Below are 72,089 nucleotides of genomic sequence, written 5' to 3' on the forward strand. Positions count from 1 at the left end.
AACCAGAACTTCAGCAGCCATCAGTGTATCGAAGCTTCAATTGCAGAAGCTTTCTCAAAGTGTTGAAGGGCAGCTTCTGCCATCAGTGTCTCTTTAGTATTTTTTTTTTTATCTCAAAATAACTGTTACTTTTAATTATCAATGCAACATTTATTATTTTTTTCAACTACTCCCTCCGTTTCAAAATGAGAGTCGTTTTAGCCCAAAAAAAAATTGTTTCAAAATGAATGTTACTTTCAGTTTTCAATGCAATAATAACTTTTTTTCAATTGTACTATTCAATAATATACATCTCTCTTTCAGTTTCCAATGCAATAATATACGCTTCTTCCAAAGTATTATTTTTTCTTTAATGAAAGACAAACCAATAGTTGATTAAGATAATTTGGTAAAATAACATATATCTTTGTTATAATTAATGCATTTATTAATATGTGGGTAGAAACCTTAAACTACATTTACTTTGAAACGGAGGGATTATTATACTCTTATTTATTAAATTTCATGCAACTTAATTAATTCACTAACTACAATATAAGGATATTTTAGTAAATAATACTAATTTTACTGTTGAAATTAACACAATTAATCATTTCCTTAAAAACGATGCATAAACCATAAACAACTATTATTTTGAGACGGATAGAGTATATAAAAAACAATGGCAGTAATTACAGAGCTAAAATTACAAGTTTATCCCTGAATTCTGATTTGTTCAAAAAGCAAAAATGAGGTCTTTTGGTCCAAATAAAAAGGTGTTGCTTGCTAAAATATTCATTTTTAAAGAGAAGTGGGTATACTAAAGCAAAACCCTTTATTATAAATATTGCATTGATATATTTTTTTTACAACGTTAGGGGTTCAAACCCCGGACCTTGCATATATTATGCATTATCCTTACCAACCGAGCTAAGCTCAGGGGTACAATACTGGATTGATATGATGATGTGACAATTATTTTGAGACCCAAAAAAATGTTAAAGAAACAATTATTTCAAAACGGATTGAGTATACATAGACTATGTCTCGAATGCCTAAGATATATTTTTCACCCTTATTCAATGTGAATTATATATTCTATACTACGTATAAAGAAAATAGCATGTTTCGATTCTTTTTGGGCTGACTTTTTTTCATTCTAAAATTACCCTCAACTTTCAAAACAAATAGCACATATAACAAATAGATAAAAGTAAATTTAAATATTAAAATAAAAGTGTAACAAACACGATGAGTATATATATATATATATATATATATATATATATATATATATATATATATATATGTCCAGTTTTTTTTCCTTTATCCTTTAAAATGTGTAACAAACTAGATGAGTATATTTATACTTACTTTTTTACTATTCCAATTATACCATTAAAAAATATAAGAATTTAGATTACATTTTTTTTGTTATATTGTTGATGTCATTGAAATAGATAATCATGGTTAGTTTGATTTGTTATATTTTTAAAGCAACAAACATTTAAATATTTACTTTTAATCAAAATCAAAATTTCATAAAAAATAACGTTTATAATTTTCAAATATTTACGTAATAAAAAAAAGCAAAAAATTTACAGGCACTCACGTGCCTGTCTTTCCGTTAATAAACCTATAACATGGGTATATCACTATCGCAAATTCGCAGTACTGGTAGCAGTTGACAACTAGGTTAAAGTATTTGATTCTCCCCTATGCACAAGGAAAGGTGATTTTTAAACTGAATTTTTTACTAATAATAAATGTGTGTCTACCTCATACATTTGTTTAAAATTAACGTTGCCAATCACCGGTATTAAATTTGCTCAAAAAAAAAAATCACCGGTATTAAAAATAAATTATTGGAGTAATAAATATGTCACAAATGTGTCTATGATTTATAAAATTGTCCTTTGTGTATAAATATTTAATGTTAACTTTTACATATTTCACGATACATTGATAGTAAGTATTAAAAAAAATTGCTATCAATGTAAATATGAAAAAGCTAACATTAAATATATTTATACAAAAAGAACAATTTGGTAAATCATAAACACATTTGTGAGAAATTTATTAATCCGACAATTTTTTTTAATATTTGTGATTTTTGTGATCCATCTCAAAATAATTGTCTGTTTAACATTTTTTTTTTTCATTTTCTCAGTAATAGTCACGTTAGAATACCAATGCAACATTTATTATTTTTTTCCTATTTTATACCCTTTTTTGTTGAATTTCATAAAACTTAACTACTAAACGAACTACAATTAATAAAAGTATTTTAGTAAATGAGACTAATTTTATTATTAAAATCAATACAATTAATCATTTTTTCAAAAATCTTACACAAACTTTAAACGACTATTATTTTGAAGTGGAGGGAGAAACTTTTTTACTCCCTCCGGTCCTATTTATAAGAAAAAATTGATTTTTTAGATTCATTGAGTAAATGATGAATCTTATCTAAAATATTGACGAAATACATCATTTATGCAATGAATCAAAAAAAAGTCAAATGTTTCTTATAAGGGCACCTGTTAACTTGTGCCCTAATGGCACATGTTAACTTGTGCCCTAAGGGCACATGTTAAGGAACCTAAAAGGAGTAACTTTGCATTGGAAAACATAATATTTTAATTTTTAAAAAGTTGACTGCACGACTTTTGATACGTATATTTCTATGATAAGTTCTTTAACATGTGTCCTTGAGGGCACAAGTTAACATTTGTCTTCTTATAAATAGGACCAGACAGTATTAAAATTGAATAAGACATAGTGTTTTTTTTTTTTGAAAGAAGAATAAGACATAGTTAGGGGTTAACGCCTCCACCTCATATTAATGCTATGAGTAATAATATATGAACAACCATTGTTGACAACTTCCTTTTTTCAATTTCTATTGGTCAAAAATAATAGAAAGAGAAAGGAAGAGAGATAATAAAAACATAATGTGAGTATGAGAGAGAAAATTGTGAAAAAGTTGTTGCAAAATGATTGTTCAAATATCATTTATCTAATGCTATATATGACTATGTATGGGATATTGGGAATTGTGTCGAAGTGGGCAATCACCTAACCTGATTAAATTAGACACCGAATACAAAGTGGACATCAAAAAATGGATTCAATAAATTCTTGGAAGTAGAGCCTGGGCTGGTCATGGATACCACTACTATAAAAGGATAACAACATTGTTAAAATTTCACTTCTCATTTCTTCTCTCATTGCATGAAAAAAAGTTCTTTCACACATAAGAATTTAAGAAATATGGAATCCTTAAGTTCTTTGTCAACTTTGTTTTTTCTTTTTGCTATTGTGTTATTCCATGTAACCAATGGTGAACCTCGAGTTCCAGCTTTTTTCATATTTGGAGACTCAATAGTTGATGTTGGAAACAACAACAACCTACCCACTTTTATTAAAGCAAACTTTCTTCCATATGGAAGGGACTTTGTGACGCACAATCCAACAGGAAGAATGTCGAATGGAAAGCTTGCAGTAGACTATGCTTGTGATTTTTCTACCCCCTCAAAATCTACGTTGTCAATTTATTTTATTTCAAAATAAAAATTTGCAGTCAACTTTAAATTGTCAGTCTATTGCAAGCTAGTAAGATTAAGATAGTTTAGTGGTCTGTGGGCGACTGCATTATAAAGTCAGCTATAAGGATCCTAGTTTTTTTTTTGTCTAGTAATTGATCTTTTTTTTACAGGAACTAGTATTTGATCTATATATGTTCATTTATTGCAGCCGAATTCGCTGGATTTACATCTTATCAACCAGCTTGCAGAATCTTAAATTCCAAAGGAAACAACATCTTGAATGGTGCCAACTTTGCCTCATCTGGTTCTGGTTACCATTATCTTACAGCAATAAAATATGTAAATAAACAATTCCTCTACACCACTCTCTCCCCCCCCCCCCCCCTTCTCTCTCTCTCTCTCTCTCTCTCTCTCTCTCTCTCTCTCTCTCTCTCTCTCTCTCTATATATATATATATATATATATATATATATATATATATATATATATATATATATATATATATATATATATCAGTTTCTTTACTGTGTGTAGCATGAAATGAATATATTAATTAGCAATTCTTGTTATTTATCGGGAAAAAAACATTTTTTGTGTGTGTTTCATGTGTGAAGAATGTAGTTCCATTAATGACGCAATTGGAACTCTACAAGGATTGTCAGGCGGAATTGGAGAAAATAGTTGGGAAATCAAATGCATCATCAATTATTTCTGGTGCAGCATATCTTCTTGTTGCTGGATCTGGTGATTTTGCACAGAATTATTTCATAGATCCATTACTCCAGAACATGTATTCACCTTACCAATTCTCAGACATTCTTATGAAAGACTACTCTAATTTCATTCAGGCATGCACCTCTCAACCTTTCCATCTTGCCTTAGAAAATATTTAAATTAAGATTCGTTCTAAAGGGAGGGGATGAGAAAGATAGATTATTTTAAACCTAATTTTTGGGAGGGGAGACTCATAATATATGTGTTATTGATAGTGGATAATAACAGTTTATTTAAATTCTGCATTGCAACAATGTTATAGCTCCAATCTTTAACAATAGCTTGTACTAAATTGAATATCATATTGGTGATTTGTTTAAATTATACTATGTTATAGAGCCACTATTTTCCAATAATAGTTAATATTTTTTTAAAATTTTTTATTGAGACATCCTTTTTAATATAATGTTAAATATTAGAAAAGTGGAAAAAGGTAAAATCTTTCCCTTACAATATCATCCTTATCGAACATAATATATATTCTTGTTTGTTTTTAATTTGAATTTCTTTGCATCTATGTGACAGAATTTATACGCACTAGGAGCAAGGAAGATTGGTGTAACAACGTTACCTCCAATAGGTTGTTTGCCAATAATCATCACTATGTTTGGATATCACACAAACAAGTGCGTAGAAAAAATAAACCTTATAGCTTTGGATTTCAATAAGAAACTTAACATCACTACGGAGAACTTGGTCAAAATGCTGCCTGGGGTCAAACTGGTCATCTTTGACATTTACCAACCTCTCTATGAACTTATTATCAGACCTTCTGATTTTGGTACAAATCCAATTACACTATACCTATTAGTTTATCTTATTTATTGCTTATGATCAACATAGTTTGTTAATTTTTTTATTTCTATGTGTGGAATTCATACAAACAGGATTTTTTGAAGCAAGGAAGGCTTGTTGTGGGTCAGGCTTGCTAGAGGTTGCTAAATTTTGCAATATGACGAGCATAGGAACATGTGTAGATGCCTCGAAATATGTATTCTGGGATAGTTTTCATCCCACACAGGCAACAAATAAGTTTTTGATGGATCGTTTGATTCCGGCTGCAACCACCCTTGTATATTCTAATCCGACAGTTCCCTAGTCTAATAATACTTTACTTTTAATTAATTTAGTCTGATATGATTCAAATATTCTGGTTAAAGAAAATAGAAATATTTGTATTTAGCAATAGCAAAGTCTCTCGATTAAAGAATTTGGTTTTCTACAATTATCTACACATTGCTTTAAAATAGTATTGATTCTTATGTTAGTTATGCAATTTTTGTCTTTCTTATTTATGCTCAATAAATTGAGCTATCCTTAAGTTTTTTGGTAAAGTTATGAACAACTTTAGCTAAATATAGAAAACTATAGAAATAAAATTTGGTTGAAAAATCTTGAGAAAAGAAAACCATTTGGTTGAAAAACTTATGATTTTTGTACTAATTTTGTTGTGAATTAAAATAAAACTTAAATTGAAGAATTAAAAAAATATAACAACAGATATGATCCTAAATATAACAAGGATGTCAAGTTACCTTGAATTGTATGCTATCTTTAATATCATAAGTAGTTCAATACCAAACATCTACATAGAAATGAATGACCAAACTAATTTATTACTCTAAACAGAAAATAACAAGATTGAGAATCAACATAATTTTGCATTGACAATGACCTTGTCATAACAATTTTTTTATCATTTAACTAGTAAAAGATTTGTGCTTTCGCATGATCCGTACATTTTTATATCCTTATTACGCGGAAACATGTTTTCGTTTCTCAATATGATAAAATTTTGAAAATTCATAAGTATTTTAAAATAGGACCCCCACAAGTGGACGGTGGGATTGCATCCTCGGATTACTCGGCAATTGGGTTGAATACCGAGTTTAAAAAATATATACTATCATTGTATCTTGAAATATGAAAAAGTTATCATTAAATATATTTATACATGAAGGACAATTTAGTAAACCAAACACACATTTATAACAAATTTATTACCGAACAACATTTCATAGGTATATTTTTTTTAGGAGACAAAGAATATTATTTTATTCATATAAGGCAAGATACAAACATCCTAAAATACATATGGATTGCAAAGCTATAATCTTCTAAATACTCAAAAGCATCAAACAATTAACCAAAGCTCGGGCTAAGATTCATGATAATATTGAGTCAAAATGCCTCCGTAACATATTCTAGGCATTTGGTAAAAAAAAAAAAAACATTTTCTAGGCAAACAACGACCATAAAATTACAAGCTACATAGAGCGTAGAATTTCACGAATAAAGGCATTCCAAAGCTCCAACATATATAATATATAATAAAGCTGCCCAATGAACCTAATCATAGAACAAAAGAATGCGCATTTTAGGATGTCGTTCCAAGTCACACATGAACTACCGAAAATTCACGGAAGATGCAAGAGAAAACTTCACCAAATCAAAACCCTTGCCTTTCCCATTATTGGTACAGAACTGTTCACTGTTATATGAATTTTCTCAGAATTTTCAATTATTTTTGTGTTAAAAATAATTTTTATAGGGGATGGCCCGCTTAGTGTGGGTTGTAATTAGGTTCATCATTAAGGTCAGCAATTTCGATCCAAAGAATTTTTTTCACAGCCTGAAACCATCACAAACGCACAGTAGTGACAACAACATGCAAACTCACAGAATCAATTCTTTCGCACAACACAACATCAAATCACCATCGACACATCCAACAACAACACAGTCACAAATCCAAATCGGCCATCACACAAACACAAATCACACGAACAGGTAACACCCACATATTCACAATCATTCAAAAATCGAATTCAAACCATACAACCACAATCCAAACGTGAAAGGTGTTTTTTTTTCTTTCTAATTTTTAGATCTAAGGTTTAAAACGTTTTTTTTTTATTATTGTGTAAGAAAAAAAAGGGAAAAAAACAGTAAAGAAAACAATAGGAGTAGAGAAGAAAAGACCAAGAAAAAACTAAAATATTTAATTTTTAGGGTTCCGGCACGGTGGTGCCGCCGCACCTGCCGGCCAACCGCCGCCGGAACCCCTCACCTAGCCGTCGGAGAAGAAGAAGAAATAAGAGAGAGGAGAGAGTGCTTGAGAGAGAAGGAAGTAGTAGAGAGAGAAAGAAAGGGTTAGAATGAATTTTTTGGGTTGAAATATTCATTTATAGCACCTCTTAACCCGACCCAGCTTGTGACCCACAAACCGCTCCGACAAACCAACCCAGCTTGCAGCCCATTTTCGTATTCAGCCAAGCCCATTACCCTTGATTCCATTCTGTTTTGTTTTCTCTACGGATTTACTTCATACACCTCCATAATACTGCTGCACCCCCCCTTTCATGCATTTTTCATTTAATTCCCAGTTTGTTTATTTTCTATGCATTTTATTTTTATCGCATTTTATATCACTGCATCTCATTTTTTTTATTTTCATGCATTTTAATTTCTTTTGCACATTTATTTTATTTTTTCCTTTTGCACTTCATTTCTTTATTGTTTTAGGTTTATTATCATTCACATATCCAAGGCAATGATGTCAAGTTTTTGCATCAGCAGTCATGTTAGTATTAATATTTAACCACATCATAAATTGCAGAACCACAAGGCAGCCACAACATAAAATTTTCATTGTTGTGGTATAATCCATATACTATTTAGTATCATATACTAATTAGTATATTCTCACATTCTAATTAGTGTATATACACTAATAATGGTATAACCCCAAATAAATCTAAAATAATGGTTTATCTGGTTTCCTACTAAATACACAGTATAGAAACATTAATGTAATTAGTGTACACCCTCCGGTCACTATTATAAGAAAAAACAATATTGTAGGTTCATTTATTTAATGATGTATGTGGTCTTTATCATAGACCACATGCATCATTAAATGAATGAATCCAAAATGTTGATTTTTGCTTATAATAGTGACCGGAGGGTGTATTCCCATAAGTTGGTTTATTTGGTTTCCAAACATTAATGTAATTAATGTATTCCCATATTTCTAAATTTAGTATATCGAAAACCAAAAATATAAACTCAGTGTATAACCGAATACATTGATTTTCTAAACATTTTTTCAAATCAAATATTGATTTTTCTTCAAAAAAGATCAAATCATATATTGATTTGGTCATAAAAATATATAAATCAATTTGTTTTTAGACTACCCAAAAGATTACAAACAATCTAAATCAATTTGGTCATAATGTTTCTTCCAAGAATAGAAGTCCAATGTGTTATGTCCGTTGGTTCTTCAGGTTACCCACACACGCTACTACCTTTTCTCATATATTTCTTTAAATAGTTGTTTTCTCCCAATCCATCAAATAGTTTTGATGAGGAATTTGTCTCTTCTTGCATATCAATGCTTCAAAGAGGAAAAAAAGTGAGAAGCCATGGAAAATATTATTTTTATCATGCTTTGAGATCATACATCTAAATTAAAGATCTTCGTAATTCATGACAAAATGTTTTCCTTAATTAGTACTTGAAATTTTAATAATTTTCATTAAAGAACAACAAAGGTAAAAAGAATATTAATTCAAAATTCACCACAAATTAATTTGTTAGGTATAAAATTTAACTACCATGTACTGTTTTTTAATTCAGGTTCATACATGCATGTTATATAAAAGGATAAAAAAGTTAGTTAAACTACATTATGACACTAAAACTAAAAATTTAACTTAACATGTAAACATTGTATCATTTCTTAAAAACATAGGTCCACCAATTGTACTTACCACAAGTGCAACAATTTTTTGCAAGAAAGAATATGATATGATGTTCCATAGAGCTAGCAAAGAAAATTAACATGATAGGTAAATACTGACATTTCATTGTGAAAATTGTATCATCAATGCAAACCATGTGAAAGTAACCTATAGGATATGTACAAGCCTGGAACGCATTATCTGGCCTGTTGTGGAAAAACTTAACAAGGGCCCTTGCACTGATTCCAAGTGGTGGTCTAAAAGAAACAACAGGTGCACGTAAATAGACTGACATGAAATTTCTCTCTAAACTATAGCACGTACGAGGTGCAGGATAAAAGACTAATGTATTAGGGACCACTATTGTTTTTTCCACTAAATTTGATAAAAAAAAATTATAAGTTGTGTTTTTCATTCCTTAGCATGCACAAAGTGAAGCAATTTTTATCTTTCAACTATAGCATGTACAAAGTTCTGGAATGAAAAAACGCAAAGGTTGATTCAAGAGATTTTGTTCCTCTAAACTAAGAGGTACATATTTGACTTTGAGTTTTTTTCCAATCGGTGGTTGTGAATGTTATTCGAGGGGACAATGAACTTGATGAGCATCTAGATTTCTTTTTTGTTAGGCTGTGAAAGCATGTAGATTCATATGGTTTATACAATACATTGTGTAAACAGTTTGTCCGTTTTGTATTGTGTTTTCTGCAATATGTTTAATATTTCTTTGTGTTTTGAAAGTGCATGGGTGAAAAAGGGAAACAAGGTGAACAGTTTAGAACAAAAAGGGGTATTTTTTACATTGTGAAGTTGAACAGTCTGTGAAAGGATGTGCTCTTTATCAATGCATCTTTAGCACAACAGAGTACAGAAAGATAGATTGTATTCTTCTTTGTGGATTTCCCCTTGATGGTTAATATTATGTATGTGTGCTTTGGTGGTTTTTGTATTATTGCTGCTGTTGCTGAGTGATAATATTTATTCTTAACCGAATATATTTGGCCTGCTCACGTTGTTTTCGAACTTAAATAAAAATTAACAGGATATTCCAGCCGTGCGTTGCACGGGTTCGTACACTAGTTTAGAGCCAAACAAACTAGAATTTTGAGACACTACCAAGATAACACCTTTTGCACAAAGTCTATAAATGATAAACACCTCACCAATATATATTTTAGGGCTAATAGTGTTTTATCCCCTGTGATATAGACGATTTCCGGTATTCCTCCTGTAATTTTTTTATTTAGATTCCCTCCTTGTAGTTGGAAGATTTTAGATTTTGGACCTTCATGATTTTTGACTGTACAAAATAGATGATATGGAAGGGAGTAAATCAAAATTTGCTCAAATTACAGATGACGAAAGTACCATAAATTTTGTAATTTGATGTCATGAAAGTCCAAAACCAAAAAAATTTCAAATTACAAGGAAAAAATCTAAAAAAAAATATTACATAAGAAAAACCGAAAATGACCTATATTACAGAAGATAAAACACTATTTATCCAATATTTTATCGACAATCTTCAAACTAATGCAACTAATACCTTTCCGGGACCACTCTTAATGTCTCTCTTGTAGCATCAATATGTAAGCAGAATTGTGATAAATTATTTATTACCCTTCTCCTATCTTTAAATGAAGAAGGTAGGCCAAACAATAATTTCCAAAAGCTCTAATTGAAAAAAGAAGCTTCTTGAATTTAAAGAAAAACAACATGTTAAGGAGTTTTGTGAATGGGCCTGTTTGGTTCAGCTTCTGCCCAGCCAAAAGCAATTCTCTACAGTGCCAAAAGCAATTCTAGCCAAAAACAACGTGTTTGGTTTGGCTTTTCAGAATTGCTTTTATCCTCCAAAAGCAATTCTCCATGAAGCTACAAATCCTAGCTTCTAGCTTTTCTAGAATCAATTATAAACAGTAAATATTATATTTTATTATTACAACCTATTATTTTCCTTTATTGCCCTTTATCAATTCTCATTCTTTATCAATTCTCCTTTAGCTATGTCTATTTTAGTAATTATACATTCAAAAGCAATTCTACATAATTGTATCCAAACATAAATCAGTTTGTTTAATCAATTCTACATAATTGTATCCAAACATAAATCAATTCTCTCAGAATCAATTATGTCAGAATCAATTCTATCAGAATCAATTCTGTCAGAATCAATTATATCCAAAGCTGAACCAAACACACACTAAGGCGCTAAGAGTTACTACTTTTCCACTATTTTCCGGAGCTTTTCTAAACATGCAGTCTTTCCACCAATGCTGAGCTAGTCTTTCCACCTATTAATAAAGGCAATATTATTTTTTGGTCTAGCCTTTTTCTGTAAGTCCTAAAATACCCTTATTTAATGACAGTTATTAAAAAAAAATATATGCGTCTTAAAATACCCTTATTTAATGACAGTTATTAAAAAAAAAATTCTGCCTTATACACTAATAATCACACACATGGTGGCAGTTATTAAAGAAAAAAAATACCTTACATTTCTTTCAACGACATTTGAGACAGAGAGGAGAAAACGGTTACCATAAAAAAAAAATACGACACCCACTTTCAAGTTCATTGAGATTTTCCAAAAAAGAAAAATACACTACTACATTTACGTATTTTAGTAACATTCACCTTGCAACATTTATTTTATAGTTACTAATATAAAGATTTTTCTATCATTTTATAATAAGTGTTACATTAGTAACGCTAGTGCTTATTACTCCATCCATTTCACAATATTTGTCACTTTTAGAGAATAATTTTGTTCCAAATTATTTGTCACTTTTAAGTTTCAATGCAACATTAATAAGTGGTTTGTCAATAATATCCTTACCTATTTATTGTAGACAGAGAAATAATAGAATGAAATAATAAATTGTTAAGGGTATTATAGAAAAAAAAACATAGAATTTCATCAAAAATAACAAAATTTATTTGATTTCTTAGTATGTGTAAAGTCCTCTAAAGTGACAAGTATTATGAAACGGAGGGGGTACTAACTTGGTAGCATTTATATGAAAACACATTTCTATTCAACTAAAACTAGTGGGTACCAACTAACCAAGAGAAGCAAACGTTCAAACATTGCCGCAAGCTAAATATGCGATTCCGATCATAGGTGAGTTTACAAATCTTCGATTCCATAATCGATTTCATCTTCGATTTTGTATTCGATTTTCATCTTTGATTTCTTAATTGATTTAGTCTTTGATTTAGTAAATGATTTCATCTTTGATTTCGTATTTGATTTCATCTACGATTCTGTATTTGATTTCATCTTCGATTTTGTATCTGTCTTCATTTTTGCTGAAGGTAATCTCATTGTTCTAATGCCTTTCTTTTTTTTTTCTTTCATTACGGATTTTCATGTTAAAAAAATTGTTGAGATGAAGAGTGATTTTTGTATTGTTTTGTTGTGCCTCATGGTACAATGCTTGCTTTGTGTTTGATAAAATGCTTCAACTAAACTTTATGTTACAATGCGTGTTTTCTGTTTGATAATATGCATATATGCTCGTTGAAGGTGTCTGGATTCCGCAAAATGTTTGTTTAGGATGTGATTATGTACAATTTCTTGTCTCGGTGATAAGTGCTATCGTTTCTCGTTTTATCATAACGAATTTCTTGTGGTGAAGTTTGATTTGATTCTAATTGGAGTTACATGCTTTTTTGTTGATTTATTGATTTATTGGTTTGAGTTTCAGAGACAGGTTCAAGAAGGAAAATCCTAGCAACAAATTCGTTACTGTGGTGAGTTTTGTCGTGGATTTATTTCCTTTATGAATTGCATCTGAATTCCAGGCTACTCTGGTGGAGATAATAATCGATACGCTTGCCTAAACTTGGTAGCTTTTGTTGTTGTCATTAGTACTAGCGTGCAGACGGGCACAGGACATCACTGAAAAATATTGAAAGTGTTGATCAATCAAAATATTTTTAGTGTTGATTAATCAGATTCAATAGTGTATCACTACAATGTCCTTTAAAATAATAGTGTATTACTACTATGTATCGACACTAGACATGTATCATCTTATGTTTTTGACCAAATTCAATTTTAATTTTTATATCAAGTACATGTATGATCTTTCTTTTAGTTCTAATAATTTTTTTAGGATATATCAAGAAAAAGTAAACAAACATTAAACAAAAAATATTGTTTATGAGTTATATGTGATAGCGCAGCAGAAAAAGCAGATAGATGGGCACGTGATGTTGGAAATTTAGGTCTTAATAATAAAAACAGATTTAATAAAACATGTTCAACAATTATGAATCAATAGCGGAAGCAGACAACATTGAACATAATTATGATCGGATCTATGAATCAATATGGTATTAGGAATACCTGGATGAAGCTTTGGTGACAGCCCTCTCGACAACAACGATAAAGAGAGGAGGTGATCTGAAACAAACATCAACTTAGCAGCAGTTGACTTGGTTCTTTCTCAACAGGTACCTTTATGCCTCAAGTTCTCTTCAGATGGGGAGAAGAGAGAGTTTGCCGTGTACAGTGTATTGGGGACCATAGCCTCTTTTATATTGGATGACCATTAGGGTTTCCCATTATTCCGTTAATGAGCCATCCAGACATCCACTCATTAAGTCCATATCAATTAATTAAATATTTAATTAATTATCTTACTAGAAATCAAATAGCCTTATTACTTAATTTGATCACTAATCAATTAAGGCTCTCAATTGATAAATAGCTAATATAATTATTATTATGATATTTGCCCACATAAAGATATTGGAATATAATTAAATAATAAAATATTCAAACAATCTCCCACTTTGGCTACATATCATAATAATTATATCAGAATTCTTTAGGCACGCGTCTGAATGCTATTTATCTTTAGATTTCAACTTTACAATCTGGTCCACCTCATACAGTAATAATGGGACCACCGCGGCTGTCGCCACTGACGTATAACGTGACGGAACCCCGACGACCACCATATCAATGCACTTGATGACATAGATCGATATGGATGAGTGACATGGAAATTTCATGTAATGTGATCTCTAAATCATGTCTATTTCCAACTGGTCCAACTAAAGTCTTTAATGAGATCAAACTGAAGTTTCCAAATTCAGTATTTGCACAAAATGTTACAGAATGATTATAACAAAATAACCTCATGAACTTTATTTCTGCAGAAAATCATAACATAAAGTCTGTATCGATACCAAAACAAAGTATAGAACATAAAATAAAAGAGACTCCCACTAATCCAAGACATCCTTAATGACAACAACCATATGAAAGACCTTATGTTTCATGTCTTTGACTAGTGGTATAGCAGCCTAAAGTTTGTCTCTACATGTTCTATCATTTAACAACAATAATTTATAAGATAATGAACCTTATAAATTTTGTTGTTAAATAACTATATGACTGAATTATGTCACTATATAACTTGAGCGGTACTCTTTCAATACTTTTAACAATATGCAACCAAGTGACATAAATACTTGCAGTCATTTTCTGAGTTTGAATGTGTATTATCTATTTACATCCAAAACCCAGAGTCTGACACACAAATGATCTCCAAATTGTCAGATCCCTGCGTGAGCATAAGCTCTCTTGTTCTCTTTAATAATCTTTATGGTTGCGTTTTCAACAATTAAAATTTTGAATTGCTCAAATATTTGTCAAACAATCTTATCATATATGTTATCTCCAAATTTCTATATACACTATTTCCAAACGTGTATAATAAAATCATACATAAAAATCCTATAGGCAAAGTGTAGGAAAATACTTAAATTTCTGAATTCATAAATTTCCTAATGGGCAATATTTGAGACTGAAAAGTCTCTCTTAGTGATTGAGGTCATCCAAAAATTATGTCATTTCATTTTCAACTTTATTGATATAACTCTTTTGTGAAATCCGAATAATACCCTGAGAAGAATCTCTAAATATTGAAATGTCTAATACAAAAGAGGTGTCCCCAGGATCTTTCATCACTAACTTTTGTTAGAGATTTCCTTGGTTTCACATAACAAACATATATCATCGTTGACTAAATAAAATAAAATTGACATACTAAACTAGGAATATAAACTTACTCCCACTGAACTTGCTAAATCCACAATTCTCCATAATATTATCTCAAAACCAAATGAGACAATTACTTTATGAGAATTTGTGGTAACAATAAAGAGACAAATTTCTTAACTTATAAGTGGATTTCATGACTTTGCAAACCATTTACTTTATATCAATTGACACAAAAGTTTTATTCAACTGCACCATATTGTATCATTAATGTCACCATTAAGAAACAACTATATTGAAAACCATCTTATGCAGCTCCAAAATTATAATAAGCAAACTAGTACTGTCCTAATAGAGTCTTTCAATTAAACTAAATAGAATTTCTCTTTTCAGTCAATTTTTAATGACACTAGAATCCCTAGTACTTGAGGGTGTTGAGTTTGATTAACTTGATTGAAAGGAAGCACAATAATGTCCTCATGAGGATACAAATATACTATAATAATAGTAACTAAATGAATTAGTTTAGAACTAATTCGTCCTCATTCAATTTTGTTCTAAAACCATATCTCTCCCCCAAACTCAATATCCTCAAGAAAACTTAAAAATTTATGTCTCAAATTTTCTTAATTTGTGGGATGAAAACTTATAGTGTTCAAACCCTTAAACAATATAGAATGTCACAAGTCATAACTGAACTGACTCTAATAATTGAACTTAAAAGACACATTGAATCATCATAAAATAAAAAACTTAAAATATTTTGATTCATTCAAAGAGAAATTAAAACAAAAACAAAAAATTCAAGTGATGTTTCACCAAATAGTCTTTTAAATACAAAAAATAATCCATTAATGACAATCTAAAAAATAGTTCAAAAAATGAATAAAGCAATCTTTATCGACTTTGTCCATTCTAAATTGATATATCTTTCAACATCATTGGACATAAGTCAGTCAAGGCTACTTTTCTTAATTTGCCCTTATCTTTTGAGGTATTTTCCGAATGAGCACTATTTTATTTTCTCTTGCTTCAACGTTTCCTTATTTGCACACTTTATGAATTGATCATTTAAATGATCATTTTTAACTGTAACAGTTATAAACTTAATTGTGCAAAGAGAATACTAAATACCGAATTTTCAAACAAATCATATCATAGTCGAAATTACTGAATTTTCGAACAAGTCATATGATAGTCAAAATTATAGTGTCTTAGCAAGATTAAATATTTACATAATGTGCTCCTAACATTTTCTTTGCCTAATAATCTTAATGAAATACCCACAACTCTCCAATGAGAGCTTGTCTTTCTCTATATTGCTTTAAAAGCACCTTAGTTTAAGCAAAAAAAATATGACAAAAATTTTGTCATCTTAAATAACACCTATAGTACATATGATATTCTGGCTTTATGATCACACATGACATGAGATTTGGTGTATACTCACTTATGAAACTTGATTCTCACATTAGGTGTTGAATTTTGTGAGAGAATGTGAGTTTCACCATCCTTATTTAAGGTCTAGATCCAAGAACAATATTAAAGTTCTTCTTTAAATCCTAAATTAGAATTTCAAGAGTTAAAGAATTTAACTCAAATTAGCATATACATAAAATATATTAGTCTAGAGAGAACAAGAGTAGCAAAAGCACTCACTAAAATACCTAGTGCATCATCAATATCAAGTCTTTAAACAATAATATCAATTGCTAGTGGTATTTTACAGGAATGATCAAACAATGACAATTTACTTTAACAAAGAATGAATTCTTATAATTGTCATATGTTTATCATGATATATGTGAATGTAAACTCTTAAATATTTAAATAAGTTTACACCAACACAATATCATCACACATGTCAGTAAACCATTAATGAAACGTGCTTCTTTATTTGTAAATAAAAGACCTTAACAAGATACCAAGCGCACCATTAAAACACAATCTTTGGATTGCTAAGAATTAATTGCAAGCGGTACTCTCAATGCGATGTTCAAATATTGGTAATAAGTTGTAACGCCCAATTTGAAAGTGTCTAGAATATTCAAATGTGCGCTAAAACTGATATTGGATACATTAATTATACAATACTGAAACGACATCAAGTCGAGAGTTTAGATACAACGACATCCAAAGTCTTATGTTACATTATTACACTCAAAGTTTGTCGTACGAAGTCTAGCTACAAAAGTTCATAACAACACATCTCATAATATAACATATGCATCAACTAGTCCAACACCGAGTTGGTTCCACGCAAACACGATCAATCCAAAGCTTTTTCTTTACCTTTTCCACGAGAGACCTGTGAACCTGAACAAATAAGGAGAGGGATGAGACATAATGTCTCAGTGAGTTCTACCTATCCCTAGGCCAGTGACAACCTTGGGGACACCTACGGTTATCACATGTTTACTTTACAACCTGATGGTTGATTATACGTGTGTGGTCATGCTTCCCTAGACGGTCGTGCATACTAGACCCGTCATAGGTTCTTCTTAACTTGTTATAGGTGTTGCTATCTCTATACGTGTCATGGCGGTAAAGGGGAAATCTAAGACCGCAATGCCAAGATATGCTCTACGTATCGAGGTCTATATAAAACATATTCATGACACGATACTAAGCCGGACGATTAGGGGACATATCTATTTTTACTTGTTCTATTACATAAACTAGAACTTATCTAACAGGGTCTCATAACCAAGTATAATTAAGTTAGGAGTTAGCGTTGAACACAAACAATATCTGAGTTTATTTTACGGAGAGCCCTGGGGTGGAGTAAACCCGAGCACAATCCCTAACTAGCCGATGAAAACCTATCTAAGGTATAACCAACGGCACTCCCTAAGTGACATTTGGCCCCTTACGACTAATCCCGTTCCACCTATGGAAACCCCTAGAGACCAACCTAATGTGGATCGCGAGAGACACGTCACCTACTAGTTGTTTAAACTTTCTATGTGAATATGATATCTAATCGTCCACGTCTAGACATAAATAAATTCATGCATAACTATCTAGTTCTCGACAAGCTATTTCGAGGCTCTATATTCATTCCCTTACTTTATGTATAATTTGCTACCCGATTGTAAATCTAGTTCTTCTCTCATATGTCATTCTTTACTATATAGTTAAATACTTGCTTTGCTTTCAAGATAACATTTAAAAAAAAAAACTATGCCTTAGAGTCTTGTTTTGAGTGGTTTACTTGTGTAAAAGACCGCATAAAGAAAACCGGCTCGAAGTATGACAAAAGGGGCCTGAGGCGAGCAAAACAGTGCGCTGTTGCACTGTTCACTCGCCTAGGCGAGTAGGCTAGCTCGCTGTGGCGAGTAGATGCTCGCTGTGGCAAGTTGGGGGCGAGCAGGACCCCTTGTTCTGTTGCCTTGCTCGCCTAGCGAGCTACCTGCTCGCTGTGGCGACCCGTGACAGTCCAGCACCTTCAAAAATGGAGTTTTTGACCCAAAAACCTCAAAACAAAGCATCCATGACTCTATTGATCATATAGAACCTGTAAAACAGTCATAGAACAAGTATTTACATGTATAGTGAGCATGACATGAAAAGGGGTAACTATTCTCTATGTAAAAACCCTAAAAGTTTAAGTTTTCTTGCAAGCATAAACACACAATCCCATGGGTGGAATCTAGCTAGGAACTCACCTTAAATAAGCTGAAGATAAGCTCACAACCTCAAGTCCTTGACAGCAAAACTCTAGATGAGAGAAACTATTAAAGAATCTTGCTTCCAATTTCTTACCAACACCCTTAGCTTAACCTGTATTCTTGCTTAGTCTCTAACTTAGTGAAGGATAGTGGTAACAATTTCTAGAGAGAAGGAAGAGCAAAAATTTTATGAAAACCCTAGAAAGAGAAAGGAGAAAAACTTATGAAGATTATTGACCCCAAATCCCTTAAGTACTAACTTGACGTGAAAATCCAAAAATACCCCTTGCCTTAATCGCGCGCATTTTATCGTTTTCAGATATTACATCGGATCCTAATAAGCGGGATATTACATAAGTTCTGTCAGATAATGGGTGCCTTTTGACATCCTCATTACCCACATGGAAAATTAAAGAATTACCACATATTTAACATCACAAGTTGTAAATTAAAAAACCAAAAACAAGATACCAAACTTACCGTTAAAACACAATCTTTTGACTGCTAAGAATTAACTGCAAAAGGTAATCTCAATGCAATGATCAAATATGGTAATAAGTCATGTCGGACAATGGGTGCCTTTTGACATCCTCATTATCCACATGGATAAAACTTAAGAAGTCCTGTCAGATAATGGGTGCCTTTTGACATCTTCATTATCCACATGGAAAACTTAATAATTACCACATATTTATCATCGCATGTATGTAATTATTCGGCCAAGTTGTGCCTTCCTTTTGGCCTACTAAAACAGCTCGCATGAACAATTTCATACTACATCTTTTGTAGTTCCAATTGAATCAAATCTACGCAACAGAGGTTACTTTGCAACTTGTTGTTTCAACCAAAACAACCAAAATTACTAGACAATTCAATAAATGAATTTAAATGGGAATGGTCTTGATATTACAAGGCAGATGGGAAATGTCTTAAATTTACAAGGCACTACCGACATAATGTAGGCAGAATTAGTTCATTATGTTGCTAAGTAACCATAATGTCACTCGACAACCCTTAAGTGTGAAGAAAAATTCACGAATTTGAAAGAAGATGAAAGTCACAAATCACACCAATGTGTGTATGACAATACTTAAGTGTGAAGATAAACTCACAAATTTGAAAGAAGATGCAAGTCACAAATCACACCAATGTGTGTATGACAATACATTTACATATATCGCATAAAAGCAACAAAAAACATAGCATGAAATATATTCAAAATGCATGATAAGACAAAATATTATTGTAGAAAACTTAATAACAATAAACTCTAACATCATAATCATGCTATGAGAAAAATATTCAATTTGAAACCAAAAGAAAATTGAATCTTATATACACCAAAACATTCATGCCACAATTGATTCACATATACCAATTGATTCTTTAAATAAATAAAATAATGAATAACTCTAGACTCAATTATTTCCTAAATAAGGAAATATACTTTATGTTTATAAATAAACAAACAAAACTAGAATTATTATTTCTCAAACTTTAAAGAACCAAGTTCTTACCTTATGTACAAAAAAAGAAATGTTCATAATATTTTGAGATTCATTATTAAAAGATTCATTATTAAAAGGCAACATATATATTACAAATATATTTTAACTCTTTATTTGCCTACTGCTCAAAATAAACTTTATGTACAGAATCTTTGTGAATCAAAACCAAGTTCAAATAAAAATTAAGCTGTGAAATAAGATAATGATATTTAAAAATCATCTCGAATAAATTTTTTAAAACAAATCAAATCCAAATACTTATTTATTAACAATATATTTGTATTTGATATATCAAAGACCGAATAGATATAACAATAAAAAAAACTTTATAAATAAGTCAAACCGAAAGATTTGTTTAAAGATTTCCAAAATTTAAATTTGACATGAATCCAATATACTTGTATGTTTTCTAAACCGAATAAAGGGAATCTAATTATATAAGTATCTTTCAAATTCACATATTTGATTTCAAATGGATATGGAACCATATAAATCCATAAAACAAAACAAAAATCAAAAAACAAAAAAGTGCCGAGAAGGTTTTCTGGATTTGTTTCAAATTTAATTCCCTTTTATTTTATTCAATAAAATAAAAAAAATACAAGCCAATAATGTCGAAAAATGGTGGCTGGATTCATCATAAATATGACAAGATTTAAATTTTTCCATAGGTCTAATTTACACTCAAAATTATGCACACAATACTTAATCCACCCACGAAAATTCATAAATAAAGAATTTCCAAATTACATGAGACTATATTCATCATTTTATTTTATTTTATTTTATTTTATTTTTCCACGAGAAAAATTGTGCACAGCAATCACAAAAAAAAAAAAATTGTGCTGAAAGTGCGAATGGCAAAAACATGTAATACCAAAAAATCATTCGGTGCAACCAAAATAAAAATATCATCACTGATGGCAAATATGAGCCGAAAAACAAAGAAACCAAATATGAATGAAAAATATTTTCTTTACAATCAAATACGGCTCTTATTATTTACAACTGAAACTAGGTTCCTTTCAATTCATCAAAATTAAGTACAGGTTCTAAATTATATAATATTATGAACCGTACATCAAATTTGAGTCATCAACGCAAATTCATTCATCTTGATGTGCATATAAATTTCAATTGAAAAAGTAAAACTCGTCCATTGTCGAAGAAACAAGAATCCCGATAAAACAAAGTTTTAGGGTTCATACCATTTACATAATAAAATTAACCAATTTTGATAAATCAAAACATGAAGATCTGCTCTGATACCACTTGTTGGAAATTTAGGTCTTAATAATAAAAACAGATTTCATAAAACATGTTCAACAATTATGAATCAATAGCGGAAGCAAACAACATTGAACATGATTATGATCGGATCTACGACATGTTTGATTTATTAAGGATATTAAGAATTAGGGTATTAGGAATACTAGATGAAGCTTTGGTGATAGCCCTCTCGACAAAAACAATAAAGAGAGGAGGTGATCTGAAACAAACATCAACTTAGCAGCGGCTGACTTGGTTCTTCCTCAACCGGTACCTTTATGCCCCACGTTCTCTTCAGATGGGGGAGAAGAGAGAGTTTGCCGTGTACGGTGTATTGGGGACCATAGCCTCTTTTATATTGGATGACCATTAGGGTTTCCCATTATTCCGTTAATGTGCCATCCAGACATCCACTCATTAAGTCCATATCAATTAATTAAATATTTAATTAATTATCTTACTAGAAATCTAATAGCCTTATTACTTAATTTGATCACTAATCAATTAAGGCTCTCAATTGATAAATTGCTAATATAATTATTATTATGATATTTGCCCACATAAAGATATTGGAATATAATTAAATAATAAAATAGTCCAACACGAGACGCTATAATTGAAATATTGTTCACATCAATATTTTGCTTTAATATAATGAAATAATAAATGGTTAAGCGTATTATAGAGAAAAAAAAACACACAAAACTTTGTCAAAAATAATAAAATTTATTTGATTTCTTAGTATGTGTAAATTCTTCAAAAACGACAAGTATTATGAAACAGTGGGAGTACTAACTTGGTAGAATTTATATCAAAACACATTTCTATTCCATTAAAACAAAACGGTTTCAAATCTCTCTCTCTCTCTCTCTCTCTCTCTCTCTCTCTCTCTCTCTCTCTCTCTCTCTCTCTCTCTCTCTCTCTCTCTCTCTCTCTCTCTCTCTCTCTCTCTCTCTCTCTCTCTCTCTCTCTCTCTCGGGTACCAACTAACCAAGAGAAGCAAACGTTCAAACATTGCTGCAAGCTAAATATGTGATTCCAATCATAGGTGAGTTTACAAATCTTCTATTCCGTAATCGATTTCATCTTCGATTCTGTATTTGATCATATTTGATGTCGTAATTGATTTAGTCTTCGATTTAGTAAATGATTTTATCTTTGATTTCGTATTTGATTTCATCCACAATTTCGTATTTGATTTCATCTTCGATTTTGTATCTGGCTTCATTTTTGCTGAAGGTAATCTCATTGTTCTAATGCCTTGCTCTTTTTTTTTTCTTTCATTTTGGCTTTTCATGTTGAAAAAATGGTTGAGATGAAGAGTATTTTTTGTAGTGTGTTGGTTATTGTTTTGATTTTTCTACGGCGCTTACGCGTGTAAATTTTAAACAATATTTTTTCTGTAATTTCAATTATGATTTAAATTACTGTTTTTTTTTCATATATATTTACATACATTTACCATTAACCTAATAGAATTTGAAGTATATATATGTATCAATTATACAAATATAGATCTACAACATAAAAGTAGAACTATTTAACAAAAGAAGTCACTTTTTTAGCGTGGAATGTTGTAAAAGTAGAACTATTTAACAAAAGAAGTCACTTTTTTGGCGTGGAATGTTGTCCCTCTTGACCGTAACATTGTGAATAGACCCCAAAACAAAACTTCTTCAATTCAAACCCAATAAAGTATGACACTAAAGACTCAAACAATATAAATTTAAACCATTTAAGATTTTAAAGATTGTAATGAGAAGCTATGATAACAAAGATCCAACATAGACGTCACTAACAAACAAAACTATTAGGGGGAATTAGTCACTTTAGTCCCTGAATGGGGAACGATTCGTCAATTTAGTCCCTGAATGCAGATAAATTGCAAAATAGTCCATGAATATAGACTTTGTTAGTCAATTTAGTCCCTGAATGCAGACTCCGTTAGTCAATTTAGTCCCTGAATGTAGACTTCGTTAGTCACTTTAGTCCCTGAAATTGACCATGCAGGGACTGTTTTGCATATTATCTGCATTCAGGGACTAAATTGACGAATCGTTCCCCATTCAGGGACTAAAGTGACTAATTTCCCAAACTATTAGCTATATGTACATAACTTTTGCACTGCCGGTGCAAAACCCCATATGACCACTTCACATTTTGTGCATAACTCGGTCATAATTGAGTAAAAGCCTCATAAATTCATTTAGCAACCTTTTATTTAGAAAGTTTTGAACCAAATGCTTATGCAAATTAGAAAAGTACATACAAAGTGACGGCAAAAAAAAATAAAACTGATGTGAAACTTATCATCTTTCATGTTCTCATGTCATTCTTATCGTTGAGCATCCTTTCAAACCCCAGATGGACTTCCATTACTATATGTCAACTCAAGAATAAATAGAGAGAACATAGTTTACTTATAGGGTAATAGTCACTTTGGTCCCTGAATGTGTAATGATTAGTCATTTTAGTCCTTCATTGTATCAAAATTTCAAAATAGTCATTGATTGTGAATTGTGTTAGTCAAAATAGTCTTTGACACTAAAATAACCTTTCAGTGCTCACAATAACTCTTTTCATACAGGGACTAAAATGACAATAAACATGTACTAATAATGACTAATATGACAATAAGTAAGTATATTGAAGGACTAATCTGACAATATTAATTAAACATTTTAACATCAATGACTATTTTGACCAACAAAATGCATAACCAAAGACTATTTTGAAGTTTTGATATATTGAAGGACTATTTTGACTACTCATTATAATTTCAGAAACCAAAGTGACTATTACCCCTTTACTTATTTATATAGATCAAGTAGGTTGGAAAGGAGTTCAGGTATGCTCCAATGCTCCATTTAGTCCATTTAAGTCATGGATGCATGGCATGTGGCAAAATAATATTCAAGGGTTACGATTTAAAATAAAATAAAAATTCAATTCACAAATCATGTACCATATTCCTCACTTTCAGTCTACGTCTTCACACATCTTCCTCTCATCACAGTCCCTTCAACCTTCCCCCATAGTTGCCCCGCTCCCCCTTCTCAATTCCTTTTATTACTTATTGATAACAATTAAATTCAATATTTATGATTTTATTTTATTGAACAAATCAATTCAATACAATTAAGTTGGGGATTTTATCAATCAATCTATAATGATGTATTGTCTCGAGTCTACGTTCAGTCTTTCTAAATTGCATCGACATGCCATTAACATCAATTAATTGCCATAACCTAGAAAAGGAAGAAGCCAATGGGGAAGAGAAACGTGAATTGGGATGAAAGGTTGATGGGGTGTAATCTGGGAGTAAACAATAGTTATTTTTTATTTTAAATTGTAACCGTTGAATATTATTTTGCCACATGTCATATATCCATGACTTAAATGGATTAAATAGAGCATTGCTTAAATGGAGCATAAAGAATCAATGAAGGGAAATAGAAATAAACAATAGAAAAAGAAAAATGAAGACCAACCTATAGCACAAACGATGTACATAAAAATGGAAGAAATGAGCACACCGTAAAAATGATTGTTGCAGAGAAGCAGGGTTAGAATGAATAATACAAAAAATTATAGAAATCCAAATGTCTAAATCTACAAAGCCGTTAAACACAATATTGCAACTCATTTAATGAGCAAACTCTAAATAATTATTCGACTCATTTTTGTTTGATTTGCTAGCCGTTATAAGAATGATATGATTAAGTAAAACGGTGTTCATTTTTTTTTTTAAATAAAAAATTTATTGTTGAATAAAATAAAGTGACTGAAAGAAATTAAAATTGGAAGTTAGTGAGAAAATATAAGGAACCCTCTATATGTGCAACAAATGAGGAATAAAATTGTAAAAGAGGTGAAGGTCTTGCAAAATATAACCAATCAATACATAAAGGAAATCGAATTTAAATGTAAGAAAAAAAATAGAGGATTACCTATTCTGTGTTCCTCATCTATTAGTGTTGTTGAGGTTTTCGTCATTTCAATTGACACCATACTCTCCCATTTCACTATTTTTCTACCCTTTTACATACTCTACCCCTCCTTCTCTTCTTCTCTTTCGATGTCTATGGAGAATGTAACCCAATTTTATTTGCCGCGTCGTCGAACATATATATGCCAAAAGACATGGGAAAGAAAATAGGCTACCACACCTCACCAACTTCGGCTGTGGTTCTTGATCCACAATTCAAGCTAACCTTACTTATCTATCACGACCATAATTGTGTAGGAATGTAATGAGTTCTTAGCAGGCAACTTTTTGACCACTACATCAATATGTCTTGTAGCTTGAAATTCACAGCTGCACAGCAAGCAAGACATTCCAATTTGTATCATGGCAATTTGTATCCAGAATTGATTGTTATGTTTTCAATCAGTAAGATATTGTATTTGCAGTGAGTACAATATCTAAATGCAGTCAGTTTTCCAACAGCCGAGAATAAGGTAACAAAGAAATACTAAACTCAAGTAAGATTGAAATATCCAAAGAAAATCAATGGTGATTCTCACTAGTGATTCTCTCCTAAAATAAGAAAATCGATTTAGTTTGAAATTTCATTTGATTCATTTGACATAGGAACTTGTTTGACGAAGACAATGGATTCCACCTGGGGGCAGTAATTCGCAGCAATTCTCTCGGGCAGTTAATGCATATGATATATACAACTATTTAAGCAGAATTACAACACTCTCATGAAACAATAATAAACAACGGATATTGTGTTTATAATTCAAGGACACAAACCCTGTATTTCGAAAAGGACATAATCAGATTATTCTAAATGATCATGTTAGAGATCTCATTATAGCTGATATACACCAATTTATGGTCACAACAAAATATGAAGAAAAAAACAATGAAATGCATTGATGCAACCAAAAGTAAAAATCACAATGATACATTGGAGTATATGTTTATAACAATGAACTTTAACATAAATTATACACAATTGTAAATAACAATCAAGTATGAATAAAAGGGTATAATACCTGGTGCTTAGTGAGCCTTCTGCAAATGGCCCCAATCTTCTTTTGGTGAAGATCAAGTGGAAAATACTTCTTGTTCTTGTAAACTTCCCTCAATGCAGGCTTCTGCTACTGAGATATTACTGTCAAAATCTGAGTAATCAACAACCTCACCACCTTACGGCAAATTCCCCAAAATAAAAAAATTGAACAAACATAAACTGATTTTCCAAATAGGAGAGAAAACTCACTGATAAACCAGATGTATATTCATATCATCTAAAAGAAATCGTACGAGAAAGAAAAATTGAAGGCGAAATCAAAGGTTGTAATAATTAAGAAATATGTATAAATATAAGACGACTATCAACAGGACATCATCATATACACTTGTTTCAAGGTTGTCACTCATAATGATGGTAACTATGATAACATATAGTATTATAGGTAATTCCTTTTCAGCCGTTAACCTTTCAATTTTATCAAATAAACAAATAGACTCAGACCTGCAAACAGATAAGCTTCAGATATTCATACCGTTATCTCATGATTCCATCCACTACACGACCATCTTTATACCTCTGATTCATGTAAGAAAAAAAATCATAATAACACAAAGCACAACAGTCTTGCATTGTCATTTGATCCAAAATACTAGTTAACAGAATCAATTTCCTATAACATGAAGAATAGATTTTTATTTGACAAGCGATTACTATGAACTGGCCTAAAACACAACTATCTATATCTACAAGTATTGGAAATCCTGTTTTGCGAATAATCAAATACCAAAACAAATACAATAAAAAAAATAAAATCACACATTAAGACTAAAATAACAAAGCAATCTTAACAATCTCCATCATAAGAAAAAAAATGCATCATATGAAAAAGGATTTTCACTAGATTTAGCCTATGAATTTGACTTAATCGATGAGTTCTTGTATTGAAAAAGGGCATGCAGTAGATTTATCCCTTGAATTTAACAAATGTTCGCCTTAAAGAACAAAAGACATAAAAGTGACAAAAATGCATGTGAAAACAATACCTTGTGAGCCAATAACCAAAAGTTGGCATCTATTGAACAAGAGACATGACGGTAAGCACATGCTGCAAAATAGTTCAATTTCGAGTAATAACTATCAGATGCAAGCTTGAAATTATAATTCATGCGAACTTAAATAATCAACAATTGTATGCTTACCACACAAGAGTGTATATGTGTTCAAGTGCAGAGGCAACACAGAACAAAATCAGCCTCTGAACAATGTACACATGAGCCCTTTCCTCTCCAACAGCCACCACTTCTGGCACTAGAGCAACAACAGTTTGGTTCTCCATGATGGAAACGTGATCAGCTTCTGCACAATCGAGGAATCAATATCCATTTCTTCAACCCAAAGGTTCCAGCAATTTTCTAAGGATCAAATCTAGAATTCACACCTAATCGCAATCGAAACAAACAAATTCCATTCATTTTTCGGAACCCAAACACCTTTCACAAGCGTAGTGCAAAATAGTGCAAGAGAATCACATATGAAAATGCACTATCAATCTTGCTTCGTTTCATTTATGATAAGTGTCCTTTACATAAAGTTTGGTTTAAGCATTTTATCAAAAAAATAACAAGCATTGTACTAGGAGGCACATCAACACTAAAATCAAATACCAAAACAAAACAAAAATCAACACAATACGCAAATGCAAAATCACTTCAACTCAAACCAATTTTTCAATGTGAAAAGCCAAATTGAGAGAAAGAAAGCAAGATTTTGAACAACGAGATTACCTTTGGCAAAATTGTTGGACTAAGATGCGAAAGCGGTGAGACAAACCGTGGCGACGAATGGCGATCGAGATTCAAGAGAAAACCTGATATTGGACTTCAATTCATGCAGAGCTTTTTCACGATGTAGTAAAAGGTAGACGTCGGTGGTTCGTTGATTGAAATTGCAGCAGAAGGACAATGAGATTTTCATTCATGCTGGCTCAACGACGATGAGATTTTCAAGGAATAGCGATTGGATTCGACACTGTCTGAATAGCGATGAGAGTTTCTGAACAGCTTCTCACAAATTCTGATGATTGGTGACAAAGATACATGGCGGTGGAGGAGATTTTTGCAGGTCGAAGTTGCTGAATGTGATATATGTTGTAGTGTGCCCTTATGGAGGGCGTTTGTGCCCTTAAACGTATATTGATGGTCCAGATATAATAAAAATGAACCAATTGTATATCAATTCCTAAACTTCGTTTTGTTTTACTAACAACATAAACAAATTACTCCATGGTAAAAAAACCGCACAAGTTAACTTCATTACATAATGGCTACTTGATAATTTTCTGAAACTTTGATTCCCACGTACCGTAAGCAGTCTTTTTTTCCGCTTTTCTTCCATATTATGCTTAGCAAAAATGCAATTGGATTATTATACAATTACTCAGAAATTCCTCACACTCGCACTTTTTTAGCCTTTTTTTTTTGTTCATTCTTCTCTCATTTTAATTTCTCCAATCACCAGGACAAAAAAGAGTGAGAGAGTAGCACAACACAAGACTAATGCTTGAATAGAGCAACATGGGATTCTTAATTTAACAATCAAGTGCTATGAGTTTATTATAAGTAGTCATTATTTCATACAATGCATTTTTGGATTCGCAGTAATAAGAATTGATTTTCATTAAATCGTGTTAAGAGTCCCACGTCGGTTAGGAGTTGGCCTAACAATTTGTTTATAAGTGGGGGCAATCCTCACCTCACAAGCTGGTTTTGTGAGGTTGTGTTAGGCCCAACCACGATTTCTAATATGGTATCAGAGCCTCTTCACGATTCTTTGGGCCACCTGTTATCAGGTTTCCGTTATCGGGCCACCCGTCATTTATGTTCACGCTTCAGATGTGCAATAATCCTGAGCGTGAGGGGGTGTGTTAAGAGTTCCACATCGGTTAGGAGTTGGCCTGACAATTTGTTTATAGGTGGGGGAAATCCTCACCTCAAAATCCGGTTTTGTGATGTTGTGTTAGGCCTAACCACGATTTCTAATAAATCGTTTCTAACGAAAAGTGAGTAGTGTAACGACCTATGTCTAATTAAGCGATAAAACACGCGAATATAGCAAATATTCAAGAAATAAATAGACGCTACGTCTCAACCAAACAACAACTAGCATGCATATATATATTTCTCAACAGTCGCAGCGGATATATAAATCATACATCTCCATCAATACATATACCATGGTCAAATAACATCAACATAAAATTCTCCAAATCTCAACAATGAGTACACCTCAAATAAAATAATTCAACATAACTAAGGACACTGACACAACCTAATCAGAGCCCTAGACTACGACGCCAAAATGATAACGGAGGCTAGCTCCCGCTATCCAAGCACTCACCAAAGCGGACCATTGGAGGTTAGTATTACATCAATCATAATCAATATAATTAACTTGACATAAATAAACAGTTCAATTCTCATATAATCATCATGAACATTTAACCTCCAAATACCTAATCATATAACAACCTCAATCATTGCAAGTATGAATTCCCAAGCACACTCATCATCAACATTTATCATTCAATTCAACAATCAAGACTCATGCAATATGATATGTGCCTAAACTCGACACATACATGCATGTGGTACCAAGTCTCCTTAAGGTCGTCACCCATGATGCAACAAAAACATCATAATCACCTCAATTGGATATAAAATCCGCCACCATCAGTCATGAATGCATGAACATATGACTCGACTACAAATGCATATGTTCACACAAACAAATCACCTCACCATCACCAACACTTAGTATATATGCAATTGACAACAATTCACCATCACTTAACATATATACAATCACCAACAACATCCAAAATTCAATCAACATATAGTTACATCATTAATCATCTTCACATAATTATATCAACTATCCACAAAGGATTCGTAAAGCAATCGGCTCTTAAAACCATTTTCAACAAAGTTCGTCTCTCAAAATTACAACATTAGAAATAATTGAGTCATTTAACCAAAATCAATTAAACAAGTTTCAATGCCTCGACTAAGCATACCCCTAAGTCACATATAAGTGCAGTAGGGTACACAATTACGTTTCACCTGCCAAATGCGACGAAATCATGAAAATCACAAAGTTCGTCTCTCTTTTTCACTTTTCACAAAAATTCTCATTTTCAAAGCAAAACAAGTTAAAACTTGACGAAACCATTCACAACCATTTTTAGAAATCATATAAACATTATACCACCGTAACCCTACCTCAATTCCATGAGAAAAACGAGTTTTCAGAAAATTGACGTTTTGGACCATTTTTCAAAAGTTAAGTGAATTTCACAAAATAAAGTCCAATTCAACTCATACAATGTACCAGTAGGTTTAAGTTTATAAACAGAGGGTAAACAAGTCAAAAGAAACATTTTAGAAAGCTCAGATTGGTTCCCAAGTGTACGAAACGAAAGTTCAAAAATGACAGAACTGGGAGCTGCACGCTTAAGCGTCCTCAACACGCTTAAGCGTCCAACTTCCAGTAGCTTCTGGAGGTTGCTCGCTTGGAGCACGCTTCTGGCTCGCTGGTTAGCATGCTTAAGCGTCCTCTCCATGCTTAAGCGTCCTACACCAGAACAGTTCAAAATGTTTCGGGTTCCAACCCCTTTTTCACCCAAAATCCCAATTTTGATTCTCCCAAACCCAAAACTTAATTCCAAAGATGTTTATAGGTCATATATGCTATAGAACACTCAAACATACACAAGTTTTGGAATTAAAGCATCAACACAACATAATTCATCAATTCACCAAACTTTCAACAACAACAACAATTCTCATCACCAAATCACCAATTCATGATACCCAATGCATCAATTCATCAACAATTCATTTAACAACAACAACTACATCTAATCATGAATTCATCCTCAATCTAACAACCACAACATCATTCATCATCAATTTCACATAAAAATACATTATGTTCATATATACCCATTTTGACATACAAATTCAACAACAACAACACAAATATCATTCAATTCATGCATATAATCATATCATCATAATTAAGCACGAATTTCTACAACAAAATCTCAATTAACCATTTAAGCAAAGAATTAGGGATAAACTACAACTATTGATTATGCTTGAATTCTAACCCCCTTACCTTAATTCTTCACAATCACCAACTAGGGATTCACTTTACCTCCCAAAGCTTGAATCTCTAGCCTCCTCTAGCTCTCTCTAGATCCTTCTATTCAAACCCTTATCTTCTCTTGTTCTTTCTCTCTCTACCTCTTCTCTCCAAATTAAAAATGAAAAATGATGGTGTAAAACCTATTTTCTTCAATGAATAGAGTTTATATAGGCTCTATCTAATTGGGTTCAACTCACAATGCCTTAATGAGCCTAACCCATCACTTAATCTACTTCAAAATGTTTCTACCCACTTAACGGTAAAATGTAATAATAACGGTCACCTATCGGTTATAAAATAATTACTACACCCTCTAGCACTTAGTATAATAACAACTCCCACTAAGCACTAAAAATAATCCTGAACAAAATTATTAAATTACCCCTACTCTCAAAATGACCAAAATGCCCCTAAATCCAAAATGACTAAAATACCCTTCTAACACCGAATTCTACGAATCCCAACCAAAATACACACTGAGGCAAATAATCACATACGAGCACATTTAACACACATAAATAAATAAATAAATCTAACGAAAAATCGGGTTGTTACAAGTAGATGACAAAGTGATTTATATTTATAAACATTTTGCTAAAAACCAATGTTATTGATAGGAATCAGATGAGTTCAAACTGAATATATTGAATTTTCATTGATCAACTCATAAGGCCACTATTCGCTCGCACCCAGCTGAAAATCCAATAATGCCTCTGCGTTAGTTAAGTCACGCACCACTGGCATGTGCGCGAGTTAACTCACGCAAGTTGGCCGGTGGTTAAAGCTCAAGAACACGCGTTTTTTTGACTCTGTTCAATGCATGTTAATTGGTTTTGCACGTTTTTGTTAAGCTTTTTCACGTTTTTTGACCCTATTTATGGTAGATATAAATTCGAATAAAGTAAATAAATGATTTAGAATAAATTCAGCGTGAATTAGAATAAAAATCGCGTATTGAATAAATTCGAATTAAAGTTACATTACATTACATAAACGACATGTATGTCAACTATATATATTCATAAATGTGTTCTATCATTACATTACATTCGGGTTGCACCTTCAAACTACAACAATTATCTTACCTCTGAAATGGTGAATTCAAACTGGCTAAACACCCCAACTCAAACGTTCGTCCGCCATCTCTATCATTCCATTCAAAAGAATAAATTCTTGTTAGTTTGGATTAGATGATGGTATTGAAGTATCAAAAGAATGAGGTGCAGTCCTTGACACTTCAGCACCTTCATCTAAACCAAACTAACAAGAATTTAATCTTTTGAATGGAACAATAGAGATGCCGGACGAACGTTTGGGAACTGGCGTTTAGCCAGATTGAATTTCCATTTCAGGGTAAGACAATTGATGTATTTGGAATGTGCATTCCAACTACAACAATTGTCTTACCTCTGAATGGGGTAAATTCAAACTCGCCAAACAGCAGGACTCCAACATCCGTCCGACATTCCCATTGTTCCATTCAAAAGATTACATTCTTGTTAGGTTTGGTTTAAATGACGGTATTCAAGTGTCAAAAGAATGAGGTCTATTCCTTGACACTTCAATACCTTCATCTAAACCAGCCTAACAAGAATTTAGTATTTTGAAAGGAACAATGGGAATGCCGGACGAATGTTGGAGTCCCGCCGTTTGGCAAGCTTGAATTACCCCAAGGAAGACAATTGTTGTAGTTGGAAGGTGTAACGCCCATTTCGATTATTTAATTATTTTAAATGAGTTTTAAGATATATTTATATGATTTACGTGATTTATATGAGTTTTAGATTATATTTATATAATCGATGTGATTTATGTGATTTATATGAATTATGTGATTTTAGAGAATTTTATGAGATGTTGTGACTTATTTTATTATTTAATAAAATAAGATTTGAAAATAAAATAAATATTGAGTTGTGGGGCTGTTTTGTGAATTTAGAAAGTTTGGTGTAGAAATATATTTGTTATTTTGAGTAGAAATATATATGTTATCTGGTGTAGAAATATATATTTGTTATTTTGTGTAGAAATATATATGTTATCTGGTGCAGAAATATATTTGTTATTTTGTGTAGAAATATATTTGTTATTTGATGTTGAGATATATTTGTTATTTGGTGTTAAAATATTATATACATATATATCTTGATGAAATATGCTATTATGTGTTATTTGGTGTATTATTATTATTTAGTGGAAGAATATATTTAGTGGAGAAATATAATATTTACAATAAAGAGGTTTTGGGGCAGAATTGGAATTAAGAGAAAATAAGTAGGTCGGGATTTATATATAAAGAGGAGAGTCAGAGTTAGAAAATAAGGATTTCGTGCAAACTGTTTTGGAGAAAGAGGAGAAACCTAGAGAAGTGAAGAGTCAGAGAAGGAGAAGATTGTAGAACCTTGCTGTCAATTAATTTGAGGTAAGGGTGAGACTAACTCTCAGTAATATTAAGTTTGTAATTCTGATAATTAGATTTAACTTGTTGTAGGTTGAGTTTGTGAGGTTTTGAGAATTAGGATTTTGAGAGAGATTTGATGATTAGATGATGAAAACTTGTTGAATTGATGTAGAAATTGTGTACATACCTTAGATACACATTACGATGATAATTAAAATCAGTTTTGAGGTTAGAACCATAAGATTAGGTGAATTTTTGGAAATGAGATTATTAGTAACGAGATATTTTTTTTTTTGGAAAGAAGTAATGAGATATTGTTATATATGCACTTTATGTATTGTTTACGATGCTTATGATGATGTGATTCATTCTTTAATGTTGATATGATATATAAGAATTGTTTATATGCTGCATATGTTGCTGTTTTGCTGTCGTTGACCATTAATGTCATAAAGTTGTAAATGTCGGTCTAAGTTGTAAAGTTGTAAGTTGTCGTCCAAATTATTGGAGTCATATAAGATGTTCATGAAGTTCAAGATATTTAAGATGTAAGATGTTGAGTCCATGCATACTCATTCAAAGTTGAGGGCTTGATGCCCTGGAGCTTTTGCTCAATTATGTTGGGGGCTTGATGCCTTGGAGCCTTTTTACGCTCAATTATGTTGAGGGCTTGATACCCTGGATTGGTACCACATGCATTTGCATTATTGAGATGATTTAAGATGATAAGAGTTGAATAGTCGAGTTGAAGTTGCATAGTCGAGTTGAAGTTGCATAATCGAGTCAAAGTCGTCACGTTGTTAAGATTGATTAATGAAGTTGTTTATGATGAATGATTATGAAGTTGTTTATGATGATTGCTTAATGAAGTTGTTTATGATGATTGATTAATGAAGTTGTTTATGATGAATGATTACGAAGTTGTTTATGATGATTGATTATTAAGTTGTTTATGATGATTGATATGATGATGATGTTTATGTTGACGCTATAATGCTACATGATTATTATTATGATATGTTGATGATATGATGCTATATGATTTATGATATGATGCTACATGTTTATGATGATGATATGATGCTATATGATTTATGATATGATATGTTGATGAAGTTTAAGTTGTTAAGTGTAATTGATGAATTATATGCTTAATATTGTTGTTGGTGAAATCTCAACCCTTCTGATTGGAAATGTTGCTCTTCGTATGGGTAACTTGCAGGTAACCAAGATTAGTTCCGGTCGTGAGGGGACTCCTCACAAGTGTGTCTTAGGTGCTCTGATACGTAACGGGATGGGAATTTTGTTATTGTCTTTCTATTCCTTACGTATTACTTTGAAAGTTTTTCATGAATTATTGCTGAACCAAGATATTATGAGATTTTATGTTGCGTCGCTTGTGTCAAAGATTTATTTAAGTTGTTGAAATTATTCCCTGCGAAGTTTAAAATAATATGATATTGGATTTTGAAGGATAAATATTTATTTATTCAGTTTATGTTTTTAGAAAAAGAATGTGACATTTCGTTTAAGTTGAACTACTCTGATTTTTAATTTGAAAGTTTTATGTTGGGAAAACGGGGTGTTACAATTGGTATCAGAGCAGGTCGGTCCGTTCGGCAAAGTAGATGAGTCGTTGTGTCGTGTGACAGTTGAATACTGTCGTTGTGTTTTCTAATTAATGGTTATGTTTTATTATGTGATCATGTTTGACTGACTAACCTTAATGTGGTTTATGTGTAATGTTTGAAGTTACTATTTTGTTATACATTGTTTAAGATATTTAAGTAATAATTAAATTCATTTTTCTCTTGTGCTTTGAATTTCGAGGACGAAATTCTTTTAAGGGGGGTAGAGTTGTAACACCCATTTCGATTATTTAATTATTTTAAATGAGTTTTAAGATATATTTATATGATTGACGTGATTTATATGAGTTTTTAGTTTATATTTATATAATCGATGTGATTTATGTGATTTATATGAATTGTGTGATTTTAGAGAATTTTATGAGATGTTGTGACTTATTTTATTATTTAATAAAATAAGATTTCAAAATAAAATAAATATTGAGTTGTGGGGTTGTTTTGTGAATTTAGAAAGTTTGGTGTAGAAATATATTTGTTATTTTGTGTAGAAATATATATGTTATATAGTGTAGAAATATATTTGTTATTTTGTGTAGAAATATATATGTTATCTGGTGTAGAAATATATTTGTTATTTTGTGTAGAAATATATATGTTATATGGTGTAGAAATATATTTGTTATTTTGTGTAGAAATATATTTGTTATTCGATGTAGATATATATTTGTTATTTGGTGTTAAAATATTATATACATATATATCTTGATGAAATATGCTATTATGTGTTATTTGGTGTATTAATATTATTTAGTGGAAGAATATATTTAGTGGAGAAATATAATTATTTAGAATAAAAAGGCTTTGGAGCAGAATTGGAATTAAGAGAAAATAAGTAGGTTGGGATTTATATATAAAGAGGAGAGTCGGAGTTAGAAAATAAGGATTACGTGCAAACTGTTTTGGAGGAAGAGGAGAAACCTTGAGAAGAGAAGAGTTAGAGAAGGAGAAGATTGTAGAACATTGCTGTCAATTAATCTAAGGTAAGGGTGAGACTAACTCTCAGTAATATTAAGTCTGTAATTCTGATAATTAGATTTAACATGTTGTAGGTTAAGTTTGTGAGGTTTTGAGAATTAGGGTTTTGAGAGAGATTTGATGATTAGATGATGAAAACTTGTTGAATTGATGTAGAAATTGTGTACAGACCTTAGATAATCATTAGGATGATAATTAGAATCAATTTTGAGGTTAGAACCATGGGATTAGGTGAATTTTTGGAAATGAGATTATTAGTAATGAGATATTGTTATATATGCACTTTATGTATTGTTTCCGATGCTTATGATGATGTGATTCATTCTTTAATGTTGATATGATATATAAGAATTGTTTATATGCTGCATATGTTGCTGTTTTGCTGTCGTTGACCATTAATCACTAGTACAAAAAAGACTTATTGACACAGGGATTTTAAGTGGGCAGTTATCCACCTGACTTAAAATCCTGTGCGGAGGCTATTGACACAGAGATTTTAAGTGGGCAGCTATCCACCTGACTTAAAAACTTAGGCGGAGGTTATTGACACATAGATTTTAAGTGGACAACTATTCACCTGACTTAAAATCCTGAGCGAAGGTAAAGTTTTTAAATTCAATAGTTTTTTTTTTTTTTTTTTTACAAAAAATTCAATAGATATTAAGTTGTTTTACCCCACTTAAAATGATAAAATTAAACAAAATACAAGTAACAAAAAACAAATTTTGTTGCTCAAAAAAAAAACACAAATTTTGTTAAAAAAAAAAGAAACAAACAAAGCTTTAAATCAAAACCAAACAAAATTGGGGACCCAAATCCATCGTTACAAACAAAATCAGAAGCAAGTTCTCAAGCATTACAAACAAAATCAGAAGCAAGTTCTCAAGCAAACCATCGTGAAACAATTAAACCCAATCGTTACAACCCGTGAAACCCAATTGTGAAACAAAATCAGGAGCAAGTTCACCACCATCGATTCAACCTGTGAAACCCAATCTCACTTCAGTTCACCATCTCCACTGCCATCGCCGATTCTGAAGCAAGTTCACCCCAATCGTTACAAACACTACGATTCTGAAGCAAGTTCACTTCAGTTCACCATCGATTCTATAGTTCAATCAGCTTACGAAGACCGTTCAATCAGCTTAACCGTTCAACCAGCTTTGCCGTGCGTTTCTCTATTCGCTGCCGTCTGTTACAGCTCCTAGCCTCAACGCGTTTTTGCAGTTGCCCAATCATCTCCTCCGTTTTCAACCTCTGGGTTCACCACCGTCGATCAAAGGTAACTTCGATTTCGCAGTTAACTTCGCTTTCATCTTTGATTTCGCTTAAATCCCATTGCAGCTAAATTCGATCTACCATGTGAATGTTTTAAGTTGGTGTTGAAATTTAGACATTCTGAATCAATTTTTGGGGTAAGCTTTTGGAGAGTGAAGGTGAGTCTGGGCTTAGGGTGGGGGTTGGGGTAGAGTGGTTGTTGGGACACAATACAGAATATTAGATTGGGTATTAGCACCATGAATAATGATTTTTTTTAGCACAACTATCAATTGTGGTTAAATTGCGTTTTCACTGTGGCCACTACCGCAGTTATTAGATTGTCAGCGCCATTGCTCGTCAAAACTACAATGCTAGTCAGGACAATTTACATAATAGCAATGGGAATTGAAGAACTTTAATATAGAAGTAGATGCTAGCACTATCAGTAAAAGTAAAATCAACCATGAGAATAGAAGTAATTCAAGGCAGCAAAAGAGTTACTCTTAGAGTAATGAGAGCATGAAAATACTATCTGATTCCATAAGGATGAAGGACAACAATTGGGAATAGTCAAAGTTAACACAACAATTAAGAACCTTCATCATCATCATCATTAAATCGTTGATGAAATTTTAATGTCTCTGATAGTAGTACACGGGAATTAGTCCCCCTGAACAGAGGAATGAAGAATACTATTTCATTCTACTTTGTATGATAAAGTTGATTCTGTTTGAATTTGAAGGATTGTTATTATGTTCACTATCCATCAAGATTTGTGTTAATTACTTTAAATCCAATCAATTCCTTCCAAATGGATTGTTCTGTTCAGCAATTTATGAAACGGGAACAATCTAAAACAAACAGTTTATCTATGTGGCACCGACACCTTATATTGAGGCGTGTTCGGTATCTAACTTATTGGTGCTTGGCACATCCAATTACTTCCATTCTTTCAAATTATTATCGGTGTGTACATTGGTGGAGCTATGTACAAGTGAGGGTGTGCACCTGCACACCCTGAGTTTTTAGAAAATACACCCATAATCCTATTATAAACTGCATCTGCACACCCTGAATACTTAATACTGCACCTGCTCAGTGACCGCTGAACCATCTTTCTCCCATAGCAAAATACGTTTGACTATTTTCTGCTGCACTGCAATTTTTCAATTTACTCTTTCTCACTTTATGTGATTTGAGTCATTTTATTTAGTATATTTCTTTATTGATAGTGTATGTCTTTTCATTTTTGTTTCTTTACTTATTTAATTTGAGTAACAAGAATCTTTTATTTTCTTTTATTACTTAGTTGATACTTGAAGTATTCATATTTAAGTGGCAAAAATTGAGCCGCTTGGAATCAAACCGTACTTAGACTAATATTACCAAGGCATTGCCATTAAGCTAGAGTGAATTTTGTGGAAAGTACTTAGTCACAATAGTCATTTAATGTGGTCAAATATCAAAATAACTTATGATTGTGAATTAAGTTAGTCAAAATAGTCTCTTACGTTAAAATGTTTCATTAATATTGTTATATTAGTCTCTTAACATACTTACTTATTAGTCCCTATAAATACTTACTTATTATATTAGTCCTGAAATGAAAAGCGTTAATGTCAACGTTGAAGGATTAGTTTAATGTGAGGGACTATGTTGACTAAAGAAGCATACAATCAAGGATATATTTGTAACAAAGCATACAACCGCCTCAAGTCCGAAGTCAACCCAAAAAAACCAGCTGCCAAAAAACACCCTGACAACCTAAACCAGCAGGCGCATAACAGTCCCAACATGCCAGAAAAACTGCTGCATGACTGCAGTAGCTAAATCGAAGCCACAAACAACTCCCAGTAGGCACAAACGCATAACAGGCCCAGCAGTAGTAAAAATACCTGCAGCGTGACTGCAGAGAAAAAACCGAAGCCTAGAAACAACTAGGAATTCCAACAGCTGCAGCTACCGAACTCCACCAGAACTACACCCTACCATACCACACCAGCCACTAGTCCAAACTGCTAGCACCAAGCAAACCCAGCCTCATCTATTAACAACCCAATACACATCACACAAAACCCACCATCTGGAGAACAGCAGCACTGTATGTAAGGAAAGCAGAACAGCAGCCCCATGACAGAAGACTCACACCACTATTTAGGAGGAAAAATAGCAGCAGCACCAGAACTGTTAAGCTGCAAGAACCAAGCAATGCCTCGCTTACCTCCTTCCCTTCCTACCAAGACAATCAATAGGGTCCCAACACCACTCATAAAAAAGACACGCCGGAGTCTTAGTCCTACTCAAAACCCACCGCCAAGACAACACCTTTACATTTTCCACTATATCTATAAATATATCTTATATGTCTATATATTTATAAATATATCTTATATGTTTATATATCTAAAGAAATAACATTCTTCGTCATAAACCTATTAGCTTTATTGGCTAAGCAACATATACAAGGAAAATAAACACATTAATTCATACTTGAGTATTTCCAAAGCCACCAAGTTCATGCATTTCCTCCATGTAATTGCAGCGAGGACTAACATTTCCCCTGTATAACAATTTCACATTGTTGCATGAAGCCTTAGCCTCTCACCCACCTTCAAGTTGCAGATCCATATTTTGCAATAATATCCCCTGACATGGAATGTTCTGGCTACAATTAAATTGCATAGCTACATCAGAAGCACTTGTGCCTTTTATGTTATGGTACAACACATTCCTTATATGAACCGCAGATAAAATTAACCAAATTTTATATCAACACTAACAACAATTACATGGTCCAAATTAAAGATATAATATTCGATTATTATAAATTATGTCTAATATATATCGATTAATTTCATAAACAAAATAAAAGAAAAATTTTAATACCTGTTTCTGGCATGGACTCTGTTGATCACAGTAGTTCTGAATTCTGATCAATTATTATGGGGTTAGTTACATTTTCCATTTTCTGAAATTTAATGTTGCTTGCACTTCCTGACCCACCCTGCATACATATATATAGACATATAAGATATATTTATAGATATTATAAAGTATAAGATACACTTAAGAACCCATAGATATTATTAATGGTAGGATTGTGCTTATCTTCCCCATTATAAATAGGATTGGTTTTCGATCCTTATTTTCTTCTTTAACTAATTTAGACCAAGTAACCACGCTAATTTCATCTGTGGGTGTATAACTTTTCAGTAGCCATTATGGATCGCAGTTGGATGAGTGCTAACCGCGTTAGTGTAGAGTATAAGAGAGGAGTGGAAGAGTTCATACAATTTTCTTTTGAAAAACTTCCTTTGAATAATGGAATGTTTTATTGTCCTTGTGTTAAATGTTTCAACGGAGGCCCATTCCATTTTACGTTAATAAGGGATCATCTTATTTGTCACGGGATTTGCCAAAATTATACCAAATGGATATGGCATGGTGAGTCGATAAACAAGTCAAGTGTGTCAAAAAGAAAGGAAGTTGATGTTGCTATGGATGATCATCGGCTAGAGGACATGATCCGTGATATCGGCCAAGAGTCTTTTCAGCGAGCGCATGTGTATGATAATTTGTGCAGTGACAAGGAAGAGCCTTTGTATCCAGGGTGCACAAAATTCTCACTATTGGCTGCGGTGCTGAGATTGTTCAACTTGAAGGCAAGAAATGGATGGACAGATAAAAGCTTTACTGAATTGCTTGAGTTGTTGAAGGAAATGCTCCCAGAAGGTAATACATTACCCGATCGTAACTATGAGGCGAAGAAGATATTGTGTCCAATGGGTATGGAGTATAAGAAAATACACGCTTGCCCAAATGACTGTATATTGTACCGGAATGATTTTGAAACGTTGAAGAAATGTCCTACGTGTGGGCTATCACGCTACAAAGTGAAGGACAATGATTTCGATTGCGACGATAACTCAAAGCGTCCTCCTGCAAAGGTGTTATGGTATCTTCCAATAATTCCAAGGCTTAAACGATTGTTTGCTAATGCAAATGATGCAAAAAATATTAGATGGCATACAGATGATAGGAAAGATGATGGGTATCTTCGTCATCCGGCTGATTCTTTGCAATGGAAGAAAATTAATGATTTATATCCAGAATTTGGGAAAGAGGCAAGAAACCTTAGGCTTGGACTTGCTACAGATGGAATGAATCCGTATGGAAACTTAAGTAGTAAACACAGTTCATGGCCCGTTCTCCTAGTTATCTATAATCTACCTCCTTCGATTTGCATGAAGCGCAAGTACATTATGTTATCCATGATGATTTCAGGCCCAAAGCAACCAGGAAATGACATAGATGTTTATCTCAGTCCATTGATTGAAGACTTGAAAATGCTTTGGGAGGAAGGTGTTGACGTGTTTGATGCCTATTCTCGTGATTATTTCAAGATGCGTGCAATGTTATTTTGCACCATCAATGATTTTCCCGCATATGGGAACTTGTGCGGTTATAGCGTTAAGGGACATAAAGCATGTCCTATATGCGAAGACCGCACTTGCTACCACCAATTGAAACATGGAAGGAAGACAGTTTACCTTGGACATCGAAAATTTCTCAAACTGAATCACCCATATCGTAGGTTGAGAAAAGCATTTAATGGACACTCCGAATACAAAATAGCTCCGAAAGCCTTAACCGGAAAGCAAGTTTATCAACGGGTGAAACATGTCAATGTAATATTTGGGAAGAAAGAAAAAAAGTCTACTGAAAAAAAAACATGGAAGAAGAGGTCTGTGTTCTTTGATCTTCCTTACTGGTCTAGTCTAGATGTTAGACATTGTATCGACGTGATGCATGTCGAAAAAAATGTTTGTGATAGTGTAATTGGAACGCTTCTCAACATTCAAGGCAAAACAAAAGATGGTGTGAATGCTCGTCTAGATATGGTTGAGATGGGTATAAGACAACAATTAGCTCCACGGCCAGAAGGTAAGCAAACATATTTGCCTCCAGCTTGTTACACTTTGTCGAAAAATGAAAGAAGAAGCTTTTGTGAGTGTTTGCATGGTATAAAAGTGCCACGAGGTTACTCTTCAAATGTCAAGAGTCTTGTCTCCATGAAAGATTTGAAATTAGTTGGATTGAAGTCTCATGATTGTCACATATTGATTCAACAATTACTACAAGTGGCTATTCGTGGCATTCTACCTAAAAAAGTTAGAGATGCCTTAACTAGGTTGTGCTTATTCTTCAATGCTATTTGTAGCAAGGTCATAGATCCTAAAAAATTAGATGAATTGGAAAATGAGGCTGCAATTATCTTGTGCCAGCTTGAGATGTATTTTCCTCCTTCTTTTTTTGACATCATGGTTCACTTAATTGTTCATTTAGTGAGAGAGATTAGGTTATGTGGTCCTGTTTATTTGAGGTGGATGTATCCATTTGAACGATACATGAAAATTTTAAAAGGGTATGTGAAGAACCAACGTCGTCCCGAAGCATCTATTATTGAAAGATACATCGCAGAAGAAGCTATTGAGTATTGTTCTGACTATATGCCAGGTGCAGAAGCAATTGGAATTCCAAAGTCTCATCATGATGGAAGATGTGCAGGTAAGGGTATCCGAGGTCTAAAACTTAAAGCCATGAGGCGTGAGGAAGTACTTCAAGCACATTTGTATATATTGAATAACACTGACGAGGTTCAACCTTACCTTTCTGCTCATAAAGTCATTGTCAAGGATAGAAATCCTAGAATGAAAGAAAAATGGTTGTTGAATGAGCATAACAAGACTTTCTTAAAGTGGTTTAAAGAAACCATTTTAAGTGAAAACACAACTTCTGTTACACTAAAAGGGCTAGCAAGGGAGCCTAACTTTGATGTCATAACTTGGACCGGTTATGATATCAATAATTTTTCATTTTATACAAAGACTCAGGATGACAATAGTGCAGTACAAAACAGTGGCGTGATGGTCGTAGCTGAAGCCATGCATTTCTCTAGTTCAAAAGATAAAAACCCTGTTATGGCATCCATACCTTACTTTGGGATCATTGATGAGATTTGGGATGTCGATTTCATTAAATTTAAAGTGCCTGTTTTTAAATGTAAATGGATTGACATAAATAGTGGAGTTAAAACTGATGAATTTGGTTCTAAATTGGTAGATCTTGAAAAGGCAACTTATACAAATGAGCCCTTCATTCTGGCATCCCAAGCAAAACAAGTGTTTTATGTTCGTGATCCATCTAACAAAAAGTGGTCAGTGGTTCTCCAAGGTAAAAAAATGCATGAACCTGATGAAACTCTAGATTCCCTAGATATCTCCGAGACTCCTTCTTTCTCTCAAGGGATACCTACTTTTGTTGAGGAAACTATAGTGGACGATGTGTATGCCACTCGTGATGATCATTATGAAGGGATATATGAAAATATCCAAACAGGAAAATCTTAGAAAAATAGTTTTATCCATGTACGGTAACTTTATGATATTTTATAAATAATTTTTACTTTGATTCTTGTTGATTATTCTCTATTTATTATGGCTGATTTAGTTTTTCCTAAGAGATAGTATATAAGCTTCCATACATTACTGTAAATTATTCAAGTTATTCAATCTAAATTATTCAAGAATTCATAACATGTTTTATTTCATTATTTCATATTGATAGTAACCATTATTATATTTTTTATGTTACAGACTCATGGGTGATCAATCAGATCCTCGACAAAGCAAGAAGAATACTCAACCTACCAAAAAGAGGGCTAATAGACTCATTAATAATTCATCAGAAGCTCCACAAAGCGAGAATACTCAACCTGCCAAAAAGAGGGCGAATAGATTCATTGGTGATACTTCAGCTCCTCCACTAAGTGAGAATACTCAGCCCAGCAAAACGAGGCAGACCAGACTCATCGGTGCTCCATCTGCATCTCCACAAAATGAGAAGAATACTCAGCCTACCAAAACGAGGGAGACCAGACTCATCGGTGCTCCTCCACAAATTGATAAGAATACTCAGCCTACCAAAAATACATTTAACACAGTCCTGAGTGATCTATCAGCTGTTACACAAAGTGAGAAGAATAGTCAACCTACCAAAAAGAGAGTTAGAGGTGCAACACGAATGGCCCAGTTGTCAGTTAAACGTTTAAATGGTCAAAAGATACCGATTGATTTCGATCAAAGGACCAAAAAGCCTATAGGGGAAAACAGAAAAAAATTCAAGAGTAATGTGGGTTCCATTGCTAGAAGCAAAGTCAGTATCTTGGTGGATTAATGGGATAATGTAGATGAAAAAATTAAGGATCAGATTTGGGAAGATATCACGGTAATACTATTTATGATTGTCAATTGTAATACTTAACTATATTATTTAGATACAATAACTCTTTTATTTGCTATGCGTAGGAACAATGGGATATTCCTAATACTCATGATATTTCCAAATTGAGAGACAAATGGATATCCTATGCGTGTGATCGTTGGAGGGCATTTAAGAACACCTTAACAAGGAGATATTTAAATGACGGGGATTTGAGTGACACTTCTCCTGTTGGAACATATAATTTTCTTGATGAGGAAACATGGCATGCGTTTATTAAGACGCGAGAGGATCCTTCCTTTCTGGTTTGTTGGACTTTTAAGATTTAGTATATAAATCACATTTATTTTTAGTATTTCCTTTAATTGTTTTGTGTTATTTATAACAGGAGAAAAGAAATAGGGGGAAATTGATTCAGGGTCGTAATAGATACCCCCACAACTTGTCTCGTGGAGGGTATGAGTTGCTTGAAGAAAAGATGATGCAAGAGAAAATAAAACAAAGACAAGAGTCAATTGGAGATTCAGTGGCTGCACCTCCATCTCCACCAGCAAGGCATGAGAAGTGGATAAGGGCACGGCAAAAGTCGTCAGGAGAGTACATGTCAGAAGAAACACGTTGTATTGCTGATAAAATTGTAAGTATTCAATTGACTTACAACCGTATAAATTTATTTGTGCTTAAATTATTATATTATGTGGTGGAGTTAAGTAGACATTTCTTATGATTTATGTGAAGTGGTACTATTATGCAAATGATAGATCTGTGGCAGATGTTGTGTGTATGTGAACTTAGTATGGTAGTATGTAGAATATTAAAACTAAATATGCACTGTAGTTATTAGAGACGACATAAACTGAATATGCATATAAGTTCTTATTTGACATTAATAAGTGTTAAGTGTGAACAACCCTTCTTGCGATAATATTCCTCTATTCCATTCCATTTCCTTTTTTTTTTTTTTTTTCAGATTCCCTTTCATATAATAGTTTCCTCGCTTTTCTTTCTTTTACTTTCTTCTTTATGAAATGGACACTTTCTGATCAGAAAAAATGGACTTGTTGTTATACTAGGAGTGAAGCTATCTAAAAATTTCTTTCTAGTTGAACTCATCCAAGGTATGAGTAAAGCTGGTCATAATAGGCCAAGTTCATCAATCGAGATAGTTATAAGAGACCAGTTTTGTCACTTTTGTTATATTTTGTACCTTCAAATGTTATTGTATTTGAAAGTACTTATGATTCTCTTGTTATGTTTTGTACATTCACATTCTGCATTATGTCAATGGTTGTTATGTTTTGTGCCTTCAAATTATACATTCTGCTGTTTGTAGGATTCTTTTGTTGAAAAAACAGCTGAAGGACGTTTTGTTCCACAAGGACGTAAAGATATTCTGGCAGAAGCAATTGGTCGACCGGAACACCCTGGACGTGTTCGTGCTGTTGGTGGAGGTGTGGGAATTCGACAATATTTTGGTCCACCTTCTCATGATGATGCCTCTACCCCACTTGTTTTCAATAGCAAACAAATTGAGACCATAAAAGCAGAGCTTACAGCTGAGCTTACTAAGGAGATTAGAGAGCAAGTGATGCAGGATATAGCATCTATTCCGGCTTTCTCTCAACATTTCCCAAATTTCCCAACATGTTCTCCTAATGCCGATATACTTGCGAGCACAAAAGGTAGCACAAAAGGTAGTTGCTCTGCAGTGCCTCCTATACCAGAGGATGATGAGGAGGATATCCCAGAAGAGTGTGAATTATATGTTGATAATAAACATCACATAGTGGCATATGCAGATGTATACAAGTTGGGACCAACCATACATAATCAGTTGTTAGATAATGATATGGTGAGGGTGGCAGTGACTAAAGTTCTAGATTCAAATGCTCAAGTCCCAATGCCCACAGATGAGGTGACAAAGGTTGGTGAGGCCCTGGACACTTTCATTCAATGGCCAAAAAGACTTTTGCGTCTTGTTTCTAATAAGGTATTCGATCACTGTGTATGTCTTTACTTGTTTGCACTTCGGACCATTTAAATATGTTGACTAATATTTTATCTTAATTATTTAGGATGTTAAAGAAGCTACAAATGATGATCTTCTATCCAAAAGGTCAGAACCTGAAACCTCTTGCACTCAAAAGTTGATGTTAAGGATAATGTCAAGAAAAGATTCTGTGAAGTTTGATGTCGAAGGTAATGAATTCTTTTACCTCCCAACAAGGGATATTATGGAGTTGTGTATGAAGACAGAAGATTTAAGCTACATGATTCTACGAATATGGGTGGTGTAAGTACACTTTCTCGCTTCTATATGCATTTGTTTGTGCTTTAAAGTAGCTATATCATTTAAGAAGATGCCCAGTTTTGCTGAAAAACGTTAGTGTTTCTGATTTATGGAATGTTAGTGTCTTTCAGTTTTGTACAAACATTAATGAGATTTTCTTTTTAATATTGTAGGTATATGGAACGCCTATGTACTCAAATGGAAAATAGTGATGTGTATGGGTTCGTTGATCCATTTTTCATTCACGCAGAAAATAACCAAGATTGTTCTCAGTCTCATATAACCGCAAAGTTGTTCGAGGGTAAAAAAGTTTGTTATTTTGCACCTTACCTTAGAAAGTAAGTGCATTTGATCTTCAGAGTAATTTTTTTGCTATAAATCACCTATATATTGGAAAGGATTGAATTTAACTAATTTAATTTTTTGTTTCCAAATATAGTCGCCATTGGCAATTGCTCATTATTGAACCAAAAAAACAAAATGTAGTTTTCCTATGTTCGATGGGGTGGAAGCCGGATAAAAATATCGAAAATATTGTAAATTCGTAAGTATTTAACTTATGAAATTTAATTATGATGTATTTTGTACTACTGAAGGCTCTTTACTCTGGGTTATTCCCAACTTGATTTTTTTACAAGACAATTTTAATGAATATATTTTATTATTGTAGTGCTATTGCAGGGTATAATAAGTTGAGTGGTTTGAGAAAGCCGAGAAAGCCATCATGGGATACTCCCACAGTAAGTTAAAAATTATATCTGAAGAAATTCATATAGTATTATAAGTCTTGTATATATAATATTTACTCAATATAATTTCCTATTTTTGACAATTGTAGTGTCAAAGACAACCGTTCAATTATGAGTGCGGCTATTATATCATGATACATATGTTGAACATTGTATCAGCTGGTATTATTGATTCATGGGATCTGGTGCGTAATTGAATATTTCAATCATTTTTGTTTTTTTAAGTTGATATGATATTATAATTAATGTTTTTTTTTTCTTTTTCAGGTCTTTGGAGACAAAAACCCATTTACTGATGATGAAATTATGAATGTTCAAGAACGCTGTGCAAGTTTGATTCTGCAAAGACTTTGATGTAATTTATATGTCTAGCAGTGAACATGCTTTGAAACAATGACAATTAATTATTAGCTTATGTCTAGATTTATGGTATTAATTAATGATTTTTTAACTTTGAATTTGTTTATAGTTTGGTACAAAATTTGATCTGATATTTTATATTAGTGGCCTTGTATGAAATTTTAGCTTCATTTGTTAAATTATGTATTATAATCATATATACAATGATAATGGCAAATAAAAAAATAAAAAATAAGCAGGTTATTAAGTGGGATCATAACATAGACTTAAAAACTGTGATTTTTTTTTCCTTTTTGAGCAGGTTATTAAGTGGGATCACGTCATAGACTTAAAAACTGATTTTTTTCTATCGTTTTGAACCTTTTTAAGTCGGGTGAACTAACTTAATAAACATATTTTAAGTGGGGTGATCTGACTTAATAAAACATTTTTAAGTCAGAAGATTGGTCTGACTTAAAATCAAAATAGTTATTAAGTCGGCCACCTATAAGTGGGATCCATAACCCACTTAAAATGTCAAATTCACCCTACTTAAAAAGTCTTTTTTGTACTAGTGAATGTCATAAAGTTGTAAATGTCGGTCTAAGTTGTAAAGTTGTAAGATGTCGTCCAAATTATTGGAGTCATATAAGATGTTCATGATGTTCAAGATGTTTAAGATGTAAGATGTTGAGTCCATGCATACTCATTCAAAGTTGAGGGCTTTATGCCCTGGAGCTTTTGCTCAATTATGTTGGGGGTTGATGCCCTGGAGCCTTTTTACGCTCACTTATGTTGAGGGCTTGATGCCCTGGATTGGTACCACATGCATTTGCATTATTGAGATGATTTAAGATGAAAAGAGTTGCATAGTCGAGTTGAAGTTGCATAGTCGAGTTGAAGTTGCATAATCGAGTCAAAGTCGTCACGTTGTTAAGATTGATTAATGAAGTTGTTTATGATGAATGATTATGAAGTTGTTTATGATGATTGATTAATGAAGTTGTTTATGATGAGTGATTATGAAGTTGTTTATGATGATTGATTAATGAAGTTGTTTATGATGAATGATTACGAAGTTGTTTATGATGATTGATTATGAAGTTGTTTATGATGATTGATATGTTGATGATGTTTATGTTGACGCTATAATGCTACATGATTATTATTATGATATGTTGATGATATGATGCTATATGATTTATGATATGATGCTACATGTTTATGATGATGATATGATTCTATATGATTTATGATATGATATGTTGATGAAGTTTACGTTGCTAAGTGTAATTGATGAATTATTTGCTTAATATTGTTGTTGGTGAAATCTCACCCCTTCTGCTTGGAAATGTTGCTCTTCGTATGGGTAACTTACAGGTAACCAAGATTAGTTGCGGTCGTGAGTGGACTCCTCACAAGTGTGTTTTAGGTGCTCTGATACGTAACGGGATGGGAATTTTGTTATTGTCTTTCTATTCCTTACGTATTACTTTGAAAGTTTTTCATGAATTTTTGCTGAACCAAGATATTATGAGATTTTATGTTGAGGCCCTTGTGCCAAAGATTTATTTAAGTTGTTGAAATTATTCCGCTGCGAAGTTTAAAATAATATGATATTGGATTTTGAAGGATAAATATTTATTTATTCAATTTATGTTTTTAGAAAAAGATTGTGACATTCCGTTTAGGTTGAATTATTCTGATTTTTATTATGAAATTTTTATGTTGGGAAAACGGAGTGTTACAATTGGTATCAGAGTAGGTCGGTCTGTCTGGCCAAGTAGATGAGTCGTTGTGTCGTGTGACGGTTGAATATTGTCGTTGTGTTTTCTAATTAATGATAGTCTCCCCTCTTCGAGCGTTGGACGTTTATACCGAACGTGTTCCACCTTCCTTGTGTCTTGGCGGTTGACTCCTTGGTTGAATTCATCCAGTTCATCCTTGAGACCTCTTAATGTTACATCAGGGCACCGAACCTTCAACCTATGAGGTTCTCCGTTGTTGAATTGTGCATGAATGTCGATCCACCCGACCATTGCTTCAAATCTACACAAAAAGAAATTAAAAACAATCAATGAAAAACACATTCAAACATTTCATCAAACACTTGGATTGCAAATTATACATAAACCCTAAAAATGATAACTACAACATTAACGTGCAAACATCTAACCAAAATTAAGCAACACAAGTCATTTACATGTAACATTGTGTCATTTTTTGCAAGCAAAATCAAAATTTAAACAAACCCTAAATCTAAAAAAAAATCTCTAAAACTCAAAACTACAACACAAACATGCAAGCATCTAAACATTTAAGCAACACAAGTCATTTTCAAGTAAACATTGTATGATTTCTTGCCAAAAAAACCAAAATTTAAACAAAGCCTAAATCTAAAAACTTTCTAATTTAAGAGAAAAAATCTAACATATAAACATAAAAGGTAAATGGTGTTTGATTATGAAAACTTACTTGTTATTGGAGTGTTGTTTGATTTGAACTTGAAGGAATTTTGGTTTTGGGTGATTTGAGATAGGTTTTTGAGATTTTTTGAGATTTTAGATGAGAAATGAGGAAATGAGGTGTTCTGCCTTGTTTAAGACAGCACGTAGCGTGAGTTAACTAATGCTGCGCTAGTTAACTCACACAACGTTAGTTAAGTAATGCAGAGTTTAACACTTGCGTTAGTTAACTAACCCAAAGGCATTTTTGGCATGGCTGCAAGGCGCGAGCGAAAAGTGCAGGGGGAAGAGCATAATTCAAGGCTTTATACATTGTTACACAGATGACCTATTGGGATAACTTTAATAAACTAACCATAGGCCCATATTATAATTACAATCCAATAACATCCTCCCTTAAACTGAACTACACGAATTAATCAGTTTACTCATATAAAGTGTACACAAAAAAAGAAATTACAAACATATGAATAGAAAGATACAGACTTGTGCTTCCAATTAGTCTAACAGTTTACAAACACCCATCTTATCTCTTATTTTCTTAAATGCATCCCTTTTCAAAGGATTTCGTCATTATGTCAGATATCTGTTCTTGTGTGTGGCAGTATTGCAGCTCAATTACTTCATCTTTGACCAACTCACGCAGAAAATGAAATCTTACATCTATTTGTTTACTTTTTCCATGCATAACTGGATTCTTTGTAAGCTTAATAATGGAGTTGTTATCACAAAAAATAATAGTACTTTTAATTTGAGGGTGCCCCATTTTTCCAGTATTCTCCTCGACCACACAGCTTGGCAAGCACACGAAGCAGCTGCTATAAACTCAGCTTCTGTAGTAGATAATGTGACAACTAGTTGTTTCTTTGATGACCATGAAATGGCTCCAGCTCCAAGCATGAAAACGTATCCTGATGTACTTTTTCTGTCATCAATGTCACCAGTATAATCATTGTATGTGTATGCTAGCAACTCAATATGTTCACCCTTTAGATACTGCACACCATAACACATATTGTGCCTTTCAAGTATCTCAGAACTTTCTTTGCTGCTAATAAGTGCATATCAGTTGGTTTTTCCATGTACCTACTGATAAAACAAACTACAAACATAATGTCTGGTCTTGTAGCAATTAGATACATTAAGCTTCCAACTATTTGTTTAAAATTGGTTATATCCACTTTTTCACCACTTCCTTCTTTTGTTAGCCTGCAACCTGGAATTATAGGACAATGCACATCATTGCAATTTCTCATATCAAATCTCTCCAGAATATCTTTGGTATACCTTGCTTGATTAATGAAAATACCTTCGGCATTTTGCACAACTTCAACTCCTAGAAAATGACACATTTTTCCCAAGTCGGACATGTCAAATTATTTTTTCATAGATTCTTTGAAATCTGAGAACATCCTCTCATTGTGTCCGGTGAATATTACCTCTACCAGTTTTTACAAATAGTGTATGCTCTGAAGGCACTTGATAAACCCTTCTCTTTTCAAGTATGAGTCTTCTACTATACCAAGCTCTTGGTGCTTGTTTTAAACCATACGAGACTTTATTCAATTTATATAATTTCTGCTTAGCTCCATTTTTCTCATATCCTAAGGGTTGACAGAGAAACACTGTTTCATTCAATTCACCATGCAGGAATGCGCTTTTGACATCAAGCTGATATACACACCAACTCTTAAGAGATGCAAGTGCTAAAATAGTTCTAATGGTGTCCCACCTGGCCACAGGAGCAAATACTTCCCTATAGTCTACTCCGTATTGTTGAGAGTATTCTTTGGCCACAAGGCGAGCTTTATACTTATCCACTACTCCTTTCTCATTATACTTGGTTTTGAATACCCGTTTGACTCCTATTTTTTTGGCACCTTTAAGAAGATCAATTAATTCCTGTCTCATTTTGTTCTATAGGTTTTATTTATGCATTCATAGCATCTCTCCACTTGCTGCTTTTCCTTGCTTCGTCAAAAGAAATAGGATCCTGAAATTGTGTGAACATTGCCCAAAACTGTTCTTCATCAAAATCATCCTCATGGGCAGAGGTATCATATACTTCTAGCCATCCTGGTGGTTTTCTAGCCCTTTGTTCATTTAGCCTGTTTGTATTTGGCAAGTTGCTCTCCTCTTCATTAGATTTTGTTCATTATTAACACCTGAAGTGTTGTCATTCAAGGCATCAATAGGTGCATCAATAGGATCTATAGTGTGAGTATCATGTTGAAATTGACTCACAACTTCTCTATCTTCCAAATCAACTTGATCTTTATCCTCCTCTTTTGACTCCCAGTTCCATTTCTCATTCTCAGCAACTACTACGTCTCTACTCACTATCACCTTCTTTGAGATGGGATCATACAATTTATATGCTTTTGACTCTTCACTTACACCCAATAGAACACATTTGGTACTCTTACTGTCCAATTTCTTCCTATGAACATCAGGTACATGTACATAACCAATACAACCAAATATTCTAAAGAAATGAACTGAAGGCTTAGTGCCACTCCAAGCTTCCTCAGGTGTCACATTTTTAACAGCAATAGTTGGACTCCTATTTTGCACATATACAGACCAATTCACAGCTTCTGGCCAAAACTCCTTGGGAATGCTTTTCTCTGACATCATGCTCCTGACCATATTCATAGTGGTTCTGTTTTTCCTTTCAGCCACACCATTTTGCTGAGGAGTGTATGCAGTTGTGAGATGCCTTTTGATGCCATGTTGATGAGTCAATAATTAGATATTTTTATATAATATTTAGTTTCGTTTTATTTAGATTTAAGTTTATTTTATTTAAGTATTATTTACTTTTTGAGCTATTTTACTTCAATTGCATATTATTATATTTCAGGAACGAATATTTGATGGATTGAGTCTTGGAGCAAAAGAAAGAGGACTAGGAGTTGATTTGGGTGAAAAATACGAATATTGAAGACAAAAATATGATCCCCAAAGTCAGAAGTGTTGGCACTGCCCGTGCCACCCTCCAGACCCACTTTTGCTTCAAGAATTAGCTGCCTGTTTTGACCGAAAAGCCCGTGGTTTCTCGTGGAACATTCTAGTGAATAGTTGCTTAGGCTTTAAGTCGACAATATGACTATAAATAGAGTAGCTAGCCACCACAAATATTCATCTTTTGTTCGTGGAATTCAATAAGTGACAATTGTCTTTCTTAATAAAAGTTCTTTTGTTTTCCTTTATTTTCTTGTTATTTTACGTTTATGCTTTTCTTTTCCTTCTCCATGTCTACGATGGACATGAGTGAGTAGATTCTTCTTGTCTTGGGATTGTTGGATAAGTCTAATGACGTAATCATAATCAAACCAAACCATAAACCCTAATTTTATATAAATCTACTTTCTAATCTAATTTCACCGTTTTTATAATGAATTAACAATTACCGAACTAAGAAGTGAACACGGAGGGTTTTGTAATCGTTAATTCATCATCTCAAATATCAATTCATAAAGCGAACGCGGAGCTTTGATATTGGAACAAGTGAAATTAGACAAGGGTTGCGAAACATGAGAATAGTTTAGCAAACCTTGAGACACATAAAGTTTCGTTCTTCAAGGATTCTAATAACAATCAACCATGAGAATAGGCTAGATTGTTAAAGGAACACACTCACTGACTTCGATAGAAGCTTTGATACGCCAAAGAGAAACTTGTCTTTAGAAAGTAGATCAAATATAAAGTTAGAAGTTTAGGGTTTGTTTGTGAAGGATTCGTTATTACGATGAACCAATAATCCCAAGACTCTTTTTATTATTATTTTCCTCCGTTAAAAATCAAACCTTTTCAACTGAATTCTCTTCTAATCATCTTCTAAAAGTTGGTTAAATTGAACAACTCCCTGTCGGAACGATACTCTTTTTATTACTACATCGGTAAACCGTGCACTTGCGGTTTATCCCATCACATGTAAACTACAGAAATTGTCAAAATCAGTAGAGGTAAATTCTCCACCCCTATCGATGCGAAGACAACATATTGCATCACTTGTTTCATTTTCTACAGAAGCTTTAAACCTTTTAAACATGTCTAAAACACCAGACTTTTCAGACAGAAAATACACCCAAGTCTTCCTACTGTAGTCATCAATGAAAGTGAGAAAGTACCTCTTCTTACTGTTTGATTCTGGCGTTATGGGACCACATACATCTGCATGTATCAGTTGCAATCTTTGAGTAGCTTCTCCAGTTAGAAACCTTTTGAAAAGGTTCCCTGTGTTGTTTTCCTATCATGCAATCAATGCAAACATTTGAAGACTCTTGCAGTTCTGTTAGTCCTCTCACCATATTCCTTTGTACCAAAACTTTCAATCCTTTTTGGCTCAGATGACCGTACCTACGGTGCCATAGATGAGCAACATCCTCCGTGGTCACTTTGAAGCATGCTGGGGAAACAACATTTACCATTATGGCATACATCTAATTGGAAGACATCTTTGATTGCATAGTCATACCCTTCTCTTAATGATACACTTTACATACATTTTCTTTGAATACAATGGTTAATCCCTTCTCTTGCAACTAGCCAATACTTAACAGATTATTTTTGAATTCAGGAATGAAATAAACATCACTTATTACCAGAACCATGCCACCAACTTTGAGTTTTACATTTCCTTTACCTACTGCCATCATTCTTGAATTATCACCTAGTTTCACTGAAACTATGTACTGTTCATCTAGATCAAATAACCAATCTTTGTTTCCACACATATGATTGCTGCAACCCGAATCAAGAAACCAAGTCTTCTTAGCATATAAATTTGTTTCATCAGTGAGAGCCATCAGTAGAATTTCTTCATCTTCCCCAAACTCAGCATAATTTGCCTTTTCATCATCCCAATTAGGACACTCATGTTGAAAATGACCTAGCTTATGACAGTTATAACACTCAATTTGATTTTTGCTCAAATATTGTCTACCTCTACCATGTCCACCCCTGTATCCTCCACGTCCTCTTCCTCTATTACTAATTCTTCTAGCATTAGTAACCTTAAGCACTTGCTCTTCTTTTTTATCCCCCTTCATTCTTTGCTCATGAACAAGAAGACTGCTTTGGAGCTCGTCAACAGTTAATCTACTGACATCGTGTGACTCCTCAATAGAGCAAACCACCTACTTGAATTTGGGCACCATTGATCTAAGGATTTTTTCAACCACTGTTACCTGTTCTACCTTTTCGCCATTAATCTTTATTCTATTGACGATGGATAGCATTCTTGCGATGTACTCTTCTACCATTTCACCCTCTTTCATTGCAAGTAGTTCAAACTCTTTGCAAGAGCTTGAAGATGAGCTCTCTTCACCTTTGTCGAACCTTGATACTTCTGCTTCATGGAATCCCAAATTCCTTTCGCTGATTCTTTGTTCATGATTGTTTCCATGATTATGCGATCAATTGCTTGAAACAGATAGTTCTTTGCTTTGAAATTTTTCATCTTGCTATCTTCACCTTTCTTCAATTGCTCTGCAGTCACGTTCGCCGGAAGGACGAAGACTCCATCTTCGATCCAACCCCAAAACTCCTTTGATCGCATGAAATTTTCCATTATCATGGACCAATGATCAAAGTGACCATCAAATCTAGGAATTGATGGTTGAATAAACGCGTTGTTGCTGTTTTCCGCCATCGAACCTTCGTCTTCTTTCTCGTTCTTTCCTATATCTCAAGAAACTGCGGTTTCGGTTCTTGTCCCGTGAGGAGCTCTGATACCAGATGATAGGAATTATATGAGTTCAAACTAAATCTATTGAATTTTCATTGATCAGCTCATAAGGCTTTATACACTGTTACACAGATGACCTATTGGGCTAACTTTACTAAACTAACCATTGGCCCATATTACAATCCAATAACAGTTAGAAAATTGCTTTACTAACATTGCTAAGTTCACATTGACACAAGTAAAATACCTAAATGCCCCCAGCGGCAGTTAACAACGGCTCCATGATACGCCAGCAGTTAACAGCTGCTGGAACTCAACGATTGTTAACAACCGCTGAAGTTGAATCCACCGGTTGTTAACTGCCGCTACATGTCTGGATCATTTTCCAGAGACTCATTTTCGTTTTCCAGTGTCTTTCCTAACCAAATCCTTTTCTACCTAAATAAATTCATCTATGATTTTCATCAAATAACCAATTGAAAATTCATCTAAGACGTACGAACATAAATGTCATAAAATTTTCATCTAATAACCAATTGATACCTAAACATACGTAAAATTAAAACGCAAGAAATAATATAAAACGTACGTATGTAAATGTCATAGAAATACGAAAATGTACGGAACATGTCATAATAATACATAATCATCATCATAGTAAAAAAATACATAAAAAGTCTAATAATAATCAACCCTGCTGCCTACCCTGCCTCTGCCCCCTGCATCGCCTGGTAATCTGATAAGTATCCGCATCACCTCCTGGACAATCTCCTCTGTAGTCATCTCGGTTTGCCTGGCCACAATATCATTAGCTATATGCAGCACATCCCGGACGATCGTCAGTGTGTCAGGCATCTCCCTTGCATGCTCCTCCTCTATGATCAGCTCCACGTTCGCCGGCCTGGGAGGAGATCCTTCATCAGGTGGGAGAATACGAGGGTCAGAGACTTTTGCATACCAAGCCATGTAGCAAGGAGCCTGATGCCATGCTCTCTCACACCCATCTCCCCAAGCAGTGAATAAGCACGCTTGAGCGTCCATCAACACAGTGGTCAGCAACTGCGTAGGCACCTGAGGGACATCTGACGGATGTCTGGGAACATCCTGTACAAAGGATAATTGCCTCTTTACCCGCTCAGGTAAATGACGGTACACCCTCTCCTTCCCGCACATGAGCCATCCTGAGTAGGTGCACAGGAGCTGAAATGGGTGCAAGTCTCTGTGATCACCATAAGTAAAAAACCGGACGTCATCCACCTCCAAGCGATCCAGGCGTAGGCGGTAATGGTGCACATCTTTATGCCCTCTGCTGGTAAGCCATCTCCCAGCACATGGTCTTTAAGGATCCCACTTCGGGTTAGGCTTCCTTGGGTAAGGACCTGACAAATGCTCCAAAATCCATCCCTGCAACAAAATAAATAATACACAAGATTAATTATTTGAGTTAAATATTCAATAAATCTAAAACATTATAAAATAATCTAACATGATAATCAAATTTATAAAATAAATTCATAAAGAAATTAAGATAAATATTAAATTATTACTGTAAAAAGAGTCGTACAACCAGCCATCATTCTGTTATTCAGGATAACAGAATCATCCAGATAATCGTACAGGTAGGCTAAGGTCATCCCTCACCATGACCACTTCCCAATCACCTGCAAGTCCGCCATGCAATCAAGATATATCAAGTCGATGTGTCTGTTAGTTTTGTTGGTGAACAGCGCACAACCGTCGAGATATAGAAGGAAACTCCTCACATACCTGGCCCCTCCTCCTGGTTCTCTCCTACAACTCCTCCCTCGTCTGTTGCTCCTCAAGCCGTCTAGCCTCTGTCAGGTGCTCCTCATAAACCCACTTCAGTGCGGGATAACTAATATGATCAGCAGATTCATTCCTAACCTCAGCCCTAGCATTAGCATCTGACATGCCCAACAACCTGGTCATCAAATCAATCGAACGGTCCCGATCCATTGCCTTGTCGTGGTCCAGCATGCGGCCGTGAATAGGAATGTGTCGGAGATTATGCACATCGTCCAAAGTGATCGTCATCTCCCCCACATGTAGATGAAAACTACTGGTCTCCGTGTGCCACCTCTCGCAGAGAGCACATATCATGGCATGGGTCACAGTCGAATACCTAGTGTATATCAAATCATGGAGGTCAGACCCCTCCACAGGCTCCCAAAGCCACCTCAAACCCGCCTCAGGCTTATCAAGCTCTTTCATCCTTTTCCCTGCATTTCTTAGCAACTCATGTGTTTAGAGAGGGGAATCACTGTGCAGATGTTCTTGCCAATGAAGGGCTAAATATAGATTCACTGACTGTCTGGTATGGCATTCCTCATTGTATTAGAAGTCATTATGTGAAGAATTTAATAGGGTTTCCTTGTTATAGGTTTGTAAACCCCTAAGGAGGTTTTGGCCTAGTCCCCCTCCTTTTTCCTTTGTTTGTTGTTTCTCTTTCTTTTTCTAATATATTATGGGTTATAGTGCTTTCTGCACTAGCCCTTCTTTGGTTTAAAAAAAAAAAACCACTTCATCATACCACATCTGAAATTCAAATTAATTAAGACATTGTCACTATTTTAAATAATTCAAACACTTACGCTACATAATATTAAATAATTAAAACACTTTCGCTACATTGCATTAAATAATTAAAACACTTACGCTACATTATTTTAAATAATTAAATCACTTACGCTACATTATATCAAATAATTAAAACACTTACGCTACATAATATTAAATAATTAAAACACTTACGCTACATTATTTTAAATAATTAAAATACTTACGCTACATTATTTTAAATAATTAAATCACTTACGCTACATTATATTAAATAATTAAAACACTTACGCTACATTATTTTAAATAGTCACTTTAAAGCATTTAAAGAATTTTAAACAATTTAAACACTTACATTATGATGGTTCACCCAAAGAGGGTTCGCCACGTGCCTCGTGTAGTGGACAACAGTGTCGTGGTCTCAGGTCCTCCAGGAAAGGGAGAACCTCCAACAGGATACGGCAGTATCAACGAAACACGACGACGTCGTGGCTGAGTCTGAGGCTCAGGCTCACCCTCATGAACTAGATTATCTGCCTCTAGATAATCCTCCACAACATCCTGTGGCACCCCCTCATCCTCTGCCTTGTCCTGGGGCGGCTGAAAAAACATTCTCTCCTCCTCCATCCGATCATATCCAACAAAACCATCATCCGCATACCCAGCATAATCATGCGCTGGTGTCAGATCAACCACCTGGGAGGAGTAATCCACCTGTACCTGTTAGCCATCTCCATCAAACCTCGGGTCCCTGCGCTTCTGAGTCTTACGGACATACGGGTTTTGATCCTCCTTTTCCCTCCGAGCGCTAGCGGTACTCGCCGCTTTACCTTTGCGCATCCTATCCTCTCTAATAACCCGCTGCCGCTCATCCTCATCCCTAGCCATATCTGTAAAAAACAAATTTAAAAAAACATAAATACGTGGAACAATGGTTCTAATCTAATTTAACTTATGCATTCATCAAACCTAATCTAACTGCATTATAACATATGGTTATTCTACATTATGGTTATCATTATGCCAAATTTATGGAACAATGGTTCTAACCCTTACATTATCACAAATTAAACTTAAGCATATGACAAATTAAAGTTAGGCACATTATGTCATTCATCATTATGTCATTCTTCAAACTTGCCAAAAAAACAAAAAAAAACAAACTTATAAACACCATAACATATATACATTACATAATTTAACATTTTTGCAAAAAAAAAATTACACAAAAAAACAAGATTGTCTCACTTAGGCATTTCATCAAACACCTTAAGTGCTATTCAAAATACTAGCACAATTAGTGTTATTTCAACATCAAATTCAACTACATTGTCTCTAAACATCAATTCCAGCATAAACAATCCATCAAAGCATCTAAATCATGCATAATTTGCAATTTTCTAACCTAACCTAAAACTACCTAAAACTAACATTTTGCTCAAAATTAAAAAAACTAACACCCTAAACAAACTACATTGCATGTAAAAAGGAAGGAAAAAACTTACTTGTTAATTAATTGAAGAAATTGGGCTCAAATTCGTGAAGTAGAAGTTTGGACAAATTTAGAAGTTGTGTTTGTAGTGTTTGTTTCTGGAAAATGGAAAACTGATGCTTCTGCAGTTGTTAAAACGCAGAACTCAATGGTAGTTAACTACCGCTGAGTTCCAGTGGCAGTTAACTGCCGGCGGTTTTCCCAATAGTAGTTAACTACCGCCAGGGGCCCTAACATAATTTACTTGTGTCAATGTGAAGTTTCTCATGTCAAAAAGGCAATTTTCTAACAGTTATATCCTTCCCATTATAGGCTAATAGTGTCTTAAATTGTAAACATGTATTTCAGGATTTCTAATATCATGATCTTTTGGTTTGTCGACATGAAATTTAATCATGTGTATTGTTATTGATTCTTGATTCTTGATTATAGATTTTTTATTTCCCACCTGAATTGAAGATGACAAAACTTATGACAGGAATACAAATCTTGGGACAACTCTATAAACGTCTGTGCGTTACCTACTCCTTAAAAATATTACTGTAACACCAATTTTCATAGTAAGTATTATTATTATTATTAATATGGATTTGTTAGGTATTATTAATTTAATTATTCGTGTCTATTCAAAGAATATGTAAGGAAGAAATAAATGGGTTAGTTAGTAGGTTAAAAATTTGGGAGAAAATTAATGTTTAGGAAGAAAATAGTGTTTTTATCAAAAATAACGAAATAGAGTGCAAACGAAAATGTATTAGTTAAACTGTGTAGAAAAGAGGTATAAGGAGTAAGCAAAGTAGTGCTTTAATGAGTTAAGCAGAGAGAGGTGTAAACAACAAGGTTGTGTAGTTACAAGAGAATAGTAACCAAACGAGAGGTGCGGATAGTAAACTTGATAACAAGATTAAGTAAGAACTAAACCCGGTTGGTAGTTATAAATAGAAGAAAGCATTAGAGAATTATGGCTATGAAGGAAGAACAGAAGCCAAAGAACTAAAGAGGAGAACAAGGGTTAAGTGCAAAGGAGGCAAAGAGAGAAGAGCTTAGGGAAAGATTCAACCGTAGGGATTCATCAATTCAGCAAATTAGAGGTAAAGGGGGAGATATATTCAACAACAAGGGTTGTATCTGTAAATTGAATATTTGTTACGAATATTTGTTATACTTTATCTTTTTGTGTTATTATAATTAATTGTAGCTATGATTATGTGAAACTGATGTTGTTATAACTGTAAATTGACTGCAATTATGATTCTATGAATTCGATGTTGTTCTAACTATAAGTTGAATTGTTGTTATGATTTCTACGATTTTGGTGTTGTTATGATAGAAACTGTGGTGAGAAATCATAGATGATATAATGATGATTAGGGTTGTCGTTGTCCTTGTAAGTTTAGAAGTGAGAAACCAAAGTTAAAATAATTGAATGGAGAAAATAATTGTAACAGCCCGATTTTTCGCTATATTTTATTTAATTATTTTTATGTGTGTTTATATGTGCTCATATGTGATTATTTGCCTCTGCGTGTATTTTGGTTGGGATTTGTAGAATTCGGTGTTAGAAGGATATTTTAGTCATTTTGGACTTAGGGGCATTTTGGTCATTTTATGAGTAAGGGTAATTTAGTAATTTTGTTGAGGATTATTTTTAGTGCTTAGTGAGAGTTATTATATTCTAAGTTATTAGAGAGTGTAGTAATTGTTTTATAACCGGTAAGTGACCGTTATTATTACATTTTACCGTTAAGTCGGTAGAAACATTTTGAATTGGTTTAGTGAATGGGTTAGGCCCATTAAGACGTTGTGAGTTGATCCCAATTATGTAGAGCCTATATAAACTCTAGTTGTTAGAGGAAATAGGGTTACATAATCATTTTCACAATTTTGAGATAAAGGTAGAGAGAGAAAGACAAAGGAAGAAAGGGTTTGAAGAAGGAAAAATAGGGAGAGCTAGAGGAGGATATAGATTCAAGTCTTTGGAGCTAAAGTGAGGCCTAGGCTTGATTTGGTGAAGAATTAAGGTAAGGGGGTTAGACTTTGATCATAATCACTTAGTTGTAGCTTCTACCCTAATTCTCTACTTAAGTGCTTATTTGCATAATTGATTATTGTGGAATTAATTGGTGAAATTAGTGTTTAATTTTGATGACAAGATTATATGCATGAATTGAATGATAATTTTGTTGTTGTTGAATTTGTATGTCAAAATGGGTATATATGAACATGATGTGTTTTTGTGTGAAATTGATGATGAATGAGGTTGTGGTTGTTGAATTGTTGATGAATTCATGTTTAATTGTTTTTGTTGTTATCTTGACATATGTTGTTGTTGAATTGATGCAATGGGTGTCATTGAAATGGTGAATTGATGATGAGTTGGTTGTTGTTGTTGAAAGTTGTGGAAGTTTGGTGAATTGGTGAATTTTGTTGTGTTGATGTTTTAATCTCAAAACTTATGCAAGTTTAAGTGTTTTGAAATGTATATGACCTATAAACATCTTTGGGATTAATTTTTGGGGTTTGGAATGATCAAAATTGGGATTTTTGGGTTAAACGGGGTTTGAACCCGAAACTTTTTGACAGGAATTATGAAGGCTCGCTTGAGCGAGCTGCAAGCGAGCTCCAAGCGAGCAAGTCCAGGACTTACTGGAACTTGGTCGCTTAAGCGAGCAAGCCTTCGCTTAAGCTAGCTGTGCACTGTTCAGCAACTTTTGATTTTTCGTTTCAGGCACTTGGGGACCAATCCGAGCTTTCTAAAATGTTTCTTTTGACTTGTTTAATCACTGTTTACACACTTAATCCTACTGGAACATCGTTTGAATCGAAATGAACTTCGATTTGTGAATTGAACTTAACTTTTGAAAAATGGTCCAAGAACACCGATTTTCCGAAAAACTCGTTTTCTCCAGAAAATGAAGTAGGATTAAGGTTGTATAATGTTTATATGATTTCTAAAAATGGTTGTGATTGGTTTCATCAAGTCTTAGCTTGTTTTACTTTGAAAATGGAAATTTTCTTGAAAAGTGATAAAGAGAGACGAACTTTGTGATTTTCATGATTTCGTCGCATTTAGCCAGTGAAACGTAATTGCATGCTCTACTGCACTTATATGTGACTTAGAGGTATGCTTATTTGATGCATTGGATCTTGTTTACTTGATTTTGGTTCAATTGTCAATTATTTTCTAATGTCGTGATTTTGAAAGACGAACTTTGTTGAAAATTGTTTTAAGAGCCGATTGCTTATGAATCCTTTTTGGATAGTTGATATAATTATGTGGAGATGATTGATGATGTATATATGTGACAACTATATGTTGATTGAATTGTGAATGTTGTTGGTGATTGTATATATGTTAAGTGGTGGTGAATTGTTGTCGATTGCATATATACTAAATGTTGGTGATGGTGTGGTGATTTGTTTGTGTGAACATATGCATTTGTAGTCGAGTCATATGTTCATGCATTCATGACTGATGGTGGCTGATTTTATATCCAATTGAGGTGATTATGATGTTTTTGTTGCATCATGGGTGACGACCTTGAGGGGATTTGGTACCACATGCATATATGTGTCAAGTATAGACGCATTGCATATTGAAATGTTGTCTTGTTGTGGTATGTGAATGATGTTTGTTGGTGATAAGTGTGTTTGATGAGTGATGTTGTGATACTTGAATTAGTTGTATGAATGTATTTATGGAAGTTAAGTATTCATGGAAATTATTTGAGAATTAAATTGATTTCTTCATGTCAATTATTATTTGATTGATTATGATTAATGTAAAGCTTACCCCCACTGGTTTTTGCCGTCTACCTGTCTGTATGGATGGGTAGATTGTACAGGATTAGTTGCTTTTGGTGAGTTCTTGGATAGCAGGAGCTTTCTCTGTTATCGGTTGGAGTCGTAGGTTTAGGCTCTGATTAGGTTGTAGTGTCTTTATGTTGTTGTCGGATTCTGTTTTATCTGTTGAGATTTTTCGCACTTGTCGGGACTTGGAGGATGTTATATGTTGATATATTTTGACCATGGCATGTATATTTTTGGAGATGTATGATTTGTATCCGCTGCGACTATTGAGATATCGTTATATATGCATGTTTGTCGGATTTTGTTGAGACGTAGCGTCTATTTCATGAATATTTGTTATATTCGCGTGTTTTATCGCTTTAATAGAAATAGGGTGTTACAATAATCATGTGATAATTCATGTAATTGGAATAGGTTGAGTGTTACCGGTGTTAGAATGTTAGGATAACCTTAAGGTAATGTTTATAGATGATTTTGCATGTTTGGATCCGAAAACAGTGTCCGGAGAGGTCCCCCTAAGTGAAATCGGAGAAAATCGTAGATTTTCTGCAACCCTGAAGAATATGCATGGTTGTTCCCTTAGGGATCACGACCCGTGCTCAACTTTCTGTCCATTTTTCATTTTTGTGTGTTTTGGGGGCACACAGTGGTGCCCCCAAAGAGCAGGGTCGTGCTCCCTTCCACCCTTAGGAAAATCGCATTTTCCACCCCTTTCTGTTCTGAATTGGGTTTAGGTGTCTTTATGAAAGTTGTAGACATGGATGTTAACTTTCATTTGCCTTTGGTTATACTTCATTCAGACATCTATAACTTGAGATATGATCAATCTACTTCTCATGGAATTTCTTCAGTGGACTCTAATACATATCTGAAAAAGTAATGAGCCTAAAATATAAGTAGATAAAAGAGTGTAGGACCAAATGAAAAATTAAAATGGTGAAGTGGTATTATATGAATGAATATATTAAGAGAAGAGATAAGAAGAGTGTAACTGAAAATAGGAACATGTAAGTTGAAGCGAAGGTTAATGGTAAAGATAATAAGAATGGTGTGGTAAAGAAGAGTGTAACTGAAAATAGGAACATGTAAGTTAAAACTAAGGAGGATATCCCTAGGTGAGGGAGGTAGGTATGTCTAAGTGTTCCTTTATAAGTAATTCCTTAGAGTAACAATGAACTTAAGACGAGAAGTGATCGGAGAAGTGATTGTGCCTTCTTAATTATTTTAATGAGTTTTAGGATATATTATATGATTTATATGATTTTTATATGATTTGTAAGATGTACGTGATTTGTGTGATTTTTAGAGATGTTATGAGACGTTGTGACTTATTTTATTATTAAATAAAATAAGATTAAAATAGTTATTGAGATGTGGGGCTGTTTTATAAATTTAAAGAGTTTAGTGGTTTAAGAGGAAATAGGAAAGAATAGAAGAGGGGTTATAAATAAGGAAGTCTAAGTTAGAAAACGTTTTTCCGTTAAAACGACTTTTGGAGAAGAGGAGAACAAGGGAAGAGGAGAAGACCTAGAGCTGCGCTTTCTACTTCTTTAAGGTAAGGGTGGGACTATCTTTCACTAATATTAAGTCTGTGAATCATTAGATTGCATCTAACATGTTTTAGGTTGAGTTTGTGAGGAATTAAGAATTAGGTTTATAGAGCGATTTTGATGATTAGATGATGGAAAACCATTGAATTGATGTAAGAATCATGTACAGACCATAGATAATCCATATGGTGATATTTAGAAGTTGTTTTGAGGTTAGAACCATGTGACTAGGTGAAAATTTGTAAAAGACTGAATTCTGCCCGAGCTGACATTCATCGCTCGCAACAGCGAGTAACTTAACTCGCCTCGCGAGCGATGAACTTCATCGCTCGCCTCGCGAGTAAAAGAGCTCGCAACCGCGAGCAACCTAGTAGAAAATCTGATTTCTGAAATTGATTTTTTGGGTCAAGTTTTATATGGTTTTGAGTGCCTTAATAGTTAGAAGAATGATTAGGTAAGTTTTTGGATTTAATCTGGGCATAAGGAAGTTAAAAATGGGATTTTTGGGTGAAAAATGTCAAGAACCCGAGAGCAACCGAAGATGAGCTCGCCTCAAGAGTACCATTACTCGTAACAGCGAGTAGCCCTTTTCTTGAACTCGCAACCGCGAGTAAATGAGCTTGCCTCGCGAGTAACTTAAAAACAGACAACCTTGTTAGGTTTTTGTGATCCTTGTTGCACAACGTGTTAGGAGTTGATCCCTGGGGCAGGAATGGAAGTTGTTCATGAGACTGTAAGTCACCCAGAGAACTGAAATTAAGATGATTAAAGATATGTATTAATGTGATAATGTTATATATGCATGATGTGGAATATTACGATGTTTAAGATGTTGTTGATTATCATTTGATGCTGTTGTATTATGATGCTGATATGATATGAATTAATATGTGCTGCATATGTTGTTGTTGATCTTTATTAAGATGTAAATGTCGGTCTAAGTCACGAAGTTATAAGATGTTCATGAAGTTTCTAAGGCATAAGATGTTTAGTCCATGCATACTCATTTAAATATGAGGGCTCATGCCCTAGGAGCTTATGCTCAACAAAGACGAGGGCTCATGCCCTAGGAGCTTTTGCTCAATAGCGACGAGGGCTCATGCCCTAGGAGTATATTTATGCTCATAAGCAACGAGGGGTTATGCCCTAGAATGGTACCACATGCATTTGCATTGTCAAGATGATATAAGATGATAAGATTTGCATAGTCGAGTTTAGATGCATTGTCGAGTCAAGTTGTTAAGTTGTGATGTTTTAACGAAGTATCTAGTGATGAAATATTTGTATGATGTTATGTGACGATGATTATGACTGTTATATGATGATTTCTATGTATTTAAATATAATTGTTGAATTATATGATGTTTATGTTGTTAAATGTAATTGATGAGTTATATGCTTGATATTATTGTTTGAGAAATCTCACCCCTTCTGCTTGAAAATGTTGCTCTTCGTATGAGTAACTTGCAGGTAATCAAGATTAGGCGTGGTCGTGAGTAGACTCCTCACAAGTGTTTCTTTAGGTGCTCTGATACGTAACGGGATGGGAGTTTTGACATTATTTTCTATTCCTTACGTATTGTTTTATGAGAATTATAATGAAGTTGTTGGATTGAACTAGTTATTATGTTTTAAACTATTTATGAGACTTTTATGATGAGGCCTTGGTGCCAAGGACTACTTTTAGATGTTGTTATATTCCACTGCGAGATATTAAGTAATTTATTGGTTGAATATCAAAGGATAAATATTTATTTAATCCATTTATGATTTTTATGAAATGTGACATTCCGTTTACGATGAATTACTCTAATTTTATTATGAAATTTTTATGTTTGGAAAACGGGGTGTTGCAATTGGTATCAGAGCAGATCGGTCCGTCCGGCCAAGTAGTTGAGTCGAGTCGTGTCGTTTAACTGTTGGAATACCATTACTATGTTATTCTGATTGTTGTGTGTTGTGTAGAGAACTAAGATGGCTGGAAGAAATGATGCTGCGATTGCTGCTGCGTTGAAAGCTGTGGCTCAAGCTGTGGGGCAACAGCCTAATGTGAATGTTGGTGCGAATGCTGAGGTTAGGATGTTGGAGACGTTTTTGAGGAATCATCCCCCTACTTTCAAAGGAAGGTATGACCCTGATGGAGCTCATACATGGCTCAAAGAGATTGAGAGAGTCTTCCGTGTTATGCAATGTACGGAGGATCAGAAGGTGCGCTTTGGTACGCACATGCTGGCTAATGAAGCTGATGACTGGTGGGTGAGTCTTCTACCTGTTTTAGAGCAAGATGGTGCGGTTGTTACTTGGGCTGTGTTTAGGAGAGAGTTCCAAGACAGGTACTTTCCAGAGGATGTTCGCGGGAAGAAAGAGATCGAGTTCCTTGAGCTGAAATAAGGAAACATGTCAGTGACTGAATACGCTGCTAAATTTTATCCACACTATACTGCTGAGACTACTGAGTTTTCTAAGTGCATCAAATTTGAGAATGGTCTGCATGCGGATATCAAGAGAGCAATTGGCTACCAGAAGATCCGTAACTTTTCTGAGCTGGTGAGCAGTTGTAGGATTTATGAAGATGATACTAAGGCTCATTACAAGATTGTTAATGAGAGGAAAGGTAAAGGTCATCAGAGTCGTCCTAAGCCTTATAGTGCCCCTGCTGATAAGGGCAAGCAAAGAGTTAATGATGAGAGGAGACCTTAGAAGAAAGAAGTTCATGTTGAGATTGCCTGCTATAATTGTCGTGAGAAAGGCCACAAGAGTAATGCTTGTACTGAAGATGTGAGACGGTGTTTCCGTTGTGGTAAGAAGGAGCATACTAGTACTGAATGCAAGTTTGATGATGTTATGTGTTTTAACTACAATGAAGAAGGACACATTGGTTTGCAATGCAAGAAGCCCAAGAAGGCTCAGACTACTGGAAGGGTTTTTGCTTTGGCTGGTACCCAGACAGAGAACGAGGATCATTTGATCAGAGGTACTTGTTATATTGATAGTAAATCTTTAGTTGCTATTATTGATACTGGTGCTACACATTGTTTTATTGCTATTGATTGTGCTTCTAAGTTGGGTCTTGCTATGTCAAATATGAATGGAGAGATGGTTGTCGAAACTCCAGCTAAGGGTTCGGTGACTACTTCTCTTGTGTGTTTAAGATGTCCTTTGTCTATGTTTGGTTGAGACTTTGAAATTGATTTAGTTTGTCTACCTTTGAGTGGGATGGATGTAATTCTTGGTATGAACTGGTTAGAGTACAACCATGTTCACATTAATTGTTTCAATAAGTCGGTGTATTTCTCTTCTGCTGAAGAAGAAAGTGGAGCAGAGTTTTTGCCTACTAAGAAGCTGAAGCAGTTAGAACGTGATGGAATTTTGATGTTTTCATTGATGGCGTCTTTGTCCATTGAGAATCAAGCAATGATTGATAAGCTACAAGTGGTATGCGATTTTCCTGAAGCCTTTCCTGATGAAATTCCTGATGTGCCGCCGGAGAGGGAAGTTGAATTTACGATTGATCTTGTTCCTGGAACGAAGCCTGTGTCTATGACGCCTTACTGTATGTCAGCGTCTGAGTTATCTGAGTTGAAGAAACAGTTGGAGGATTTGTTTGATAAGAAGTTTATAAGACCGAGTGTTTCACCATGGGGAGCGCCGGTATTGTTGGTTAAGAAGAAAGACGGTAGCATGAGGTTATGCATTGATTATAGCCAGTTGAATAAAGTAACGATAAAGAATAGGTATCCACTTCCAAGAATTGACGACTTGATGGATCAGTTAGTGGGTGCACGGGTGTTTAGCAAGATTGACTTGAGATCTGGTTATCACCAGATTAAAGTGAAGGATGAAGATATGCAGAAGACAACTTTTAGAACGCGATATGGACATTATGAATATAAGGTGATGCCTTACGGTGTTAGTAATGCACCTGGTGTGTTTATGGAGTATATGAATCACATCTTCCATGCATTTTTGGATCGTTTCGTGGTTGTGTTCATCGACGATATTTTGATATACTCCAAGTATGAAGAAGAACATGCTGAGCATTTGAAGATTGTTTTGCAAGTGTTGAAAGAAGCTTTATGCTAAGTTATCTAAGTGTGAATTCTGGTTGAAGGATGTAAGTTTTCTTGGCCATGTTATTTCTTGTAGTGGTATTGCAGTTGATCCATCTAAAGTTGATGCAGTATCAGAATGGGAGACTCCCAAGTCGGTTACCGAGATTAGAAGCTTTTTGGGATTAGCTGGTTATTACTGAAGATTTATAGAAGGGTTTTCTAAGTTGGCACTTCCTTTAACGCAGTTGACTTGTAAAGGAAAAGCCTTTGTGTGGGATGTTTAGTGTGATAACAGTTTCAATGAATTGAAGAAGCGTTTGACGACGACTCCAGTTTTTATTTTGCCAAGGTCGGATGAACCTTTTGTGGTGTATTGTGATGCGTCCAAGTTGGGCTTAGGCGGTGTGCTTATGCAAGATGGTAAAGTGGTTGCTTATGCATCAAGACAGCTGAGAATTCATGAACGAAATTATCCTACTCATGATCTTGAATTAGCTGCGGTTATATTTGTGCTTAAGATTTGGAGACATTACTTGTATGGTTTCAAATTTGAGGTGTTTAGTGATCATAAGAGCTTGAAGTATTTGTTTGATCAGAAGGAATTGAATATGAGACAACGAAGGTGGCTTGAATTGTTGAAAGATTATGACTTTGGTTTGAATTATCATCCGGGTAAAGCTAATGTTGTTGCAGATGCCTTAAGTAGGAAGACTTTACATATGTCTGCTATGATGGTTAAGGAGTTTGAGTTGCTGGAACAGTTTAGAGATTTGAGCTTAGTCTCTGAGATGTCGTCTGAAAGTGTTAAACTAGGAATGCTGAAGATTGAAAGAGACTTCTTGAAAAGTATTAAAGAGGCGCAGAAAGTTGATGTTAAGTTTGTGGACTTGTTGGTTGCTGATAATCAGACTGAAGATAGTGACTTTAGGCGTGTTGAAGTTTCGAGGTAGGATTTGTATTCCAGACAATGATGAGATGAAAAAGATGATTCTCGAAGAGAGTCATAGAAGTAGCTTGAATATTCATCCGGGAGCTACAAAGATGTATCATGATTTGAAGAAGTTGTTTTGGTGGACTGGACTGAAACGTGATGTGGCACAGTTTGTGTATTCCTGTTTGATTTGTCAGAAGTCGAAAGTTGAGCATCAGAAACCTGCTGGATTGATGACACCTTTAGATGTACTAGAGTGGAAATGGGATAGCATATCCATGGATTTCGTGACGAGTTTGGCGGATACTCCTAAAGGGAATGACGCTATTAGGGTGATTGTTGATAGATTGACGAAGTCGGCTCACTTTATTTCGATTAATATTATTTTTCCTGTAGCTCAGTTGGCGGAGATTTATATTCGAGATATAGTGAAGCTGGATGGTGTTCCTTCGAGCATTGTGTCAGATAGAGATCCAAGGTTTACTTCTAGATTTTGGAAGAGTTTGCAAGAGACTTTAGGTTCTAAGTTGAGGTTGAGTTCAGCGTATCATCCACAAACAGATGGTCAGTCAGAAAGAACGATTCAGTCATTGGAAGATTTGTTGAGAGTCTGTGTACTTGAGCAAGGTGGAACTTGGGATAGTCATCTATCGTTGATAGAGTTCACGTACAATAACAGTTACCATTCTAGTATTGGAATGGCACCATTCGAGGCTCTGTATGGTCGGAGGTGTAGAACTCCGTTGTGTTAGTTTGAGTCAGGCGAGAGTGTGGTTTTAGGACTAGAAATTGTTCAACAGACTACTGAGAAGGTAAAGATGATCCATGAAAAGATGAAAGCGTCGCAGAGTCGACAAAAGAGTTATCATGATAAGC

General features: G+C 33.7%; 3 protein-coding genes, 2 long non-coding RNA genes and 2 pseudogenes across 10 annotated transcripts; 6 read left to right on the top strand and 1 right to left on the bottom strand.

Moving 5' to 3' along the window:
* Nucleotides 1-3,181: 3,181 nt before the first annotated feature.
* LOC146915263 (GDSL esterase/lipase At5g22810-like) lies at nt 3,182-5,478 on the top strand. Its single transcript, XM_085716341.1, has 5 exons — nt 3,182-3,496; nt 3,736-3,866; nt 4,142-4,375; nt 4,827-5,082; nt 5,189-5,478. The coding sequence occupies exons 1-5, from the start codon at nt 3,214-3,216 to the stop codon at nt 5,398-5,400; spliced, it is 1,116 nt and encodes a 371-aa protein (XP_085572467.1). The 5' UTR covers nt 3,182-3,213; the 3' UTR covers nt 5,401-5,478.
* Nucleotides 5,479-12,038: 6,560 nt separating this feature from the next.
* LOC146915264 (uncharacterized) lies at nt 12,039-13,124 on the top strand. Its single transcript, XR_015013287.1, has 2 exons — nt 12,039-12,167; nt 12,754-13,124. It is a non-coding gene; the product is annotated as an uncharacterized LOC146915264 (long non-coding RNA).
* A 12,220-nt stretch (nt 13,125-25,344) lies between these two features.
* LOC146915265 (uncharacterized) lies at nt 25,345-28,721 on the bottom strand. 4 transcript variants are annotated; one of them, XR_015014530.1, is made up of 5 exons: nt 28,280-28,721; nt 27,695-27,825; nt 27,539-27,600; nt 26,515-26,633; nt 25,345-25,825 (listed from the first exon to the last, which is right to left on the bottom strand). It is a non-coding gene; the product is annotated as an uncharacterized LOC146915265 (long non-coding RNA). The 4 variants fall into 4 exon arrangements; XR_015014531.1 differs by having other exon boundaries at nt 26,515-26,643; XR_015014533.1 differs by having other exon boundaries at nt 27,695-27,851; nt 28,280-28,658.
* An 8,730-nt stretch (nt 28,722-37,451) lies between these two features.
* Nucleotides 37,452-45,595, top strand: LOC146915266 (uncharacterized; annotated as a pseudogene). Its single transcript, XR_015016604.1, has 3 exons — nt 37,452-38,007; nt 44,642-45,272; nt 45,353-45,595. The product of XR_015016604.1 is annotated as an uncharacterized LOC146915266 (transcript).
* LOC146915267 (uncharacterized) lies at nt 40,879-44,407 on the top strand. Its single transcript, XM_085717726.1, has 2 exons — nt 40,879-43,325; nt 43,389-44,407. Exons 1-2 carry the CDS (start codon nt 41,207-41,209, stop codon nt 44,393-44,395), a joined length of 3,126 nt encoding a protein of 1,041 aa, XP_085573852.1. The 5' UTR covers nt 40,879-41,206; the 3' UTR covers nt 44,396-44,407.
* A 59-nt stretch (nt 45,596-45,654) lies between the features above and the next one.
* On the top strand, nt 45,655-48,860 carry LOC146915268 (uncharacterized). 2 transcript variants are annotated; one of them, XM_085717727.1, is made up of 8 exons: nt 45,655-45,903; nt 46,600-47,256; nt 47,342-47,559; nt 47,730-47,894; nt 47,996-48,100; nt 48,227-48,296; nt 48,395-48,490; nt 48,573-48,860. In XM_085717727.1, the coding sequence occupies exons 1-8, from the start codon at nt 45,745-45,747 to the stop codon at nt 48,657-48,659; spliced, it is 1,557 nt and encodes a 518-aa protein (XP_085573853.1). In that variant the 5' UTR covers nt 45,655-45,744; the 3' UTR covers nt 48,660-48,860. The 2 variants fall into 2 exon arrangements, 1 of the variants encoding a protein (XP_085573853.1); XR_015014534.1 differs by having other exon boundaries at nt 45,661-45,903; nt 48,403-48,490.
* Nucleotides 48,861-68,204: 19,344 nt separating this feature from the next.
* On the top strand, nt 68,205-69,942 carry LOC146915269 (uncharacterized; annotated as a pseudogene).
* Nucleotides 69,943-72,089: the final 2,147 nt, after the last annotated feature.

The sequence above is a fragment of the Medicago sativa genome, chromosome 6 (genome assembly GCF_051527215.1).
Source record: "Medicago sativa cultivar Bolivia chromosome 6, Bolivia_mono, whole genome shotgun sequence".
NCBI lineage: Eukaryota > Viridiplantae > Streptophyta > Magnoliopsida > Fabales > Fabaceae > Medicago > Medicago sativa.

What these genes read in the sequence shown, in the direction of transcription:
- LOC146915263 (XM_085716341.1), top strand. Translation starts at nt 3,214, where the DNA reads ATGAAAAAAAGTTCTTTCACACATAAGAATTTAAGAAATATGGAATCC. An exon ending in ATCTTACAGCAATAAAATAT is followed by an intron (nt 3,867 to 4,141) that starts GTAAATAAACAA and finishes TCATGTGTGAAG; the next exon opens with AATGTAGTTCCATTAATGAC. An exon ending in TATCAGACCTTCTGATTTTG is followed by an intron (nt 5,083 to 5,188) that starts GTACAAATCCAA and finishes TCATACAAACAG; the next exon opens with GATTTTTTGAAGCAAGGAAG.
- LOC146915267 (XM_085717726.1), top strand. Translation starts at nt 41,207, where the DNA reads ATGGATCGCAGTTGGATGAGTGCTAACCGCGTTAGTGTAGAGTATAAG. An exon ending in CATGGTTCACTTAATTGTTC is followed by an intron (nt 43,326 to 43,388) that starts ATTTAGTGAGAG and finishes ATCCATTTGAAC; the next exon opens with GATACATGAAAATTTTAAAA.
- LOC146915268 (XM_085717727.1), top strand. Translation starts at nt 45,745, where the DNA reads ATGATGCAAGAGAAAATAAAACAAAGACAAGAGTCAATTGGAGATTCA. An exon ending in ATTCTACGAATATGGGTGGT is followed by an intron (nt 47,560 to 47,729) that starts GTAAGTACACTT and finishes TTAATATTGTAG; the next exon opens with GTATATGGAACGCCTATGTA. An exon ending in ATCGAAAATATTGTAAATTC is followed by an intron (nt 48,101 to 48,226) that starts GTAAGTATTTAA and finishes TTATTATTGTAG; the next exon opens with TGCTATTGCAGGGTATAATA.